General features: G+C 42.6%; 4 long non-coding RNA genes and 1 pseudogene across 6 annotated transcripts; 3 read left to right on the forward strand and 2 right to left on the reverse strand.

Annotated features, from left to right (window-relative positions):
- Nucleotides 1-15,442: 15,442 nt before the first annotated feature.
- Nucleotides 15,443-20,578, forward strand: LOC140583150 (uncharacterized; annotated as a pseudogene).
- A 1,887-nt stretch (nucleotides 20,579-22,465) lies between these two features.
- LOC140582959 (uncharacterized) lies at nucleotides 22,466-29,214 on the forward strand. Of its 3 annotated transcripts, none has more exons than XR_011985764.1 (4): nucleotides 22,466-22,524; nucleotides 27,932-27,996; nucleotides 28,465-28,565; nucleotides 28,989-29,214. It is a non-coding gene; the product is annotated as an uncharacterized lncRNA (long non-coding RNA). The 3 variants fall into 3 exon arrangements; XR_011985765.1 differs by lacking the exon at nucleotides 22,466-22,524 and adding an exon at nucleotides 26,428-26,449; XR_011985763.1 differs by lacking the exon at nucleotides 22,466-22,524 and having other exon boundaries at nucleotides 27,683-27,996.
- Nucleotides 29,215-32,440: 3,226 nt separating this feature from the next.
- On the reverse strand, nucleotides 32,441-33,090 carry LOC140583114 (uncharacterized). Its single transcript, XR_011985903.1, has 3 exons — nucleotides 32,882-33,090; nucleotides 32,679-32,771; nucleotides 32,441-32,591 (listed from the first exon to the last, which is right to left on the reverse strand). It is a non-coding gene; the product is annotated as an uncharacterized lncRNA (long non-coding RNA).
- A 1,002-nt stretch (nucleotides 33,091-34,092) lies between these two features.
- Nucleotides 34,093-34,643, reverse strand: LOC140583115 (uncharacterized). Its single transcript, XR_011985904.1, has 3 exons — nucleotides 34,606-34,643; nucleotides 34,301-34,403; nucleotides 34,093-34,211 (listed from the first exon to the last, which is right to left on the reverse strand). It is a non-coding gene; the product is annotated as an uncharacterized lncRNA (long non-coding RNA).
- A 17,650-nt stretch (nucleotides 34,644-52,293) lies between these two features.
- On the forward strand, nucleotides 52,294-60,710 carry LOC140583082 (uncharacterized). Its single transcript, XR_011985873.1, has 3 exons — nucleotides 52,294-52,472; nucleotides 59,517-60,066; nucleotides 60,591-60,710. It is a non-coding gene; the product is annotated as an uncharacterized lncRNA (long non-coding RNA).
- The last annotated feature ends 5,177 nt before the right edge of the window (nucleotides 60,711-65,887 follow it).

Here is a 65,887-nt window from a genome sequence, read left to right on the forward strand (position 1 = left end):
AAGAAGCAAGGAAACATAAAAAGTTACGAAATATTATCACAAGCGGCGATAATTTACTCGCAACAATCAAGGGAAAGCATAAGCAGTTGCAAAGCTATTTACACTCGGACGTGCTATCATCACCCACCTTCACACATGGACTGGGGAGCCCTTTCAGTCCTGGCAGGAGACCAACACGTGAGTTCCGAGAAAGTGCCGGGCGATGCGCGCTCTATCCCACGGCTGAACTCCGGTCAGTACTGGGATCTCCCCCTTCCTTTATACTAAATTTAGAGTTGCGTGTGGGCAGGGGGTAAGCTGGCCAGGCTCACCCCTTCCCCCCAGGCAATATATGGTGCTCCAATTGCCCCTTTTGTCCGAGTGATGCTGCTTGCGATAACATACTACAATAGGCGTCCTTGCGCAATGCCTCCCTGTTCCCCACTGAAGGCAATATAGGGTGTTGTATACCGACCCCCCCCCCCATCTCCAGAAACCAAGATAAGCATCCTGCATGCCGATCTAATGGCCCAGATGAGCATCCTGGCTTCTCTTTTTGAGCCCAAGTTATTTATGGCAAAATTAGGTTTTACAGGGGATTGGTAAATAACATGTTCGTGCAGTTTAGTAACATTCGGGGTGAATCATGGACGATTGATTTGAATTTCAGGACGATCAGTCCACACGCGATCGGAATTAATCCACAATTACAACTTTCCAGAATATTATAGTAAAGTTAATTCCATGTCACGTGGGTGACGTAATCGTCCGCGAATTCATCCTAATACATGTGGTCTGGTGGTCTTCTCAGCTGGTGCTGTAAATAACATCATTGAGAGAGGCAGCAGCAAACATCTCACAGCAATGCAGTACAATGTCCATTAGACGCTGAAACACTGCTGGAGCCTCATGCAGTCCAAATGGCATAACTGTAAACTGGTACATGCTCAGTCCATTGGATGCACAAAAGGCAGGAGGCACCAGTGGCATCTGCTTATAGCCTTTGCAGAGAACCAGCGTAATGATAAACGTGGCCTTAGAGGTGGGCGGTATGGTGATATTTTATTGTAACTGGTTATAGTTGTACCCACAATACACATTTCAAAGGTATAACAACACAGCGCTACATTTTCTTTTATTTACCAGTAGAATTTGTCCAAAGCTCTATACAAATAAGGTAAGTAGCACATTACAAACAGATGTGATGTTGAGGAGTTGACTAGGTATATGTCCTGCTAAGCTGAGCTTCCAATGAATGTCCAGGTACAAATGCACTACTTAACACTATTATAATGACAGAACAAACCACCAAGCACCTATCATGTGATGCCTGCATATTCGGAAACCGCAACAAAAACAGACTGATTTAAAACAATGAAGTTCCAGCCTGAATAACATCTCGGTGCTAACTGTATATCTCACTTCTTTGCTGATTATCTGTCTCAGTGGGCCTCACCTTAGTGACTAGATATATACTCAGCAAAAAAAGAAACGTCCCTTTTTCAGGACTGTGTATTTCAACAATAATGTTGTAAAAATCCAAATAACTTTACAGATCTTCATTGTAAAGGGTTTAAACAATGTTTTCCATGCATGTTCAATTAACCATAATCAATTAATTAACATGCACCTGTGGAATGGTCATTAAGACCTTAACAGCTTACAAAAAGTAGGCATTTATGGTCACAGTTCTAAAAACGCAGGACACTAAAGAGACTTGTCTACCGACTGTGAAAAACACCCAAAGAAAGATGCCCAGGGTCCCTGCTCATCTGCGTGAACGTGTATTAGGCATGTTGCAGGGAGGCATGAGGACTGCTGATGTGGCTAGGGCAATAAATTGCCATGTCCGCACTGTGAGACGCCTAAGACAGCGCTACAGGGAGACAGGAAGGACAGCTGATCATCCTCGCAGTGGAAGACCCCGTGTAACAACACCTGCACAGGATCGGTACATCCGAATATCACACCTGCGTGACAGGTACAGGATGGCCACAACAACTGCCCGAGTCACACCAGGAACACACAATCCCTCCATCAGTGCTCAGACTGTCCGCAATAGGCTGAGAGAGGCTGGACTGAGGGCTTGTGTGTTCCTGGTGTGACTCGGGCAGTTGTTGTGGCCATCCTGTACCTGTCACGTAGGTGTGATATTCGGATGTGCATGTTAATTAATTGATTATGGTTAATTGAACATGCATGGAAAACATTGTTTAGACCCTTTACAATGAAGATCTGTAAAGTTATTTGGATTTTTACAACATTATTGTTGAAATACACAGTCCTGAAAAAGGGACGTTTCTTTTTTTGCTGAGTATATAACTAAAAAGTTAATTCAGGGATGAAAGTGTCCAAAAATGAAAAAAGCTGAAAACCGTCACCATTTTTCTGTTGGGGGTGGTGCTGCATGGTGGACCTGGGGAGGGTAAGAGGGAGATCTTAAGTGGCCTTCTTCACAATTTGTGGTGCGGGGTGGTGGAATTTTAACAAACAACAAAAAATGCAGACAGGAATGACTTCATGCGCTAACATGGAAATGCATTTCAGTTTCCCCGATCTTATTTAGTACCACATGATCCAACCAATTCTATCAGAATTTGTTTTTCAAACCAGAATCAGTCTATTTCACAGCATCATCTGTTCGAGCCAATATTTTTTCCAGTCATTACAGCAAACACAAACTTGTTTGAGTCTTTCAGTTGTCATGTGCAAAACTGTAATTTCATGCATATAACCCATATGTCACATATGTTATTTTACCATCCACACATTACCGCTGGGTGTTAGTATACGTAATACCAGTAAATTTTGACATGCATTTAAAATTATATATAAAAATATTACCATTGCTGCAAATCAGAGTAGTATGACAGGAGGAATATTTCAGAACACAAAAGTTAAGAGAATTTAGAAATGAACAGCATGAATACAACCCCCCCACCACCAAAAGAAAATAATTACCACATATTTACAGTGATCTCATAAATGGCCTATGCAGAAAAGGAAAAAGCAAAAATTCATCAAAAAAGTGGAAATTTTTCATCCATGTTAATTGATGTTTTTTGATCAGTCAGCTAACTTGGTTAAAAAAAGAAACTTCATACACGAGGAACCACTGGGCTGCCAAAAATACTGTACGTGTGTCACAGGGCAAACAGCACATGGTCTATAGATGGGTCAGCTACTGCTACACTGTTGAATAAACAGATGCGGCTTGGCTGATGAAGAAGAACTGATTGCAAAAACGGTTCTACTTTGATAGTGTGGAAATGGTTTGTATCTACTGGTTTGTATCAAATTCATTTGAAATCATAACTAAAGTTCTCTAAACTAGTTCCTAAATATTTTGGTTTAATACGACATTTAAGTGATTTTTTTAAATACAAGGAACGACACACATACGGTGCCTGTGGCTATCTAACCGGATTTCATCTTTGACCAGTGTGTGGTTTCTTACACTGAAAATGCCTGAATAATCAATAGCAGACTGATAAAACATGAAAGCACAAGCTGAGAGAGGCAGCCTGTTGAAACTTATCATGCACAGCAGAGGAAGCCAGGGCTGCACATTTGTGGTCAGTGGAGAACCTTCGTAATTCAGCCAGAAAGAATTGTCTGCTAACAAGCTTTGCACATTATATAAACATCCTGTTGTTCTGTAGTAGTATATAAACACACACACTTTCAGTTTTTCTATATACGTTACTATGTCAGCAGGATGCACCTTCAGTTCTGTTTATCAAGACACCCTGGACAGAAAGCCCATCTCTGCAGGTCAAATGTTCAGACACAAAGTAATACATTATGAGCAATATAAACATTCCAGTTTGCCAAGCCATATATTTTATATGTTTTTTACTTTCAATGTGCACATTAAACCTGGACCATGGAGAAACGGAAGAAGGTGGACAGGTCTGGTGAGTCATGTTTTCTGTTACATTATACGGAGGCCGGATGTACGCCGCTTACCTGAGGAAGAGAGGGCACCAGGATGCATTATGGGAAGAAGTCAAATCAGTGAAGGCATAGGGAATAGGGGGGCTAGTGACCAAAAATCAATATAAACTTTATTATACAATCATCTTGCAGCTATAGTTTTAGAACAAGAATAATATGCAAAAATGAAATTAGCGTCTTCACTTTGCACATGGTCTTAGATCAGGGGCGGGCAATCTTATCCACAAAGGGCCAGTGTGTATGCAGGTTTTTGAGATAACCTTTAGGTCTGATGTTCAAATCCAGATGTGAGAACTCTTCAGCTAATCATTCATCTAATTATTAATCTAATTAGGGAGTGGCAGCAAAATCCCACAAACCCTATGGCCCATTCTGGATAAGATTGCCCACCCCTGTCTTAGATGATCATGTTCCAGCTCTTGCTTCTCCTCGGTGGTTTTGCTGGATGCAAATGAAAGGCGGCGGTGAGGGGGGGGGGCACACAGTCAAGCACAGAGTTCCAGAACAGCATGACCCTCCTGCTGTATGATGGAAGAACCTGTAAACCTGGACTTTTGACTATGAATTCTCATCCATCTCTGACCACTCTATTAACTGGGATAAATAGACTGTAAGTTCTGTAGTTAAAGACTTCCAGTTCAAACCAATGGTTCCACTAAAATATAGGAACATTAAATACCTGGTCATTAACATTTCCGCCAAGCTGTCTGATTTAATACAGTAAAATCACACTCCCATACTTAAAACAATAGAGGATGATCTCACTAGGTGGAGTACTATACCCATTTCACTTATGGGTAGAGTAGCAACAATTAAAATGATGATCTTACCAAAAATTAACTATATATTCTCAATGGTTCTGACTCCTCCCCATGCCTGGTTTAAATAATTGGACTCTATAATTTCTAAATTTTTATGGAAATCTAAGCCACCATAAATAAATCAAAGAACATCACAAAAAGCCAAAAATCTAGGTGGACTCAAGCTTCCAAATTTCTACAATTATCATCTTGCCAGTAGAAAACAATAGATATTAAGATGGATTAAACAACATCCTGTAGACCATATCTGGCTGGACATTGAACAAACATTATATAATGACGTCTAAATCCAGGATCTGCACTTTATCAGCCCCACCATTAAGTAACATTGCTGCTTCAAGAGCATCAATATTAGCTCATCATTGACAGTCTGGTGGGAATTTCTTAAATTAAAAAGATCTATACTGATCCCATGCAGATTTACACCCACCTGGAACAATCCTGATATTTTACGAAATAAAAAAACAATAAACTTTAAAATATGGTACGATACTGGAATAAGACACATGGAACATATTCAAGATAGTAATTTCATATCATTTGACAGAATGGTCAAACTTTATGGCATAGACAAAAACAAATATTTAGAATGTCTTCAACTTAAATCCATAATTCAGGCTAGATTTAACATCAGGGTAACAGACTTAGAGCCGCCACTAACAATAACAGACTTTCTAAAACTTCCATCCCAAAAACTGCTCTCCAGAATTTATGTGAGGTTGTGAGTCTGAGATCACATTCACCCTCCCGACCCTCAAATGGGAAAAAGATTTACTGCTCAACACAGACTCTAACTTTTGGACACTAATCTCCTCAAACACATTTTGAATGACTCAGAATGCCAGCCTACAGCTGATACAGTATAACATTCCTCATAGAACACACTACACAGGACAAAGGCTGTTCCAGATGGGTATCAGGGATACTGATAGATGCGCAATCTGCACGAATAACTCTCCAGATAATTATTTGCACACTATATGGTACTGAGCACCTGTTAAATTGTGGCTGAAGATTTGTGCAGAACTATCGATATACTTGGAGGAAACCATCCCTGCCCCCCCTCACTTTGTCTGCAGGGTGATCTCACTAACATTCATATGGGCAAAAAAGAAACATCGCACATGCTCCTCACTGTCCTAACCATCGCCAAATAAACGATCCTCGTGAACTGGAAGTCAAAAGAGAAATTAACCATAATGCAATTTAAAAATCTACTGCTAGATCACATTTCTATGGCGAGAATGTCTGCCTGTACAAAACATCGAGTGACAGCATTTGAATACACTTGGAGCCCAATAATAGGGGTGGGGGGAGAAGGGCTGGGGGTGGGTTGCCCGGGGACTGGGGGGTCGCGGGTTGTCCTGGTGCTGAAATATATGAACGATATGCCCATCTCTTTAAAAAAGCAGTTTCAACCTCTGATGCTAGAACTACTAAGGCCCAATCCCAATTCTATTTTCTACCCCTTTGCCTACCCCTCACCCCTTCCCCTTGGCCCTTGAAATGAAGTGGAAAGGGGTAGGGTTAAAAAATTTCCCCTAAGAAATGGGACACCACTACTACACTGTTATACGTCATCATCCATTGTCACTACCTCCTAACGTTACGTCAGAGGACATGCTCCGATGTTTATCACAAATTCCAAGATGTCGCCGTCAGCATCGTAGCATGTAAAGATTACTCACTCCCAAAGTTTTTTTGCGCCGTATTTGGACTTTAAAAAGAGATGTTCGTTTTCACCTCGAAAACGTATGAGCCTTCGGGTTTCCTCAGCTGTCCCTATACAGAATATAATTTACAAAAATGTTGTCATGTTGCAATAAGTACGAATAGTGTAAGCACCGTTCATTTACATGTACATATATGGCCGTAAGCAAAACAAAACAACGCGTTACAACATGCAGTCAGTTACCGGGTAACGTTATATGACATAAAAATATATTTCATAATATTGTGCAATCAGTGCTATCCGCAAGCAAACTTTAGCGATTTTTTTTCAAACGTTTCTTTACAGAACATCACCGTAAACACAAACACAAGATTGATGGTAATATACATGTAATGAAAAAATGTCATAAAAATCCTTATTAATGGCAAAAATTACTTAACATTTATGGGTCTGCTTGCTCGAGTGGGCAGCCATGTTGTAAATTTCTTTTAGCCCTTCGTTTGAAGTGAGGTCCCGAAAAATCTTCGTTTCGAGGGCTATCTAGCCCTTCCCCTTACCCCTACCCCTCCAATCAAAAGAGAATTGAGACACCCCTACACGTGAACGCGCCAAACGGAGGGGTAGTGGTAAGTGTAGGGGTAAGGGGTAGAATTGGGATTGGGCCTAAGCCTGTGCAAATCTGCATAAATTCCCTTGAACTACTAAGCCTGCGCAGATTTGTTCAGGCCTTCAGCTCCATTGTCCTCCTGCTTTTCTTGTGCAAACACACTAATTACCTGTGAACCCTGGCACGTACTTATTCGTACTCGTAGCTCAAATACAAGGCAGCCCAAACCTATGTGTGTGACATGGAAACCTTCACAAAAGCCTGCCATATCTATACAAAATATCCCACACACTGACTGACCTGCAAATATGAAAGACACATATTCACAAAATATATGGAAACACAAGTCTGTTTTATTTGTAAAAAAATGAAAATAGAATAAAAAGTTGCTAATAGAATGAAATGAATAGAATGAAAACTTGCTAAGACATCAGTCTCCAATGTATGTTTGTACACAAATGTCATAAGCTGAGTGAAGTCATGGTCCAAGGTTGATAACATGCTCGTACACATACAGAATGAAATTATATAATTTCATTTTAATAGGCCGTTACTGAATTATAAAACCAAAAGTGAATTTTGTCTTTGTGTGATCTCTCCAGCTTTGCATGTTCTCTCCTCTGGCTGTTCATGTAAAAATAGCAAAAAACATTAAAAAAATAAAAAAATAAATTTCAGTCCCTCAGTTCCAGGTTAATCTCTGTCTGTTTCAAAGTCTGTGTTTGCAGCGTTTGCAGACCCAGTGACTATCGTCCCTGCATTTGGCGCAGGTGAATTTGTGACACTTCACGCAGGTAAACCTGCTGCGATTTCTGTTGCAGCTCTCTTGTACTTGGCACTGAATTGTCCGTACAGGTCCTGGCACAGCAGCAGCAAACACTGCAGCAGCGTTCCTCTCTGTCTCCATTGCCTTTTGCTGCATGAATCGACAACGGAGTTCCTTGGCTAGAAGACTCAGAAACAATCTTCTTTTGCCTTTCCACCCTGTGCATGCCTTGTACAGAACGTAGGCATTCACCGCCGCCAGGTCCAGCATGTTGTAAAATACAGCTACTGGCCACCTGTGTGTTGCTGCTTGTACTGAATACTTGCGCACCGATGGAGGAAGTTCACGCCGAACTTTATTCACCGTGTCCAGCAGAGTCGTGTTGCGCTGAAGCAGTCTATGTGACAGCGGCAGTGAGGTGAAGAAATTGTCCGTTATGACATTTCTCCCGTCGTCCAGAAATGGCTCCATCAGACTCATGATCACGTTCTCTGCCAGCTTGTCCCCCTTCTGATGACTGTGGTCCTTTCCCAAGTAAGGGGACGCGTTGCAGACGTATTTCGTTTCCAAATCCGTCGCCATCCAGAACTTGATCCCAAATTTCTCCGGCTTTGATGCGATATACTGTGTGAATGGACAACGAACCTTGGTCGGGAGCAGCTGTTCGTCTATGGTCATATGTTCTCCTGGAGTGAATCTCTCAGCACAGTTCTTAGTGAAGCGTGTCCAGATGTCAGAGATCGCAGCAAATCTGTCTGTTTTCACCCGTTCTGCCCGCGTGTCCTTGTCATCAAATCGAAGGTGCTGCATAATTGAAAGGAATCTATCTCGGGACATTGTCTCTTTGATTACTGGCACCAGAAAGTTTTCCGACCAGCAATCCTCAATGTCACCAACGGGACACATGATTGCTCTCACAAACAGAATAGAAATTAATGCCATCAGTTCATTAATTGCCAGCTTCCAGTCCGGCTCTGTTCTGCGGGCGTGATGGATCGTACACTCTGTGATGGTCTGCAGCATTCCCACATCGAACAGGCAGAGGAAGCTTTGGAGCACGCTTGTAATTTTACGCTGTCAGAAGATAAACAAATAGAGAATGGTAAATTTACATGAACCTCACTCTAAATGGGTTTATATAAATAATACATATAAATATTCAATTAACAAATCAATGAAACGACAAGGCTGCCCAAATTTATGCACCTGCCTAATTTTGTTTAAATAATTATTGCACACTTTCTGTAAATCCTATAAACTTCATTTCACTTCTCAAATATAACTGTTCGTCTGCTATATGATATATTTAACTGAAATTGCTGATCCAAACAACCAGTGATTCATAAAGGAAAAGCATGAAAATTATCAGCGGTGCCCAAACTTTTTCATACCACTGTAAATATCATATGTACTATGGCGATGACAAACCTTAGCAGACTCTGTGGGTCCAGTGTGCGCAGTGAAGCGCGAGCGATGTGCTGATGCACTGGGCGTTCCACTTCCAATGTCCTCCTCTACCCACACAGTGCCATCTTTTGCCGTCTGTCTCGGACAGGGCTTCCTGGTTCCACGGCGCATCTTCCGTGGAGGCATGTCGGGTTCTTGTTCCGTCTCCTTTTCCAATTCTTCAGATGAGTCATCAGCGAGCTGCCGGGCAAAAGATAACTGGCCTCCGTCAGAGTCTGCTGCGTCCATTTCCTGCAGCAGAGTCAAAGCCTGAGGCGCTGAGAGGCTCTTCCTGCGTGGCAGTGATGCGGAGGCCATCCTGATGTGCGTCTTGAGAAATGCGAAGGAGAAATGATTCTCCTGCCTCGGTCGCTCTGCTTTTATGCACAGCACTGTGCTGTAGTTATGCAAACAGCAATGCCACTCCCTCACATGCACAGTCATAATGGAGACCTTTTGCCCACTCCTCCAGCATTTATATGTTGTGAAAAGCCAGCCTAATTGCATACAGTCTGTCATACTGCCATCATTGCCATGTCAATGGAATGCTGGCAAAAGTGCCAATTGCCCTCACATTTAAATGGATGTGCTAATTGGCTGGCTTTTCAGCTGTCCATACCATTGAAATGCCAACAAAAGCCCCTTGATTATAGTATGCCATGGATTTCAGCTGGCAGTAAATAAATGCAAATGTGCCAGGGTTCACATGTAATTAGTGTGTTTGCACAAGAAAAGCAGGAGGACAATGGAGCTGAAGGTCTGCGCAAATCTGCGCAGTCTTAGTAGTTCTAGGGAATTTACGCAGATTTGCACAGGCTTAGTAGATCTAGCATCAGAGATTAAAATTGCTTTTGTAAAAAGGTGGGCAGTATTTCAATTGCATATATTTCAGCACCAGGACAACAGCTGCCCCCCCCCCACCCCCGCATGAGGGACCCCAACAGAGGACACTGGATGGGGAACCACCGGCTCACGAACGCGCAGCAAACACACGAACGCGCTGCAAACACACAAACGTTTGTATCCTTAATACACGCTTAATATCCAAAAGATCAATGAATCGTATGATTAGGTTGTTTAAAAAAAACTCACCTTTTAGTTCACGGACAACACCTCTGCTCTGACCAAAAGCCACTGAACAAATAATCAGCTTCCAGATGGGTTCGTCACTTTTTGAGGTCCCCCTGAAACATTTCTGTTGTGGTCCCTGCTATTTGCAGCGCGTTTGTGTGTTTGCTGCACGTTCGTGTGTTTGCAGCGCGTTCCGTATTTGCAGCGCCTGTGTTGTCAAACTGATGGAGACGTTTTCTTAATTTGTTGTGGTTTTTTTTATGTTTGCATGTGTTTTCTGAAGTTGCAGCGCGTTGAGCTCTCTCGGCCACCGTAGAAATATCTAATAATATCTGAACATTCGAACACAGCATACAACTCAGTTTGCAAATTTAAACAATTTTATTTTAAAGAACTGTGTAATTTCAGATTACCCACAGATATTTGAATTATTATTGTTTATTATAAATGCTGAATTACATTCCTGGAGCCTTCGATCTAGCATACACAGGATTCTATACTCTACAGGATTCTGTCGAAACTGCATCTCCTTCAATCTCGTTTATTTTTTACAAAACACCTGTTTTTCAGTTCACTGGGTCTGTATGATCATTTTAGCCAAAGGACACATTTTTGCTAATCCCAAAATCTTCCTATAAGTGTGTGTATGAATGCTTCTCATCTTTTTCAGTCATATTTATAAATGAGCTCCCTGATTAATGTTTACATGAAAACATCTTAATTGCGTTAAGGCATGTAAACGTAACCACCTAACAAAGGGTAACTTGGTGACTTAGCAAACTGCATGTTCATAATCTCTGTATGGACCATAGAGCTCTGTATCGGAGAGTCTGGCAACACGCTACATTTCAAGATACAGGGATTACAATTCAATGCGCTGCTCTATTTTGCCATTTTTAAAAAGTCTGCTTTTAGGAAAACTTGGCATAGTATAAAGAGCACACCACCAAATGCATGAAATTTGAGTAAAAACGTTTGATTTAAACGCAATCGTAACAAAGGGGTCCGCATTTGCATTTATCACAGTCCCTGTAACAATCCAGCATCGTAGCACTACAACTATTTCGGATTCAGCCAACGGGTAACGTTACTAGTCAGCAGCCTTGTGCAAGTTACTAGTTACCAATAACCGCATATAAAAGTAATTATAATAAGGGTGGGACTGGAGCGTGTGTCTGCCTGGTGGGTCGCCCGCTGGGATCGCGAGCAGTTCCGACGTGTGGTGGGTGCGGCACCGCGCTGCATCAGCGCCTGCTCCCCCGGCCTGAGCTGCCCTGTATAATAATCTAATAAAGGAAAATAACAGCAGGCTAAAGGCTGCATAGTGATCACATTAACATGGCGTCGCTGTTGAAATACATGGCGCAGACATCGGGGGAATATGGAATCAAATGTTCGGTAGCGATGATACCGATGAATTTTCAAGCATCGCGGAGACATAGTACCAATGCATGTATGCTCTTTGGGTAGTTATATTATTTTAGTGTTGCAGCTATGACAGCGAAAGAGAATACAACTGTCTAATTGTGTCCATCACCGTACCTAGAATATCAGCCATTCATTGTGCCGCGGTGAGGTCGGATGGCATTACATCATAAACAGGAAATTAGGGGAACGTGCTGTCTTTACGTGCCATTAAAATTTAATATTTTCATGCAAGACAAAGGTAAAGAGTCCATTTAAATTTAAGTATTTTGCTTTTTTATTGCGAAATGGTAATTAGTTACATTACTCCTTACAGAAAAAGTAATGGAATTATACTAACGCGTTACTACCAACACTGCTAGGCAGCTAGGTTTGCTAATGCTAACGTTAGCAGCGCAGACTTACGCTACTTCCTCTCGCAAGATATGACAGCGTTACTGTCACTGGCAAATACAATGAGATGTCTTTGGAGCAAGCCTGTCGACGCCATGTTAAGGATAAAACCACAAGTGAAATATAATATGAAATACAAGAAATATACACCAAAAGTAAAGAAGAACAAAGATTAATAAAATACTTGTGATGGATGAAAAGAATCCAGTAAAACAGTCAGAGGGACGTTGAGGAGCTCCGAGCAGCTTTACGTTGTTGCAGCGGAAGAGTCAATTGGCTGTCCGGTGTTAAACAGCACAAAATAAAGCGCTGCAGGTAAGCTATTAATTAAAATCGATACCTGTACGACAAAACACAACATCGCAATAAGTGTATCGATATATCCCTAGATCATCAGGAAGAATAGCAATGCACGAAATTTTCCAAGTGTGCTAAATATTCCGTTTTGTAATCAAAACCACACCATGAGATAAGAATAACTCTTCGCCATTCAGTTATCGCTATGAATTCTGGGAGTCTGTGCAACTTCACGACCGCAGCTCTCGCGTTACTTACAAGGAAGGAATATTATACAAAATCTTTAATGGCGATCTAATTTTAACTAGTGCTGTCAAACGATTAATTTTTTAAAATCAGATTAATCACAGGGTTGCTGTGGATTAATTTCGATTAAATATAATTCATTTTTAATCTATATTAATCACATTTAATTTTGCATGAGCAAACAGACTCAAGAAAAAAGGGAATATATATGCACTTAACATGTTTATTGAACATCTTGAACATGAGTCAGATGCATTCCATCTGCGATAGACGTGCAATACCATGGACCCATATCAAAAAGCAAGATTTTTTGCTTAGCCAGACAACTTGTCGGATTTAAGGTACCTCCGTTTAAATGGTCTTTATCTTCGTTCGCTTACAATTAGCACGAACTACCGTAAATCCGACAAATAATCCAACTAATCATGAAGTCCAATTCTTGCCATTGTTAGCAATATCAGTTGATAACACATTACGTGCGATGCTTTACGTATAAAACTCTGTAGCAATACATCCACAGATAAGTTGGACGGTATAGCGTGTGCGACCGATTTAATGAGCCACAAATGAGAAGTAGTGCTTAAACAGTATAAAACTAAAACTTTCCTTTCTGTTGATAAAGGGCGCAGCCATCTAGGATTCTGAACTTGGGATCCTTTGTGCTGCTCCGAGATAATTGTCGGGTCTCCGAGAAACTGGAGCGCATGTCGCCACTTCCGGCTTCAAAACTCCGGAATCCGACTCGGAGGCCCAATCCCAAACTATACTCGACACTCTGCCTTCATTTCGAGTCACACTCCCGCCGTCACCCTCACAACACGCCCTATAAACTTAAACTGAAGGAAATTGTCACAAGAAAGATTTGAGACAGACTTGCCCTCGCAGCGCCTTCTTACAGTCTTCTTTACCGGAAAGAGGAAATGCATTACGTAGTGATTTGACGAAATGGATCCATCAAGAAGCCGTATTGTATTTTCTTTAATGACATATCAGTTATTTTTAAAAAGCACAAATTTTACCTAATGTGAGAAGACGACGGCTACGTCGTCTTATTGCACTGAGCAATTTTAAGTATGTACTTGTCATATTGACGATTGTACAATTTCTACCATAGCTAACTTAGTTTACACGCATAAAACATTACGCATTACTTCTGTACCAAATACCAGATCCAGATATTGAAGGGTTAATTATTTAAGAAATACAACTAATAAGTTTATGACTGTATGGCCTCTAACCCAATGAAGAAAATAGACAAGGGAACTGAGACTAGGATGAGGTGATCTTACCCGTAAATGGGAAAAAGCAGGAACTTACAGCAAGGGAACGGGTCAAGATGACCCTGTTCTAGACACTCAGAGAACAGGAACCCATCTTATTGCTGACACTCATTTTTTACCCTTGTTTGGGAACATGCACACATACTAACTAGAGCAAAAGCTAAAGTATGATGTAGTCACGTAGATGGAAAAGTACAGACGAGGGGGGCCACACCCCAAAAGGCCTATAAAGACCTAGAGCCGACCCCTAGAGTTCGAGCGTCTTCTTGTACATGCTGAATGTATGTCGGATGTTTGCTCCCTGATTATAATCAGAATAGCTCCCTGGTTATAATCAGAATAAACTGGTGACTTGCAACCACTCCTCGACTGTGCAGTGAATCTCTTCTCATCAACGGACCCGGCGGAGTTCTGACTCCAACAATTTGGGGGCTCGTCCGGGATGAGCAGGAGATCTGCAAGATTCGGCTAAGTGTTGACGAAGCCCACTTGGACACAGAGAACTGCGGGGCCCGATTAGAAGAGGTAAGCAGAGCCTGTTATATCAAAATCTGCATATTGGTCATGTCAAATTGAGCAGTTTGAAGTGTCCAGTGGCCCGTCTGTAAATTAGCACAGGGAGGGGGTTGCCGGGTACCAGGTATATGTGGGGTTGATGTACTGTGTCTTGTGTGGTTTGTGCCTTGTGTATAAGGAGTGAGTATGGTAAGTCTGTGAGTGTAGAAAAACCGGAGTTTAAAAATAAATAAAAAAAAAAATATAAGAGATTTAAAAAATAGAAAAAAAGTAATAAGAAGAGATATAAAAAATAAAAAAAAATAATAAGAGATAGCAAAAAAAAAAAAAAAAGAAGAAGGGAATAGAGGGTCCGGGACCCTGTCCGGCCGAAAAGTTGGTAAATAAAAAAGGTACAGGGATACATTTTAAGGAAAAGACGGCCCGGACTAATTTTAAGGAATAGAGGGTGGAGGACCCCGCATAGTCTTGGGTGTGGCGACCTCCCTATTGGTTGACGAGCTGGTAGGCGAGCTGGGTATTGGGACCCGGGGAATTCAAGACCCCCAAAAGTAAGGTGGGGAGAGGAACTAAGGTCCCTCTCCAAAAGGGCTGGAAGTCCCGAGGCGAGGTGTCTCAAAAATGGTAGGAGGTGTATGAATGTGATGATTTGACTGGGATTAAGAGTATGAGGTATGCCCTACTCCGGGGAATATGAATGAAGAATTATTGTTTGTAAGGCTGTTTTATGTATTGGTGGTGTTTAATAGTAGGACATTACACTACAATAAAAGGTGTAGGAAGTGTAGCTGGGTGAACCCCCACCCAGAGGTAAAAGCGCTGCTAGAAGAAAATAAAGATAAATAAATAATAATAATAGATGATAAAAAAAGGGATTAAAGCAGAATAGAGAAGTAATATATAATAATAAAAATTAATACTAAATAATAGGAATAAAATAAAGCTAACATAGCTGGCCCAATTACAATGGATCGCAAGTTTGATAGAGAGCCAGATGACGGAGGATGGGCACCTCCTAAAAATACAGTGTGGAAGCCCCTGTTAAGGCAGATTCAGGTGGTGAAGGAAGCAGTGGCAGGGGCAAGTAGGGAGAATAATAAGGAGAAAGAGGTAACAGATGCAGCGCAGCGTATGTGTGAGGCGATTCGGAGCGCTGGGTGTCGAGTGGAGGACAAGCGCTCATTGGGAGAAATATTGTGGGAAAAAGAGAGAGAGCAGGCTAGTCTCAGGGACGAGGCAGCTCAGAAGAGAGTGAGCGTTAATCGGATCAAAAAGGGAAAGCTGAAGAAGGAGATAGAAAAGTATGAGAAGGAAAGGAGAGAGTGGTCGGCGTTGGCTCTGTTCTGGCAGGGGACGAGTCACCTCCATACGGAGGGGAGAGAGGAGTGTAAGTCACCCTCTCCTGCAGAAGGCACACAGACAGGCAGTGAGGATCCTCCTCCGGCATATACAGGCCAGAGAATGTCTCCAACAGCGCCCGCAGCCCACATGTGCCCAATGATTAATGTTACAGGGGGAACCCTCCATATTCGCACACAGGGGACTCGGGAAGTCTCAGTCGGTGCGCGGTCTGAGGAAGTGGAGGAGGAATCAGACGGGGGCTCAGACGTCGGGGCTGAGTCCTCATCTCATGGGACAGAAGACAGGTTAGATTTACTGCACTGTGCACGGGCACCAGACCAGCCAGCGTTCCGTAACAGAATAGCGCGGGAGCAAGTAGAGGAGTTTGGGGAGAATGGCATATTTCAACCCGCCACCCCAGGAAGAGGGCTAAAGTTAAGTGGCAGGAAGCAAAGGCAAGTAGAGGTGGTGGGACAGTTAGTGGGGACTTGTGAGGAGACGGAGGAGGACGCACGGTTTGAGGACTGTGAGGAAGAGCCTTTAGGGGAAAACCAGACAGACGCACTTGGTGCACAATACATAGGGGGAGCGCAAGGGTCGTCCGGAAATGGATACGGCTTGCGCTCCACAGGGACAAAGCTAGTCGCACCTTTATTGCGAGGAACAGGCGGAAGAGAAAGATATAAACCTTTCTCAATAGGGGATGTGCAGGCTTTGGCAGACAAGCTGCCTCCCCCGGCAGAGGGGGGAGGACAGTGGCTGGATAAGTTGGATCAACTCACTCAGGGTCTGACGTTGGCCCTGGGGGATTTCCGGGCAGTGGCAGCCCGATGTATGACTAAGCACGCTTTACAGGAATTAGAGGCCAGAGCAGGGGTTACGACAGTTGCAAATAGTGTGATTCTGACAGCGGTGATAGTGGACCTGGGTGACGCCATGCGAGAGATATTCCCCGCCCCAAGCGGAGCAGTGATCCCAAAGTTTACATGGGATCCTAAGCTCCACCCCAGAGAATATTGGCGACTCCGGTGGGACTCAAACCCACAACCTTTGAAGTAGATAAATAAAATAAGTAAAGAGGATAGGACCCGTTGCACTGGCTGCCATCCAGGGTAGGATGGGGCGCAGCAGGAATGGTTCAGGCGGGCAGTAATGGAGGGAGTCCCAGCGGGAGTGAAGGGGGCTATATTAAACAACCCAGATCTCCAAGAAGCAGAATCTCAGATGTGGGACAGGCATGTCGTCCATCATTTGCAGAGGGCAAAAGAGGAAACACAGAAAGAGGAAGGCGACCTTAAGGAACTGCAGTCGCAGCTGCTGAAGCTGCAGGTGGGTGAAGCCAGAAAAAAGGCGATCCAAGACAAAAAGGCAGGGCAGGGGAAGCAGATGGTGGCGGGGGTTTCCCCAGAGGGACCACCGTCTCAACCACCGGGTCCCTGGAATGGGACACCCACCCACCAACAGGGAGGGTGGGGCCAACAGTGGGGAAGGGCCCGAGGCGGTTGGGGTCGGGGATACAGGGGCCGGGGCTGGAGAAGGGGCGGCCCACAAAGGGGACCGCCGTCAGGTGTCTGTTTCAGGTGTGGGGCAGAAGACCACTGGGCAAGGGATTGTCCAGCACCCGCTCCTAGCAGTGCACGCGGCAGGGGAGGACCTCCTACAGGCCAAGTGCAGGCACCCAACATACAGGTGATGGCACCACACCCACAGGCAGTTCCCCCAGCAGGACTCTACCCGGTGATGGAAGGGGGGGAGTGGGACTGGTTTCCCCCTCCCCAGTGACGGTGCCCACGAGTGGCCCGGGAGGCAGGGGAGGCAGACCCTATGCTCTCCCTCCTGGTCATGGATAAGGTACTGCCGTTCTTGGTGGACACGGGACCCACGTACAGTACTCCACTCTTAATGTGGTCCCAGAGAAACATCATTTGTCTGCCTCAACAGTGACCGTGGTGGGCTTCTCGGGAGAAGAACAGAGACTGCCAATAACGAAGCCTGTGAAAGTTGCGGTGGGGAAACAGACCTTCCTCCACCCTTTTGTTGTGTCTTCTTCAGTTCCAGTGAATCTCCTGGGCAGGGACATGCTGGTGAAGTTGGGCGCCTCGATTTTGTGCAGTGCGGATGGACTGGTGGTTACCCTGCCGGAAGGCACTCGCCTGCGTTGTGACGCGCGGAACACGGGGGCGAGACAGTGGTTGGTCCAGCCCATCCAGAATCAGGCCCTGGCAGACATCTATTGGGGCCTGCTGGAGCCCGGCCTGGCTGGCATCCTGGCGGCCTACTCAGCGTGGCGGCCCTGGATCTTGCTCCTAGAGCCCTATGTGCCCCCCCTGACCCGCCTCATATGACCCTTTTCTATGATAGGGAAAATACTGAATGGTATGAGGAACTGTTTGTTGAGCAACTGGAAGGCCAACAGTGGTAAGTTGCCTCTAGGAATATATACGTGGGTCCCGAAGGAGTAGCCTCAGCCACGGTGCTTACCCCAGAACAAGTGACCTGGTACATGATGGGACAGGAGGCTGTCCCACATGTCTCTCTGGCCCTCCATCCTAAAACACCAGGCCAAAGAGTTGGGCCCGATGGTTAAACGGGCCAGAGAATCAAAGGACTGGGTGCAGACCCAGATCCCACAGATCTCCTTTTCACCCTCCTGCAGTACTTATGGCATACAGGTCGCAGCACAGGACACAGCCCTCTTGCAACATGAGCAGATAGCTAGGGATCATGGGCGTGACCAGTTCCAAACCCATATGTTGCCCTGACTAATTTGACCCCACGACAGAAGTGGTTCACTTGTATTGACTTGGCAAATGCTTTTTTCTGTCTGCCTCTAGCAGAAGAGTGCAGAGACATATTCTCCTTCACGTACAAGGGTTGTCAGCTAAGGTACACACGCCTGCCCCAAGGGTTCGCCCTTTCTCCAGGTATCTTTAATCAGGCCTTAAAGCAGGCTTTGCAGGGATGTCCTCTCCCGGGTGGTGTCACCCTCATCCAATACGTTGACGATCTCCTGATTGCTGCCCCAACATCGGAGGCGGCCCTACAAGCCACCCAGTCCGTGCTGCTCAGATTGTCGGAAAAAGGGTTCAAGGTCAGTAAAGACAAATTGCAGATTGCGCGGACAGTTGTGTCCTTTCTAGGTCGAGTGTTGTCAAGCGCAGGGACAGGTCTCTCCCCGGCTCATCGTTCAGCTATCCTGCATCATCCAAAACCCACTACGGTAAAAGACATGTTGTCCTTTTTAGGTCTCACAGGCTACAGTCGCACGTACATTCCAGATTACACGGGGCTCACACAGCCCCTGAGGGCTTTGGTCCGGGAGCACGGCCTACGTCGCCTCAGTGCAGCCCTCAATTGGGACCAGGCGTCGGAGGAGGCTTTCATCATCTTAAAGCAGAAACTAGCCCAGGCCGCAGACCTAGCCCTCCCAGATTACTCTCTCCCGTTCCATTTGGATGTTTCTGAAGCAGGTGACGTTGTTAACGCCATCCTGTTTCAGAAAAAGGGGGAGAGCGGAGATGTACGTGAGCGTAAAACTTGATACTACAGAAAAAAGACATCCGGCATGCACAAGACATGCAGCGGGAGTGGCTAAAATTATTCAGAAAACTGCACACATAGTGATGGGACACGTGTTGCATCTCCTGACCTCACACAGCGTGGTGGCCTATGTAAACTCACACACCTTTACCATGACGTCGCTTAGGCAGCAGAGACTTTGCAAAATACTAGAGGCACCCAATTTGAATTTTTCCCACGAAGGGATTAACATGGCCGATCGGATGAGCATGGGAGAACCACATATGTGTGAGTCCAGAGTTCAGAAAGAGGAGAAGGTTAGATTAGATCTAGAAGCCGAAAAAATAGAGGGAACAGAGGATTGGTTCACAGATGGTTGTTGTTTCAGGACGGACACAGGAGGTTTGCAGGCAGGATACGCAGTGGTTGCTAGACAAGAACAGGACTATGTGACCTTGATTGCAGAAAAGCTGGAAGGAGCCAAGTCGGCTCAAAGGGCCGAAGTGATAGCTGTAATTGAAGCGCTAAAACTAGCGGAAGGAAAAGAAGTCACCATATATTCAGATTCAGCCTACGCTGTAGGCGCAGTGCATGAGGAACTCAGCCAATGGCTCAGAGCAGGATTTTTGACTGCGGGAAACAAGCCAATAAAGCATGAAGCAGAGATGAAACAGCTGGCAGAAGCCCTAATGCTCCCCAAAAAAGTGGCCGTAGTAAAATGCAGGGGCCACGAAGGGTCAGGAACAATGGTAGCAAAGGGAAATCAGGTAGCAGACGAAGAAGCAAAAAGAGCAGCAGGATACCATGTGACCAAACAGATGGTCACGGTGGAAGAGGAACTTAGGCTGAGTGATAGGCTAACCCTGGAAAAAGTCCAGCAAGAACAGGACAAAGCCTCTCCAGAGGAGAAGACTATGTGGATGAGAAAAGGGGGATGCAAGGAGGGGGGCCTGTGGCAGAATAAGGAAGGAAAACCAGCCCTGCCCCCCGGTATTCGCCAGGCAGTTTTAGCAGAGGCTCACGGGGTTGGACATGCAGGGGTGAAACAGATGTTAGAAACCTTGACTGTGTGGTGACATCCGTTTATGAAAGACATGGTGCAGGGACACGTTCGAGATTGTGCGACCTGTACCGTTCATAACTCGCGACCCACAGTCAAGCCGGAAAAAGGACAGTTCCCAACATGTACAAGGTCAAGGGAGGAAATCATCATAGATTACACAGACATGATTATTCCAGTGAAGGGGTTCAGATATGTGTTGATGTGTGTGGATGCATTTTCGGGGTGGCCGGAAGCATGGCCCACAAAAAAGGAGGATGGCGCGTCTGTAATAAAGTTTCTAATCAATCAGTACATACCGAGACACGGGTTTCCCAATAGGATCCGGTCCGATAATGGGACTCATTTTAAGAACGAAGACCTCCAGAAAGTGGAAAAAGCGTTGGGGTTAAGACATGCGTTCAGAACTGTCTATTATCCGCAGTCCCAGGGAAAAGTGGAGCGAATGAACCAAACAATAAAACAAAAATTGGCAAAAATCTGTGCACAGACTAAAATGAATTGGGTTGATGCTTTACCGCTGGCATTGATGTCAGTACGGTGTTCTATAAATAGGGGGACTGGGTTCACTCCCTTTGAGCTCCAGACAGGCAGGCAGTTTCCAGGACCCCAGAGAGGGCTATCCTGGACCCCCGATGAAAAGGGGGAGCGAAATCCGAGGTCGTATTATGATGGTTTGCAAGTTCTCGTTGCAGATTTCTCCAAACAGATCCAGGAAACGAGACCTGGGAACCAGCCATCTGAGCCACACACGGCAGAGTGGGTCCTCCTGAAAGTCATCAAACGGAAGTGGTCAGAGCCCCGGTGGACCGGCCCCTTCCGAGTTACCGAGAGGACGTCACACGCAGTTCGTCTACAAGACAAAGGGGGCACGTGGTTCCATTGGAGCCAGTGTGCAGCTGCAGAGGAGCCAGGCAGGACCACCGCAGAGATACAGAGGGACCTCGGAGAAGACACACAGAGCGTCAGTTCGGTTGAACCAGACACCACTCAGGTCTCAACAGAAGGGCAGAATAATCCCTTGACCTGAGCAGGTCAGCAGGGTAGTCTACCCCTGACTGATTGAAGAAATCAACACATCATCCGTCGCAGATCGTCAGGACCACATGGATGATGTGAAGAAGGTCATGAGGAGGGAGCAGAACCGGGTAGCAGCACAAAAGAGCAGGATGCGGCAGACCCAGAAGGCCGACACCCTGCGCCTGGAAAGCAAGAAGTTGGAAAGGGAAAATGCTGTACTGGGACGGGAGGTGAACCAGTTGACAGAAGAGGCCAAATGCCTGAGTGCTGTGTTGAGCCATCATCAGCCTTTGTGCTGCGCTGTGGATCTGCACTCCTCCACCCACCAGTACTTGTTCGAAGCAAAACTTTCATAATATTATTGCTTATAATCAGGTTGATTTCCTTATTACTGCCCATAATCACATGCTGCCTATAATCTTAATCAACAGGATCACATATACTACTTAAAATCAGGGTGATCTCCTAGCGGAGATCAAAAGGGGGAATTGAAGGGTTAATTATTTAAGAAATACAACTAATAAGTTTATGACTGTATGGCCTCTAACCCAATGAAGAAAATAGACAAGGGAACTGAGACTAGGATGAGGTGATCTTACCCGTAAATGGGAAAAAGCAGGAACTTACAGCAAGGGAACGGGTCAAGATGACCCTGTTCTAGACACTCAGAGAACAGGAACCCATCTTATTGCTGACACTCATTTTTTACCCTTGTTTGGGAACATGCACACATACTAACTAGAGCAAAAGCTAAAGTATGATGTAGTCACGTAGATGGAAAAGTACAGACGAGGGGGGCCACACCCCAAAAGGCCTATAAAGACCTAGAGCCGACCCCTAGAGTTCGAGCGTCTTCTTGTACATGCTGAATGTATGTCGGATGTTTGCTCCCTGATTATAATCAGAATAGCTCCCTGGTTATAATCAGAATAAACTGGTGACTTGCAACCACTCCTCGACTGTGCAGTGAATCTCTTCTCATCAACGGACCCGGCGGAGTTCTGACTCCAACAATATGTAGAGGAAAAAACAGACAAATATGACACATAAATTCCCAGCAAACATTGGTCCGACGGCGACGTTGTGTCCCCGGCCAAAAACAGTCGAGGTAAGACGGCATAAATCGGTAAAAATATGTGACACAGACCATTGCCTAAAAATGCATTCAGATACATTTGTACATGTCTACAGTTGTCTGGGGTTGCATGTATAGCTGTCACTTTGAGTTTTAGCTAAGTGCATTTTAATAGTGAGTGCATGTGTGAGCGAAGGTCCACTATGTGACGTCCTTTACACGTGCATTTACAGTCCATCATGATCCTTTATTAAATCCACTGTGAAATTGAGCACGAAACATGCAAATGCTGCTGTGCTTACACCTTGGTTAATACTGCAATAAAAAGTAAGTGCCCCGAGTAGTTTTTAAGAGGTTGTGAAAAGACGGCCACTGACGTCCTTTACACGTCTTTTCAAGCAAGACTCATTGTGGGGGAAAAAGGATATATATTTTAAATGAAATGCACAATAATGTTTATTTACATATTGTTTTATGACAAATTATTCACAAAGTGCTCTGTGATTGTGAAGCCACTGCATTTGGCATTATGCGCCCCGTGTTTTCGAATATTAAAAAATTATTTTATTTTTATGAAATTTATGCATTTACATATGAACAGGTATATTAACAATTATTTCATGCAAGTATGAATTTTTATCAAAAAAGTTCTCTGTCCTTCCAGATACAAAATACACATTGACATCACTTGTATGACAGCTCAGGAATTGTATTTGATCCGAAATTAGTAAATGGATGTACAGGGCAACAGTGCAGCAGTCTGAGAGGGATTAGATTTTGACTGTCTTGATAAACAGACACAGTCTCACTGAATGCTTGTAAGATTGCAGTAATCCATGAATTAATCTATAAGTCATTTATGAGTCAATGAGAAATAACTATTTTTATACAATGATTTTACTGAAGGATTTTTACAGTTTCAGTTAATCCTGGGACTGAAATAACTTGTAATAATAAACACAAACTAAAAGTAAGATTCAGACCATTTATCAGTTATTATTATCATTACTCTTTCGTTAATGATTATTTCAGAACATGAGTAACATACCAAAAGGTTTTTTCGTATATTGGTCTACATATTTTCTGCTGTATGGTGCATGTTATTAACTCTGCTAGTAATGAAATGTTTAGTCTGTGTGATTATATCAGAATTGTTGTGTTTTATGTAATATAAATGGATAACACTTAGCAGAGGTCATTTAATGACTTATTAGTTATTAGGTTTTTTTAATCAGTATGATTTATCAAGGGAATAGTGTTTCAACTTTCATGACTTATTTGATAAGTATTTTGCTCAATATTTGCTGCTTCTTTGACATTTTTATATTTATATATATTTTATATTTATTTGACACCCTGGTTAGGATGCCTTTGGAGGCAGTGCTGTATCATGGTGAGGCTAAAGCTGAGGTTTGTGTACACATGTGGAAGGCGTTTTTCTTGCAGATGTTTCCCATAAAGACATATTGTGTTGACGCTCATTTAGGGACTATAAATCTGGAAAATCTGGTTTCAGTGGTTACATATTATAAGTGACTTTGTGCTCGTTCTTTCTGTAAAGTTACTAAGAAGTACTATCACTCACCTTTTCTTGGCTTGTTTCCACAAACATAGTACTTGCTTATTTGGGCAATCAGACGTAAAACTGTCAGGATTACATGACAAAACTCAATTAAAGGACAGAAGCATAATTTGTGCAGAAACACTTCACATTAAAACTGAGCGAAAATACAGTCGTGCCCCAGTACAGTCATCTGTCACTAATGCAAAACAGAACTTAAGTATCAACACAGCATGACCCAATATTCCAAGGTTAGCCATTTAGTCTATCCTAGTCTTTGTCATCACTTTGATTTTAATTATTTTGCATTAATTTGTTTTCTGTGATTTCTGTACGTCAAAATAATCACTGAAAATGAAGGTTAGCCCCTTTGCTTTAATTATAAATATTAATATTATTGATTTTTTGCAAATGTTTTCTGGGCTGAACAATACTGGAAAAAGTTCACACTGTGATATTTTAAGTCATTGCAATATGTAGGAATTGAAAATTAATTATATAGCCAAAGAGAACTTATTATGTTACTAATGAGTCTGCCAAAAATGTCGGTGGTGCCTTTAGACACATCACTTGCTTCTGCTCAGTATCATCTCCATGGAATGTCAGCTGCAATAACACTGGGTTGACGAACCAATATGCACTAGTGCGGGCAGCATGGTGGTGTATTAGCTAGCACTGTTGCCTCACACACGTAAACGGTAAACAAACCATTTCTTTTGGTCATTGCTTAACAATGCTGTTTTGACAAGAAGGACTAACTTGATTATTTGAAAACTACCTCTTGTCCACCCTGTAAGGCATGACCCTGGAACACAGTCCAATTAGGCGGTCGGTCCCTTAAGTGCCATTGCTGTGAAGAAAGTACAAATCCACAATAGCAAGGATCATGCTTTAGCATTGTCATGGTAACGTGATATGTTTCATGCTGTCCCATTCCTATTTATACCATTTCAAGCTCACTCAGCCTCTCAACCTCAATCATTTACCATGTCATATTAATTAATTCTCTAATGGTATAGTGCTTAGAGAGCATATTGGGATTGGACCTTAGAATGATAGCCGTAAGTTCAAAAGTATTTAAAGTTGACAGTAAGCACACATAGGTAACATATTCCATTCACTCACTAATATTTCCTCAAACTTGCTGTTTCAAAAACAAATACAAGCAGGAGTAGATACCTACGTGTTATGGAGATCGAGGGTTTATTAGCAAGGCTGGTTTCTGTTCAACCGGGAGCCCTGCCGTTCGGGATGAGACAGGAAACAGCTGCCTCCTGGAGGCCAGAAAAGAGGGCCGGGCCGACTCTGAGGATGGGGTCTATGTTTCTAAGGGCGGTTGTGGTGGAAGGGCAGTCAGGTCCGGGTCCAAAAGTGGTACTCAAGCATTTTTCTGGGCCGTACCCCTCCCAGTTCACAAGATAGTGGAGTTGCCCCGGCACCTGCAACAGTCTAGGAGGGCACAGATAGTATAAACCTTATCCTCATCTTGCAGTGTCTGAGGGGCCAGGACAACAACATCAGTGCTGGGATGCATGGAGCTGTAATGTACCGGTTTCAGTAAGTAAGCATGGAATGTGGGTGAGAGATGGTACATACTTGGATGCAGCAGACGGTACTAGTTGGGACTGACCCAGTGTACCACTTTGAAAAGCCAATGAACCAGGGTGCCAATTTCCGACTGGTTGGCAGCTTCAAATTTTGCGTCGATAACCAGACACGTAGACCAGGTTGGTAGATGGGAGTTGGACATCTCCAGTGGTCAGCATGGGTCTTTTGTCTAGCTGCTTGGTGTTCGAGGAGACGGCGGGAGACCATACCTCCTTACAGCATCCCTCTTCAATGAGTGGGACGTGGCATAGGGTTGCATCCCACAGGAACAGTGGTGGCTGGAAACCTAGAACACATTGGAATGGAGTAAAGTTAGTACTGGGGTTGATTTTGCCATACGGGCATATATGGCCCAAGGAAGGTGACATGCCCAGTCGACAATTATTCACAAAGTGCTCTGTGATTGTGAAGCCACTGCATTTGGCATTATGCGCCCCGTGTTTTCGAATATTAAAAAATTATTTTATTATTTTTATGAAATTTATGCATTTACATATGAACAGGTATATACCTGGTTACCATTTAAAGTCCGAATTGGTTGTGGATTGTCAAATAAAAAAAAAAGTTTACTCGCTTTACTCTGCGTGCGTTTTATTTCCCCATGTGGATACATAAAGTTTTTTAATTTGAATTTGGAAACAGTTGGCAGTCTCGCGATATTCCAGATTATCTTGAGAGAGAGAGAGAGAGAGGGAGAGGAACAGTTAACGGATTTTCACGAGTCTTATTTACTGACAAGAAGAGAGGAGGGTGAAAGTTATTATGTCTATATAAAAAAACTACTGTTGGGTAAGTCCATTTTGTATTGTTTTATAAATTTTACGTTTGACACGAAGGAACTAAAATGTAGTTTGAGTTTGGCTAAAATTAACTAGCAGGCTAAAAGTTAGTAGTGTTAACGTTAGGCTGCTCCTAAAAACAAACTCTGTTAGCATGAGTTCGCAGGTATAAAGCCCCATGCGGTCTCTACACTTAAGTTGAGCTATTTTATGCAGTTGAGCAAACTTCTTGCTGGAAAACTGATAGCAAAATGACCAAGTCCCCAAAATGTTAAGTTTGCTGGATTTTGTTTCACTGCCTTAAAAAATAATTACAAATGAGCAGAGCAGTTTCATGCTACTGCAGGAACATGGTGTAATAGATATGGGGTTCCCAACCCTGGTCCTCAAGGACACCTGGCCTAATTGTTTTCTAATTATCCCTGCCCTACCCACTGCTGGTTACCTGGATCAGGTGTGTTCAGTCAATCAGAAGCTGGAAGATATCATTTCAGATAAGATTGGAGTGGGGGAGGGCAAATCAGTAGTGCGTTTGGTATGGCAAGAAGTGCTGTTGTAACTGCTTAAATTGACTTTAAAGCGAGATGTTTAATGAAAGATCTTTTAAATAAAGTAAAAAAAATAATAATTTGTTAAAACCCAAGCAAATGGTAAACATTGTAGTAGCTATGAAATTCAGTTGATAATAGCATACCAGTATGTTTTAATGATCCAGTAAGTTTTACTGTTCAATGTAGCCTTTTGAGATTTTTCAAAAAGTAAATTACCTGAAAGAGACTGTGAAATGTTGAGCAAAATGTAGGAAGAGCTCAAGAATAACATGGGCTGGCGTCTGTAAATGAATTTTAACATGGATGTTTTCAGTAACTACTTTAAAATAATTTTGTAATTTTAGATTTGCTAAACATGTCCTCTGAGTACCAGAGGAAGTGGAGACGACGAAGGGCAAAGGTTGATTCCTTAGTGGAATATGATAGCAGCTCTGATTCTGAGGGGTCAGTGGAGCCAGCCTTGGCGGGAGAGGGCAGTCCTCTCACGGAGGGATCAACACACGACGAATTACATCCTATGGTGGCCTGTAGTTCTTCTGTTAGCACAGCAGTGGTGTCAATTAGACATGAAGAAGAATACAATTATGATACTGATTCTACTGAAACTGAGTCTGAGCAGTTGGATGAGGCTTCGTGTTCAATTGTTGAAACACCATCTCTTCACAAGGACTTGACTATTTGGGCTACTGCTACAAACCAGACCCACAAGGCATTAAATGAGCTTCTGGATGTGCTCAGACGTCATGGCCATAGACTTCCCAAAGACGCTAGAACTCTTCTTGAAACTCCACAAGGAGTGCCAGTTCAAAATAAATGCAATGGACAGTATATTTATTATGGTATTGAGCGTTATGTTCTTGAACACTTTTCAAAAGAGACACTGCCAGGGAAATTTGAACTGTGCTTTAATATCGTATTACAGATTGTGATGTCACATTTAGGTTCAGCAACTGTCCAGAGTTGGGGGATCTTCTCTCAGGGACTGTGTCAATAAAGTCATGAACAGGTATGTATTTTACCTTGCATTGTTTGTATTGCTGCATAATTCAGAAATAAAATGTATATGTAAATGTATATTCTGGCCAAAATAAGAAACCCAGCTTTGGGTATTATTTTTTTTTTTTATTACAGATTTAATCTTTCACACACATCTCCTCACATACATGCCTATTTTCTAGTTCAGAAGGTTTTAGATGTCTACTGACTTAGTCTGCCAGACTGAAAACCAAAAAATCAAAACATAATTTCAGTGTAAGCCATTAATGACTAATTAGTTGTCTCAAAAAATGTGGATATGGATAAGAACATAGTTCAGGGAACTTGTTACCTGACAGATGAGTGGTTGTTAAAGTGTATGATTTAACATTGCATGCAAGTAACATGCTGATAATATTACAACTACAATAATTGTAATATTGACCTTACATGTAAATTTTCCTGATGGTGAAGTAATCCTGAGTAATTTCTTTCACAGAATCATGTCGAATGCCTTAATGGCAAAATTCAACATGAGGGGTGGTGGCCAACTGCAAAAGAAGCCATTTAGAGATACAATCATATTCAATATAATTCAAGGTAATTTTGCCCTTATGACGTGAAATTTTGTACTTTTTCTTATTTTATTTTTATATTTTTTATTGGTACCTTTTATCTATTGAAGGAATATTGTCTTAAAGACCACAGAAATGTCCTGTTTACTTTCACACAGTTACACACCTACTTATGGAACTTGCTCAACCACAGTGGTTTTGAAGGGGAAGGGAACATGCTATTTTTTCATTCACCTAGCACACATTTAATGCAGAACATCTTTTATTAACCAAAGATTATTCAACAGAAAAATGTCGTGTAATGCATGTTGATTACTTTTTTCTAATGTTTCGTTAATGAAACTGATAATGTTGTTCCAAGATGTATTTTTAATGTCGTCGTAGGATCATAAAGACAATTTTGCCCTTTTGTAATTATTTATTTATTTTTTAAATTCAATTCCCTCAGATGCAGTAAAAAGATGGAGCGCAAATGCAACAGACTCCGAGATTGAGGCAGCAATGGCTGAACACCTAAAACATGCTCCAGGAAGAGCTGGGGGTGGGGGATATAGGAAATGAGCCCGTTGACAGAAATAATTCATGTGTGTGTTCATGTTCTTGTTCTTTTCGTTCTTGTTTAACTAATGTTTAATTGTTACTATTTACAGTTCTACTATATATTTAGCCTTTGTTTAAAAATGTTGTATACTTTTATATTTGTATGTGTGTACTGTATGTATGTACTGTATGTGTTTTATATATAATGCACACAAATATTTAAATATATTATATATATTTATTTGTATATTTATATGTATGTATATGTTATATAAATATATATATTTTTTCTTATTTAATACAAAAAAGAAATGTTTTGTAATGTAAACGTCGATTAAACGTTGTATAGACGTTGAGGTCTGACTGGACTGATTTTGGACGTTTTTTGAACCATTTATATTCTGATGTGCATTTCACAATAAGGACGTTTATATTCAGGCTACTAAGTACACTGACATAACGCAGAAACACATCTTAAAAACATCCAGATGACGACGCATTAGACGTCCAGAAAAGACGCCAAAAAGACGTCGAATACACGGCAAGTTGACGTCAAAGACGTCCGTTCAACTTTCATTTCGGAACTATTTTTCAACCATGACGGGACGTGTCGGAGGGACGTCATTTCAAAGGTCATCAAACGTCCAAATGTTTGCTGGGTTGTTATTGCTGGTGTGATATGTTGATCGAGTTTGCATACGAATGTTTCTTCGCGTGGTTTCTAGTTTGAAAAGTACACAAAATCTCTCGTAATCGGATCACGATAAAATCTATCTGTACTGACCACCTATAAATAACTGCTTTCCTAATTTTTTCTCTGCAGCGATGAATTATAACATGCAACATAGACTTTCTATGTGTATTGTTGGAGTCAGAACTCGACAGGTGTTGTGCCGAATTCTGCACCCCTGCCGTGAAATGCACCCCCTGTCGGGAGCGCGCACCGCTCTTTTCTTCGATTCGAAGGGGGAAAAGACGTAGTTCCGTCAATCTAATTATGCAACAGAAATATTAAATTTCGCTTGTACATTTAGAAGACCTTTATCACTGTTTCACTTCACGAAGGCTGCATTTAACCCAAATAAAAGTTATAAACTGTGACATGTAGACGATGAGCCCCGAACGAGAACGTATGTTATTTATTTGTCTCATCATTATAGTTTACTAGTTTGAGAACAAGGAAGTCCTTAGCTTTAATAACCAAAGGAAATCAGAGAAGGGGTTACAGCACAAAGTGTACTGTACTGTTACGTTTTACATGGCAGTGTCACGCACGTAAAGGCAGTGTCTCGTGACTACGCCGGCACTGTCACGGGGCAGTGTCACGCACGTAAAGGCAGTGTCCCGTGACTACGCCGGCACTGTCACGGGACAGTGTACTGTACTGTTACGTTTTACATGGCAGTGTCACGCACGTAAAGGCAGTGTCTCGTGACTACGCCGGCATTGTCACGGGACAGCGCAGAACTGTACTGTTACGTCTGGCATGCACGTATTGGCAGTGTCTCGTAGTACAGTCTGACTTGTCTGATTATCCCGTGGCAGAACGTTGAGTGCCACTGAAGGTATATTCGTCCAAAACAAACCAATATTCAATCATTGGCAGTTCTGTTTTTAATCACCACTTAGTCTTGTCGTATTTATTAGGCTATATTAATGGAAACATAATACGTGGGAAGATGTGAACGTGATTTCTACTGTTACTTAATGACAAAACAAAGAAGTTATGGCAATGATATGCTATTGTTTTTCATCCAAAGACGCGCCCCTAGTGGTACATGACAGTTACTTCAGATTGTCACGCTGCGGGGGAAATACGATTTCTGGCAGCACACTCATAATCCAACGCTTTGTATAAGCGTATTTTTTCACATCGCTGTAAGCATTACACTGCTGAGAGAACGTGAATGCAATATCTACCATTTATTAATAAAAAAAAACATTGAAAACCTGATGTGTAACGAAAGCTATCGTAGCTATTCCAAAGACGCGCCCCTAGTGGCACATGCCAGTTACTTCAGATTGTCACGCTGCGGGGGAAATACGATTTCTGGCAGCGCACTCATAATCCAACGCTTTGTATAAGCGTTTTTTTCACATCGCTGTAAGCATTACACTGCTGAGAGAACATGAATGCAATATCTACCATTTATTAATAAAAAAACATTGAAAACCTGATGTGTAACGAAAGCTATCGTAGCTATTCCAAAGACGCGCCCCTAGTGGTACATGACAGTTACTTCAGATTGTCACGCTGCGGGGGATGTACGATTTTTGGTAGTGCACTCATAATCCAACGCTTTGTATAAGCACATTTTTTCACATCGCTGTAAGCATTACACTGCTGAGAGAACGTGAATGCAATATCTACCATTTATTAATAAAAAAAAACATTGAAAACCTGATGTGTAACGAAAGCTATCGTAGCTATTCCAAAGACGCGCCCCTAGTGGCACATGCCAGTTACTTCAGATTGTCACGCTGCGGGGGATGTACGATTTTTGGTAGTGCACTCATAATCCAACGCTTTGTATAAGCGCATTTTTTCACATCGCTGTAAGCATTACACTGCCTTGAGAGCGTGAATGCAATATCTACCATTTATTAATAAAAAAAACATTGAAAACCTGATGTGTAACGAAAGCTATCGTAGCTATTCCAAAGACGCGCCCCTAGTGGCACATGCCAGTTACTTCAGATTGTCACGCTAAATGGGTTAGTTTTCTGTTTCCTTTTAAGGAAGGTTGTTTTATAAGGGTCATTACAATGCAAACAATATGTTGCATGTACAAATTAATTACAGAGGCGTTTTTATTACAGCATTTACTAAATGCCATGCGTATATGGCAGGCCAAATTGTCTTTCAATAGTCTCAGGCTTAGTCGAAATAACTTGATTCCTACTAGTAGAAACTGCAAAAGAAAAATTGCATTTTTGCATTAAATTTTTACTAGTAAAAAGTTATGTTGTAAAGCTCTATATATTTATTATTATTATTATTATTATTATTATTATTAATGACAATAATAATATCCTATAATTTAGCCCAGTGCTCCTGTAGTTTGCCTAATGTCATATGTGGCCCCACAGTGGAGATCCTCCTAGCAGAGGTTGCCCAGTTTTCTGCAGCCAGATCCTTCTCAGTTTGTTACCTATAAACAGTCTTCAGGTGCTCTTCTCATGAGAGTGGTGATGATCAAATTAAGCTTCATGAACCATTTGCTGTATTTTCTCACCCCGCTAGATTTCATTTAGCCATCATTAACACAGAGACTAACATCACAACCATTACATTAGGGTTTAACAGTTACAGGTCTCTCTTTGCTTTATCAAACAAATAAAGGGAACGATGCACAAATGTTGTCGAAAAACAGTAACAAACGTTTTATTAAATTTAGTATTATAAGTTTTCTTCATGCATTTTTCATGGTGTTAAATTTCCAGACTGAAGGCAGAGTTCAGCTTTGTAGCGACAAAAGCCTTCATGGGTCATCAGAATTTTGATGGTGACCTTAAAACAGATAACAAAGTTAAGCATAGTCTGAGCTTCTTTTATCTAATATACAGAATTATATTTTTTTGTGCATTTTTGTATTACCTCAGGAATCATGATATCAAACATGAAGTCCACCATGTCTGGGTCATCACTGAGCTTCAGAGCCCTTTAGATTTTATCAGCCAGTTGATTGGTCTGTTTAACAGATACGACACTACTTTGCAATGAGTGTAGAAAATGTATGAGCCTAGTTTTCAGTTTTTAGAAACCAATTTTACACGACTCTTGTTGTTTAAATCACTTACATCATCTTCACTGAAGAATAAAGACCTTGGTTTGCATAGCTGTTTGAGTCTCAGGGAAGTCTCTGGATGCTCCCATAGATACATCCGACATGATCTCTGTTGTCTTGACAGCAATGCGTCATGTAAAGCCTGTAGAAAACAACTGATAATATTAAAAACACTAACAGTTGATGCTGTAACTGCCCACTGCAGGGCTGCCAACTTCAATCGGCTGGCTGGAGTGAGATTTTCAATTCAAGTCTGTACACACATGCACATGCATTTATATGTATTTAACAGTTTATTGCCTTGTAAATAATCTGTAGGGTTTGCAAACTACTGCAATGGTTTTGATGTAGCTATTTTTTAGACTTCTAAAGTAATTGTATAGATTTGCTATAAGATTTCTTGTATGAGAGTCAGAAAGCGTGAGTGTCAGATGCGTGAAAGATATAAAAATATATTGTAATTTAACAGTATTTTGCTGGTTGCATTACTTTTCTGTGAATATACTGTGACAGTAGATTATGGTAAGTTTTCAATGATGTACAGAAACAATGTTGTTGGGACAGCTGTATTCTACTGTGTCACAACTTTTTTCTATGTATGCCAAAGAGGTTACGGTACAGTACAGTTTTGTTTCAGTGGAAAATGGGAAGTTTAAAATAGATTCTGTACACATTATTACTCATTATCATGTTTTCAGTCTTACACAATTTTATTATTATTGTTAGAAACTTTTGTGTATGATATTTACATACCTGTCAAAGGATCTCTGAAGTGGCAATTGACAGCCGCAGTTAAAGCTACCTTTTAGACTCTTCTCCTGAACACCAGCACAGTCTGTGTGTAGCCACCCATTGCACTGGTCACATTGAACCCAGCTTAGCACAGTGACCTCGGGATACAATGAACTGTTGGTGTGAAATTAATATTGAAAGACAAACATTAGGTAAAATAATCTGGAGAGTTTTACAAAAATGTAGTGTGTATAATTGAATGTTCTTACCCTTCTACTGCTAGCTTCTGAAATGTACACACATGCAAGGCAGCTGCCATGCAAACTTCGCCTCTACTTCTTTTAACCTGGTAACAAGATACCCATAAACACAATGGTACAGAATGATTGATGCACAGCTAACATGTTTGTTACCCATTTCATTGAAACAGAAAAGTGATTTAAAATTATTTGTATCTATCAATATTAAGAGCCTAACCTGCCACTCTGTCTCACCTGGATTACTCTGTCTTTTATGAGGGATGTAGCGTGGTACTGACGAAGATATCTTAGCTGAGGCATCTTCAGTGTTTCTGTCTCAGCAAACATTCCTCTCACCTCCATTTCTGCCATCTGTCAGAAATTGAATTTCCGGATCAATAACATTACAAACAGAAACATTACTGTAAATAATTAAATATTTTTTAAATAATTATACATACTGTGCACACAAAGACACCACAGTTCTGTTGATCTGACTGAAACCACTGACTTGGGAAACAGACAGACCATTCATCCAGGTTCCAGTATGACTGAAATGCAAACCTGACATACAAAATGCAAATACATTTTTTGAGGTTTATTTCTCCAGAATATAGTGATATTTTTTTAAATAGTTGAAATCTTTAGTCAATCATGAGCTTAATATGTTTAACTCTCTCACTTGAGTAGCAATTAACTTTGACAGAGAAAGAGAATAATTGACCCAAAACTTAGAATCACTTTAAAGCAATTTTGCATTCCATACCTTAGAATCTCCATATCTGTTTTCTCAATCTTGGAATGGTATTGCATGGAGTCATAAATTCTAATTTCTTTATGAGCCCCATCAAATACCTGCAAAGCAGTGGTATAATTAGAAATACCATACTATTTCTGAGAACAAGTGTATTACATAAAAGTACAGTTCATACCCAAAGTATGAAGTGGTTTCCTTTTTCTGGTGTTTTTCCTCCAACACATCTTGGAAACAACACTGTACACTGAGACTGCATATCCTGCCAGAGGATAACAACATTTTGATTAGTATGAGAGCAAAAATAACTTTTGTTTTTGTCATTTATTGGAAATGTATTTGGATCCTGGATTGTAAGACCATAATTGAGGGACTTTTTTCCTTGTATAATACTGTATTTAACTGTCTTCAATTTATGGCTGATTTTCATGGGTTCCAAGGGTGATAATTGTCTATATGAATGCAAAGATTCTCAGAAAAACAATTCCATGTTTGAATGATTACCTTCAAGGACCACTCAAGAGTGCAATCTGATATCTGAAGAAGTGTATGCCAGTCACGCCACCAGCAAACAAAGACATATGTGGGCAGTATCTTCACCTGTATTCACAAAGACATACATGTAATAACATATATGTAAATACATCAGTAATTGTTGATTATTTTCTCACAAACCTTCTTATTGCCTTGTCCAAGTTGGGCAATTCTGCAATTTACCACCTGGCGGAAGAAAAAGAGTTGAATAAATGCCGGGTTAATCAGATAGTTCATATGGAAGGATAATCTTGTCAGTAAAACTTACATCATCTGTTAACCATGGTAGCGGAGCAGTAGGTGCATCATGTTCCATTGTTAGGTACTCCGGTGGCAGGAGGCTACGCAGATCTTCTAAGCTTGCACCACTTGAGCCAAACTTAACGAGGAGATGCTTCCGGTCTTTTACCTTTTTATGCAACTCCAGTAGTTTGTCCTTATTTGACAACAAAGGAAATATAATAAATACATGCATTTGTTTAAGTTGTTTAAGTGTTATTGATTGCGTCCTACCAAAAATAATGGAATACCTTGTTTTCTGGTTCAGTTGGAAACAGCATCAAAGAGAACTTGTGTCTTTGCTTTCCATCTTTTTCTGAACAACTAATAATCTTTTCTTGACCTTCTGTCTCTTTTTTTTCCACTAATGGGTAAGGCTCCTTTCCCATTGGACCTTGTTTATGTTGAGCTATGTAAACACAAAGTGTAATGTGAAATTGTGAAATCAGTTATCAATACTGAAATTAATCAATACTGAAATCTATTTGGAATACTTTACAACTTAAGAAAATTTGCAAACTTACATGTGCCAAAAAGGGTTATCCTCCCATCACAGCCAATATCTGTATGGTGATCTGTCTGTTGTTGCATCTTGGAGAAGAATGCCAAGTTGATCCGTTGATTATGCAGATGGAAGACTAGTCTCAGCATAAACATGTAATGAAAATCTTTGAGCTGGCATAGAAAGTATCTTGAATTAGCAAGCTCCTTATTGAGCTGTTCAGCCACAGAACTGTTGAGGATGTTTGCCACATCTGGAAGCAGCTCAAGGCTCCTGAGCTTTTCTTCTGGTCTTTTTTGGTTTCTTTGGTGAAACCGATCATAAAGGGAAAATCTGTCAGCTGTTCGTGTAACTGGATGTGGTGATTGTAGGCTTGGGTTCGTAGACGTTGAGAGTACAGGGCCTCCTGGTTGGGTTAAAAATTTAACCCATGAGAAATTGATGTTGATTTTTCCTTGTGAAGCCTTGGAGATATTTTCAGGTGTTGCCGAACTTAGCCTTCCATCATTAGGCTGAAAAAACTGCTGTGCTGTTCGGTTGTTTGTGTGTCTTGCGACGCGTCCAGCAACATCTGAGATGTATATCGTTGGTGGAATTTTGAAGCTAAGAAGACCATCAGTGTGGTCTCTAGCTGATTCTTGCCACCAGAGGGGAGAGCAGTAGTAAACTACTGAGTGCATGCAACTTGCATGAAGAACTCCACCTAAAGAAATGTGACATATCATATTTGTTACGTGCCGTAAGTTTCGGGTACGTGCCGTAAGTGTTACGTGCCGTAAGTTCAGGAGGATGCCTGCAGGTCCTTCGGACGTCCTGCCCACTCGCCGATTGGTCAGCCGCCCCCTCGACTCCGCCCTCTGGACCTGACCCCGCCTCCCTTGCCCTCGGAGCGTTTCCGGTTCGCCAGCTGAAGAGTTCGCCGCTTCGTCCCTTCGTTGCCCGCTACTTGCTTCTCGCCTGCTAGCTCGCTCTTTGTTCGTTTTTGCTTTATTGATTGATTGATCGTGTATGACTGTTTTGCCCTTGACTTCCGATTCTCGCCTCGCCCTTATTTGTACTTTCGCCTTTGTTTCTGATTGCTTGATTGGTTTTGGACTTTCGCCTGTGTTTCGACTTCGCCTCTCGGTTTTCCCTTTTGATACCTTTGCCTCGGCTTGGTGTTTCGTGTTTCACTAGGTGTGTAGGGAGTGTCTGCCTTTTTGTTTATTCGTTAACGTGGGGATTATTGTTTGTTTGGTCAGGGAGATAGATTTAGGCATTGTTGTTTCGTTTCACCATTTCCTTTGTGTTCACTTAGGTAGCTCAGCTTGGGTTACTCGGTAGATGTGCTTTTGTTTGTTTCTTTGGCCTTTGTCACTCCTGACGTTCGTTACACCTAGTGTTTGTACTGTGTTTGTGAAAAACTATAAAAAAAGACTCCCTCTGTGTCCCGTGTTCCCTTCTCCTAGCCCTAGTTGTGCTGTCCTCCCCAATCCCTCCTTCCCTTTCACTTTGTTGCGGTCCAACCCTAGACTGGATCGTAACAAAATTGGGGGCTCGTCCTTTCCTTCTTTCCCTTTCGTGCTTGTCTGGCGGATTTTTTTTGTGTGGGGGGGTGTTGTGATAATTGCAGTAATCGTGATGGCCCAATTCGACCTTGTTGCGTTCACCCTTTACCCCACACTCGAACAATTTGATGTGTGCCGCAAGGATGATCTGCTACAGATAGCAGACTTCTTTAACATTTTGGTCCCCGCTGAGGCTTCCAAGCGGGTTGTTAAGCAAATTCTGCTCGATGAATTGGTTCAGCAAGGTATACTGCCTGAGTTGGGTGGATCCCCTAGTGTTGCTGCCACCCCGGTTCGGATGTCTGCTGTAGCGGAGGCCAGCAGCGACGATCCAGGGAGTGGACACCGCATGGATCTTGGAGATCCCCGCTCAACCAGGGAGGACCTACTGCTGACAATTAAGTTACGGGAGTTAGAGCTTGAGATTAAGAGACAGGAGTACCAGGCTCAGCTACTCCGTGTCCGGGCTATGGAGATGGAGGCTGAGAAGGAGCTGGAGTTACGTCGGATGAGCATGGGCGACCAAAAACCAATGCCTCTTCCGCGTAAGGTACCCACACCAGGTACACCTCCACCCGCAGCTCGCTCCGCCCGAGACCAGGCTGACGCCCAAGACGCTCCTAGACCCCGTCCCCGATCTCCCTTGAGCTCGCCTGTCTCCCCGGAAATTGGTAGATCGAGCTTTGATGTGAGCCGACACATCGGTCTTGTTCCTGTGTTTCGGGAAAATGAGGTAGACGCCTACTTTTCCATTTTTGAGCGCATTGCTATGACATTGAACTGGCCCAAACACCTTTGGTCATTGTTACTGCAATGTAAGCTTGTGGGTAAGGCACAGGAGGTTTGTTCGGCTCTTGCGTTAGAGCAGAGCCTAGATTACGACATTGTGAAGGCTACTGTGCTTCGCGCTTATGAGTTAGTGCCGGAAGCTTATCGGCAGAACTTTCGAAAGCTTCCCAAATCCGCCAGCCAAACATACGTGGAGTTCGCACGCGAGAAAGCCGTCTTATTTGATAAGTGGTGCGGCGCTAGTGGTGTGTTTAACCACGACCAGCTTAAGGAACTGGTCCTGTTAGAAGAATTTAAGAACTGTGTTCCTGATCGAGTGGTAGTGTACTTGAATGAGCAAAAGGTCACTTCGCTAACTGAAGCTGCCACCCTCGCTGACGAGTTCGTTTTGACCCACAAAACTGTGTTTGCTCCGATTCCTTTGCCTCGTAAAACTCGTCCAGTCGTATCCTCCCCCTCGCCAGCGTCTCCACCACCCGTGGAGAAACGCGAGTGTTTCTATTGCCACGAAGTGGGCCATATTATATCTGTGTGCCCTGTGTTAAAGCGCAAGGAAGCTCGTACAGCAGCTAGAAAAGTGAATGTTGCTGCCTGCCCCAACAGTTCTTCGCCCTCGTCCTCTCGTATTGACGCTGCTTTCGAACCATTTGTATTTCCGGGGTTGGTTTCGCTCAGTGAGATGGATGCTCGGCACCCTGTGACTATCCTGCGGGATACGGGGAGCCGCTCAGTCCTTCTTGGTGGAAGGGGTTATTCCCCTGTCTGTCAATACGTACTGTGGTACGGATGTGTTAGTGCAGGGAATTGATTTGTGTGTGGCTGGAGTTCCCCTGCACACCGTTTATTTGTGTACTCCCGATTTCTCGGGATACGTGCGAGTAGCTGTCCAGCCCCAGTTACCTGTCCCAGGCATTACGTTTATTCTTGGGAATGACATAGCGGGGAAGAGAATCGTTCCTCTACCCGAAGTCGTTCTGGACCCTGTGCTGTGTGAAAATGATGTAGCGGTGGAACACCCGACGGTGTTTCCTGCGTGTGTGCTTACTCGTGCACAGCGGCGCCAGCTTGCCGACATTGACCTCGAGGACACGTTCATGTCCGTGCCAGTGTTGGATAAACCTTCGAAGGTTGAGTCTGTGACCCCGGATCCTAATCACTCTGTTCCCTCCCCTGAAGTTCCCTCTAGTAAAGACGCGCTGATCTCGGCTCAGAAAGAGGACCCTTCATTGGAACCCTGTCGTGTCTCTGCCATGGACAAGCCGGACGTAAAGGAGCACCCCACAGCATACTTCTTTCGCGATCAGATCCTAATGCGACAGTGGTCCCCACCAGACTCGCCTTTTGAGTGGGCTACGGTGTTCCAGGTGGTAGTCCCGCGATTGTACCGTGCTTATGTTTTGTCCTTAGCTCATGATCACCCGTGTTCAGGTCACCTCGGTATCCGGAAAACGTTGTCCCGTGTGTTGCAGTATTTCTATTGGCCGGGAGTTAATTCGGATGTGAAAAACTACTGTAAAACTTGTCATGTCTGCCAGGCTGTGGGTAAGCCAAATCAGATAATTGCACCTGCCCCGTTACGTCCCATCCCTGTATTCGGAGAACCCTTTGAACATGTCATTATAGATTGTGTCGGCCCGTTGCCGAAGACTCGCTCGGGTAATTGTTATCTATTCACTTTGATGTGTGCTGCAACTCGCTACCCGGAAGCTATACCCATACGTAGTCTTCGGACTCCGGTGATTGTGAAGAGCCTAATCAAATTCTTCACCACGTTTGGGCTTCCAAAGTATGTACAATCGGATCAAGGTTCTAATTTCACGTCCAAACTATTCGCCCAGGTGATTCGTGAATTGGGAGTTCGTCACTCCGTATCCAGTGCCTACCACCCAGAGAGTCAGGGGGCGCTGGAGAGGTTCCATCAAACCTTTAAAAATATGCTGCGTACCTTCTGCCTGGATGCAGGAAAGGAATGGGATGAGGGGGTACCTCTCCTCCTTTTTGCTATTCGTGATACTGTGCAGGAATCAACCGGGTTTAGTCCTGCCGAATTAGTGTTTGGCCATACTGTGCGAGGCCCTCTGAAAGTGTTGCAGGAACAATGGCTGTCTCCCTGTGTATTTCCCCCTATCCAAGACGTGTGTAAATATGTTAGCGCTCTTCGTGATCGCATGTTCGCGGTCAGAGCATTAGCCAGGAGAACCCTGGGCGTCTCTCAGGACAGGATGAAGAGACGATTTGACAGTTCCGCCCAACACCGATCGTTTCAAGCCGGAGATCGGGTGCTCGTTCTTCTGCCACTGCCAGGCTCCTCCCTCCGTGCCCGTTTCTCTGGTCCTTATGTGGTCCAAGAAAAGCTGAGCCCTACTAATTATGTATTGGCAACCCCAGATCGTAGAAGGAAGACTCGTATGTGTCATGTGAACATGTTGAAACCCTACCTCGAACGTTCGGTGCCTCGCCCCTCGCTCGCTTTGGATCAGCCGCCTGCTCCTGTTGGCATCGCATCTGTCACCACGTACTCGCCCGAGACAGATGACTTGCATCTTGGTAGGAACTGTTTGCCTTGCGCTCGCCTTCCTAACTCCGAGGCCCTGCAGAACCTTTCGGCTCGTCTCAGACATCTGCCCCAGTCTGCTCAAACCGACCTGTCATCCCTGGTGAGTCGGTTCCGGTCCCTATTTTCGGACACCCCATCGCGCACCCCTGCTGCTGAGCACGACATAGACGTCGGTGCTCACCCTCCCATTAAACTGCACCCGTATAGGGTAAACCCACAGAAACGGTCTCAGCTCGCTCGTGAAACCTCTTACCTGTTAGATACCGGTCTCGCGGTGGTGAGTAGCAGCCCTTGGTGTTCCCCGTGCCTCTTGGTTCCCAAGCCTGACGGAACGTTTCGTTTTTGTACCGATTATCGGAAAGTCAACGCGGTGACCAAGCCAGATGCATACCCGCTGCCGCGTATGGAAGACTGTGTGGATCGCATTGGCTCTGCCAAGTTCGTGACCAAGTTAGACCTATTGAAGGGTTACTGGCAAGTACCGTTAACTCCCCGTGCCTCTGAAATCTCTGCTTTCGCCACACCTGATACCTTCCTCCAGTATACAGTAATGTCCTTCGGTTTGCGTAATGCACCGGCAACCTTTCAGAGGCTGATGCATCGGGTTCTCGGTGACGTTAGCAATTGTGAAACCTATTTAGACGACGTTGTCATTTACTCGGACACCTGGGAGCAGCACATCTGCTTGTTGGAACAAGTGTTCATTCGTTTGCAGACCGCCTCGCTCGTCCTCAACCTAGAGAAATGTGAGTTCGGACAGGCAGCCGTAAGTTATTTAGGTAAATTAGTTGGACATGGAAGGGTTAAGCCCCTGGACATCAAGGTCCAGGCTATCACTTCCTTCCCTGTTCCCCGGTCGCCTCGCGAGTTACGACGATTCTTAGGAATGGCTGGTTATTACCGTTGTTTTTGTAAAAACTTCTCCGATGTTGTTGCGCCCCTGACCCAGCTGTTACGAAAAGGGGTGCCTTTCGTTTGGTCCCCAGCCTGCCAAGCCGCCTTCGATTCCGTGAAGATGCTACTTAGCAGCTCCCCCGTCTTAGCGGCCCCAGACTTCTCTAAGCCTTTCAAATTGGAGGTGGATGCCAGTGGGATCGGTGCTGGTGCTGTCCTTTTGCAGGAGGACAACCGTGGACTCGACCACCCCGTTTGTTACTTTTCTCGGAAATTTGTGAAGCATCAATTAGCCTATAGTACCATCGAGAAGGAGGCCCTCGCTCTCTTATTTGCGTTGCAACATTTTGAGGTATATGTGGGGGAGACTCCCCAGCCGGTGATAGTCTACACTGATCATAATCCTTTGGTTTTCCTGTCCCGCATGTGTAATTCGAACCAGCGCCTCATGCGTTGGGCACTAATCGTACAAGCCTTCAATATAGAGATCAGGCATAAGAAAGGTGCTAGCAATCTTGTGGCCGATGCCCTCTCGAGATCCTGACTACTGTGGTTATGTGACATGTTCTGTTTGTTTTCTTATGTTTATTTTGTGATTTTTGTTGTTTTTTGTTTGGGATCTGTGTATATTGGTGACCCGTGTGGGTTCACTCTTGTGTGGGGGGGTGTTACGTGCCGTAAGTTTCGGGTACGTGCCGTAAGTGTTACGTGCCGTAAGTTCAGGAGGATGCCTGCAGGTCCTTCGGACGTCCTGCCCACTCGCCGATTGGTCAGCCGCCCCCTCGACTCCGCCCTCTGGACCTGACCCCGCCTCCCTTGCCCTCGGAGCGTTTCCGGTTCGCCAGCTGAAGAGTTCGCCGCTTCGTCCCTTCGTTGCCCGCTACTTGCTTCTCGCCTGCTAGCTCGCTCTTTGTTCGTTTTTGCTTTATTGATTGATTGATCGTGTATGACTGTTTTGCCCTTGACTTCCGATTCTCGCCTCGCCCTTATTTGTACTTTCGCCTTTGTTTCTGATTGCTTGATTGGTTTTGGACTTTCGCCTGTGTTTCGACTTCGCCTCTCGGTTTTCCCTTTTGATACCTTTGCCTCGGCTTGGTGTTTCGTGTTTCACTAGGTGTGTAGGGAGTGTCTGCCTTTTTGTTTATTCGTTAACGTGGGGATTATTGTTTGTTTGGTCAGGGAGATAGATTTAGGCATTGTTGTTTCGTTTCACCATTTTCTTTGTGTTCACTTAGGTAGCTCAGCTTGGGTTACTCGGTAGATGTGCTTTTGTTTGTTTCTTTGGCCTTTGTCACTCCTGACGTTCGTTACACCTAGTGTTTGTACTGTGTTTGTGAAAAACTATAAAAAAAGACTCCCTCTGTGTCCCGTGTTCCCTTCTCCTAGCCCTAGTTGTGCTGTCCTCCCCAATCCCTCCTTCCCTTTCACTTTGTTGCGGTCCAACCCTAGACTGGATCGTAACATATTATATATACATTTCCACTCTCTTACAGTATTCATAAAGTAATTGATTTTGAAACATGTACCTCCTGTTTTTTGAAGTTTAATAAACATCTTAGGATAGATGTCTTTGTATAGTAGAAGCTCCTCTAAGCCATTCAATATATCTGATACAGATCCTTCTGAGGAAACACCAAGTTCAGAACAAGCAGAAACCAGCTCTGACTTCTGTGGCTGTAAAATAGAAATAAACATGTTAAAAATACATCTAAATGTGATTTATTGGATAAGTGTGGTAATATACAGAAGACGATCTCTGAATGAATAAAGATACTATCAAATATCCTGCTTTAACCATCTGATCAGATATTTGCACACCACTTGAGGATGCTGGACTATGTGCAACACACAGGTGCAACTCCCACACTAAATACCCACCATCACTGTATTCTTCAGCAAGGTACATAATCACAGGTTACTCTATGGGATTGTTCATATAAATCTAGATATAAACCACTTTAGACAAAAGCATCTGATAAAATAAGCAATTAAACATCTCAATAATCAATGAATGTTGGTCACTCTCTAGAGCAGCTTCAGGTAAATAGCACAATGTTACTACCTTCTTGGATTCAAGTAGGTGAAGAAAGGTGTCTTCTGAAATTGAACCCTTGGGTTTAGCATCAGAATCTGACAGATGTCTTGAAAACCCTTTTAGGACTTCTGTTTTTGGCACAACAGGTCCCACTCTACTCAATGCTCCAATCCAAGGGGCGAAAGCAGAGTAGGAAACTTTACCAGTAAATGGATTCTTTGACTTTGTACCTAAGGAACGTAAAATTTTAAGTTCATTCAAAAGAACAAAAACGCAACAAAAACTGTATTGCACTATAAACCCAGGTGACAAGGTGACAGATCTGATTCCCAAATGCAGCTGGTATATCACAGTATCCCTGAGCAAGACACTTAACCTTAAAGTTATGCCAGGGGTCTGTGTAATTGGTAACAATGTATTCTAATGTAAATGTAAATGTTTTGTGTAAAATTATCAGCTACATAAATATGTAAGTAAAATACTACCATCACAGAATCCAACAGCAATGAGTTCTTTCTCAAGATCTTCCCATCTCTTTTCAATATTAACAGACAAATCAGTCTGCTGAATATCTTCTGGTGGCCTTTTCAACAGGTTTACTGTTATTTGTGGAAAAAAATAAACATTTTAGAATTCAATTTTATTTTAGATCTCATTAGTCATATTTTTATCTTATAAGGAAATTTTGCCATAAGATACTCACCTGGTAGGTCGAAGGCAACTTTCAAGTTTGGATTAGCAATAAGGATGGGAGGATGGTGTCCACAGCGGTTACAGCAGAATTCATATTTGTAATCGGTCAGTGCAGAGAAATGGAAAAATGCTTTCCTCAGGTTGTTGTGATGTAGATGAACATCAAGGTGATCCTCCATCATTGAAAGGAAACGGCCGATTGCAGTATTGTGCTGCATAAAAAGTACATATTTATTAGTATAATTGCAGAATATGAAAAGAATGAAAGTGACACTGTAGTTCTGTGATTAAAGGAGATTTTACCTTAACTGCTGTAGTAAGCATGGAACACAGTGGAATGCTCAACAGCACTTTATTATTGAAGTTGTGGAAGCCAGATTTATATTCCTGGAAGCGCACCTGCATGTTGCACACTAAACAGTTTTTCACAGATATTTGAACACCTACATAAAAAAAAGAACAATTGGTTAATCAGGGTCTGTTTGAAGAAAAGTATTGTTGTTAAGAATATACCTTAATTGTATCACAAACCTTTTGTCACTGAATAAAGACCATAGATTATGGCATTTGAAGTCACAACTTTAGGGTTTGAAAGTTGTGGTCGTGTGGGACCAGGACAGTATGGACATAGAGACTCTTCGGGGTCAAAGGCAGCTGGAAGAGGCTTCTGTTCCCTTTTCAGATCTGGGGGAAGACTTTCTGGAATTCGTTTAAATTCCCATAAATAACATGTCATCTTCTGTATTTCACTTGAAGAAAAAAAATCAGAAGTCTCTTCCAAATCTTCAGCTTCAGGTTCAATACTATCGCTCATCTCCTGGTCTTCTGCTGTTAAAAGGTCCTCTTTCTCTTGATAAAGCCACCACATTGCCAGGCACATGTGAGAACATCTGCGTAGCTTTCTAGTGCTTCTGCAAGGGCAATAGCACTTGCCAGACACCTTGTCAAAGGTCACTCTGGTTCGGCCAAATAGACACCATGCTTCTTTTTCATTTGTATATACAGAAAAATAAACATGTCTTCCAGAATAACCATACTGATCATAGAAGACTGGGTAGACTGCGCAGGCACCTTCAGCAGCTGCTGCAGTGTCAATCTTAATGCATTCCAGCCTCCTCTCTTTGGATATTAACCCCCGATCGGCCATTGATTCCATAGTCTCCGCTTTAAGTTCTTCTGGACTGACATAAACAGGTGCATTGGAAACTCTTCTGAGATGTTCACACTCCGTACCTGGTTTACCACTAAGCTTTGCTAAGGACATAAATTCCCTGCAGTCTCGCAATTCACAGTCAATTGCTTGTGATGGTGTAGACTTACAGACATGAATTGGAGTTCTGAGTCCTTGTTTATGTTTAGCAGTAAAAAAGATGCCTTTCTCTACATCAACACATACAATGGGCTCTGAATCCCAGCTATGATGTTTTTTTTCATGTCTCCTAAGGCTTGCAGTACAGGTGAAAGAGGCCTTGCAAATGGAGCAGTTATGTAGCTCTACAGTTGCAGCTGCGACAACCTTTTTCTCACAGTCTGGCTCGTCCTCAAATGATCTTTTTCCAATGTCTGAAAATAATAAAAATAACATTAACAATAGGTACAAATTAAATATTTTAGACATAAAATATACTATTTCAATGATGTAAATTATCTATGCGTAATGTAATTTTAAAAAATTACAGTAATGCAGAAATATATAGGTATTATCGTATTGGCCCGCAAATGTATTTTGAGGAAAATACTCGTTTTGTATTTGGGTCAACAAGATATATGATTGTATGAAAAGGAAGCAATTTGCTAAATATACTTCTATGGTTCTTTAGAATATACGGTGAATTATCAATTATTTCAGCATCAGATATTCTGACTGATGATGGAGACAAAATATTTGGTATAAAATTTTGCACTCACATCTCTCTACCAACAGACATATGTATGTATCTGTCAATGCTTAATAAAAAATGTATAATTTCAGACTTTTCTAATTTGTCTGCATTTTATATTGTTAGTTCTATCTTTGTTAGGAGTATAGTGTACACAAAGTTATATACTGGAAAATAGGCAGTGGACAGAGACAAGGCTAACTCAATTCAATTTAATTAAAAAAATCTTTTTAAAATTATATAAAAATATACCTTAATTACATCTTATAATTTACCCTTACAATATTTAGAAACATAAAAGCCAATCCTCAAAGTTGTGTAATTTAATAACTGCTGCTAATCATTTAACAAACCTTTTTCAAGTTCTGTCTTTTTCGCAGCCAGAACAAGTCCTGAAATGTAAATACATAGGTACATGTTAATTGTTTAGATTACAAGATTAAATTATATCTTGGTAATTTTAATTCATTTGTGCAGATGTATGCTTAAAACATATGTGAAGTCGATCAACGTTCATTCCAAATTATTACCATGTTTTTCTAGATGCGCAGTAAAGTTGCAATGCCTCAACACCACCTTTTCACACCTAGGGCAATGCCAATGAGCTCTTTTTTGTTCTTTGCCTTTATGGCAAAAACAAGGGATGGTGAACCTTTCTGTTGAAAAACAATATGAGTGAGCTTAAAACATGTACAGGTCCTCCAGCTTTACTAAAAGCAGAAACTTAAAAAATTAAAGTATTTATGCATTGCTGATTATTTTGGCCTGTATTATCAGTACCTACACTCTCAGAAACAAAGGGTCAAATAGTATCTTTCCAATAGTATCACTGGGGCTGTACCCTTGTAATTGTTCATGTTAAGGTACAGAAATGGACTCTGGGGAACATCCCAAAGATACAAACAGCATTAATGTACCATCAGGTGTATAGAAATTTTGCCCATAGTCCATTTCTGTACCTTAAAAGGTACAATTTCTTACAGCTAATGGAACAATTGGCAAACCCTTGAGGGTGCAGCTCCAGTGACAAGCAAAGGTAAAAGTAAAAAGAAAAAATACACTTTTAGCTTAGAATGTAGAAGGCCTAAAATGATCAAATATCGTCTTTGGAAATGATTTATAGTTGTAGATCTTGCATATAAGCCAATGCGTATCTTTCTCAGTTTGGTGTAATTTAACGCATGTACTCACCTTCGTTATTGTCAACAAAACATATTGCAAATTTCCAATGCTTTTGTTGAACGTGTCAACGATGCAAAAACTGGATCTCGACAATATTGGCAGTTTTCGTTTTTTATTAATTCTTCGCATGAGGTAAAATTAAAACTTTGTAGAGTCATTTTTAAACAGCGACGCTCTCCTGTTTAATTCTAGCTGAAGATGCGACCATAGACAAACTCTAAAGGGGAGGAGTTTCAGTTGATTTTCAACCATTGACCGTAAGGGAGACCTCTCTAAAACTAATCCTTAATGTTACAGAAATTTGGAATCATCTGAGGAGGAATTACTCAGGATTTATGGTGTGTAATCGTAAGATAAAGAAGAATAGAGTCAGAAAATGTCTGTACCATACCAGATACCATTTTGATTTTAAGGGCATTCAAATTGTACAGTAGCCCCCCCCCCCATACACAGGTGAAATATCCCAAGACTCGCCCCTATGGCGAGCCAAATTGTCTTCAATTGGCATAAGGCTTACTCATCATAACTTAAGTATTACTAGTAAAAATAAAATTGATTTCTTTTTGGTAGTAAAATGTACAGTATTCAATATATCCACAATGCAACTTTTACTTGTAAGAATTGTATTTTTACTAGTAAGAATTAATATTATAGAGCTCTATATACTATATTAATATTATGAAAATCCATTGTATTTTTGCCTGACATATCCTCAATTCAATTTTGACTAGTAACAAGGCATATCTACCTGAGTAAAGTAAATGCTACAAGAAAAATAACTATCTGAACACTATAATTGAATGCGTTCTAAACAAACTGAACTTTTATGGCTTTTCAACACCTTTCTCAACTCCTGTCTCGGGTTTCACCTCACCCCGTGTCTTGCGTTCTCATTGGCTGTTGCTAGGACACTTTTCACACCTGCAGGATTTGGAGTCGCCGGCAAAGTCTTTTATCGCGCCTGATATTCAGCAGACATATTGGCGACTCCGTCGGGTCGTGTCTTTAAATTGTAAAGTGTTTCTTTTTATTTAACAAATACTACGATTAGTCAGAAATGTTTATGTTGTAGCTTGCAATGGTGATAGGTTATTCATGAAAACAGTGAAATTATTTCAGATTCATAAATCACTCCAATTTATAATTAAGATTCATTCATGAAAATGACAGGGAAAGGATCATCTTGGTTATCAGCGGTGATTTTATTAATGAGAAACAACACACGGGAACTATATCATACACTGAGTAATTTTAGGCATGTTATAATTCACAGTACATTTTACAGAATAACTGAAGCAGAATCAAACTGTTTCAAAGCCACAATTCAACAATGCACATAAAACAGGACAAGAAATATACAGTAATTTAAGTACCATTTTGTTAAAAATAAAAAGAAATTACTACTAGAGGAGTAGAGAAAATGGAATTGGTTTAAAATGTATGAACCAAAAAGTAATATTGTGTTGAAGTTAGATATGAGTACAAATTGAAATAGCTATATTTGGATTAAAAGTGCAAGGTAAATGAATAAGTAGGCTCCAGTATTCTGTCAAGTATAGGATTTGTGAACATGATTCTAGAAAAATGTATATGCTTACAAATTACAGTGAGGCCAAGTTGACATAGGAACTTGTGCAGGTGCCGGTAATGTTTAGAATCAGTAGTTGTCAATAGTGTATGACTTTTTCTTTGTGATATTGGCATTTGTCTGTCAGCACATAAATGCTATATTAATCCTCATCATTCTTGTCATTTGACAAATCTAATTCAGGTTGTAGAACGATATAGGGTCGAGTGGAGACGGTTGCAACATGAGCCAATTACATCATGGCTTGTTCCTAAAATCAAGAATGAACTATAGTGATGATATTCACACTGCACACACTCAGTGAGCCCCTTCTTCTTCCTGGAAGAAGGAAGCCACATATGATCATTCCTTCTGCAAAAAATACTTTTCAGGGTAAAAAAGTACATTTTATGACGATCAAAGTTTTTGTCATACTGTGTAAATTGTTTGCGTAAAGCATTGTAAAGTCATGTTATTTTAATCAGTGTTTTCTTAGCTTCAAACAAGCATCAGTAGCATGTGTCAAAGCTATTGTGTCAAGCTAGTACAGCAAATTTTACTGTGGCTGTCAGTGTAGGGACAGATGTGTACACACACACACACACACACACACACACAAAAACCAAACAGACAGACACACACACACACACACACACACACAATGACTTACTTGCCGTTATGTATTACTCTGTCTAATGATGTTGTAATATATTAATGTATTACAACACATCCATGTCAAGCGTCTTGGGATGACTGTTGTGAAAGGCGCCATATAAAATTGAATTGAAATTCATATGCATATTGCTATATTGTTTATGTTATACTGCATTACATTTGCCAACTGGACGTCCCATTTTTTAAAACAACGTGACAATCTGAAGTAACTGTCATGTACCACTAGGGGCGCGTCTTTGGAATAGCTACGATAGCTTTCGTTACACATCAGGTTTTCAATGTTTTTTTTTATTAATAAATGGTAGATATTGCATTCACGTTCTCTCAGCAGAGTAATGCTTACAGCGATGTGAAAAAATACGCTTATACAAAGCGTTGGATTATGAGTGCGCTGCCAGAAATCGTATTTCCCCCGCAGCGTGACAATCTGAAGTAACTGGCATGTGCCACTAGGGGCGCGTCTTTGGATGAAAAACAATAGCATATCATTGCCATAACTTCTTTGTTTTGTCATTAAGTAACAGTAGAAATCACGTTCACATCTTCCCACGTATTATGTTTCCATTAATATAGCCTAATAAATACGACAAGACTAAGTGGTGATTAAAAACAGAACTGCTAATGATTGAATATTGGTTTGTTTTGGACGAATATACCTTCAGTGGCACTCAACGTTCTGCCACGGGATAATCAGACAAGTCAGACTGTACTACGAGACACTGCCAATACGTGCATGCCAGACGTAACAGTACAGTTCTGCGCTGTCCCGTGACAGTGCAGTGCTGTCCCGTGACAATGCCGGCGTAGTCACGAGACACTGCCTTTACGTGCATGACAGCAACAATAACACTGGGCTGCCCGCAGACGTGCCTGTCTGAAAATCGGCGTAGTGCACTCGGATATCGGCCGATGCCGATACATTAAAAAATGCTAAATATCGGCCCGATATATCGGCCGGCCGATATATCGGTCAACCTCTACCAGAGACCCACACAACAATTACGTTTCAAACTACATTTTCAGACAACTTCACATTATATGTGATCATAGAGCTAAATTATTCCTTATTAGTTATGAAAGATTATTACATTTCTTACTTACACGGTGACTATACCCTTATTAGACTGCATTTTCCACCATCGCTGATGTATTTACCCGGGACTAAGCTTCTAACTACAGCTCAAGAACTGTAGTTCGAACTACGCAACTTTACAACAGTGTTGCTCCACTATGGTCTTGGGAAATGCATCCCAGAACGGAAAGGTTAAAGAGGAGCTTTTTCCCCCAGGTCATAATGCTCCTAAACCAGGACAATACTCAATGCCACTAGGTGCTGCTTCACACTGTCCAAATCATTGGCACATACCTCAGGCCTCTTGCACATTGCACTTATATACCTCTTACCTATCACTTATGTATAGATTATGTACAGCTGAACATTTCATATATTTTTTATCTTATTATTTTTCTTATATTTTTCTATATTTTGTTACTCTCTTATCATGCACAGCTGCTCAGAGTGACCAGGGTTACATTCCACTACATGTTGTGTGTGTACAACTGTGTACATGACGAATAAACCTTTTGAATCTTCAATCTTAAATTTTTGTAAAGTACAAATTCCGACCTTCCTGGCAATATATCACATGTTCTGGGGCCTCATTTCTACATGCCACTTCTGTGGACTTTTAGATTATGCAGGGCAGCTTCCCTATTGTTACAGTGTATAGGACAAAATGGATAATTACAAATCCTGCCCCAAACACTTTTAAATGTTTTCGTAAAATACAAATTTAGCCTTTTCCACTACTATATGCCAAGCCTGGGGGACTAATTTCTACATGCTACTTCCATGTTTAAATGTAACAGATTTGCTTTGCAATTTTCTTTTTCTTTCTTGTATTAATTCTGATATAATGACTTGTACAGTGCCAACCAATGTGACATTTCTATAATTGTGTAGATATTTCACATGAGTGTTTGCAAGGTGTACAGTAGCCTTACTTATATGAGAAAATGAAACCAGACAACACGAAGATATAGTTCGATAGTGTTTCGATATGAGATCTACAAAAATACTTAAGAATACACTTTTTTGGTGAAAGAAACATTTTTATTTATTGATTTATTACAATTTGTTTTACTCATCCAGAACAGGCACCCACAAACTGTGACGTTCATGGTAGCTGGACGTCCAAATGCAAATTATACGCGACTAGAGAACGCTCAACAAATGATATATAGAACATTTTCAATTTTTTTTTTTCAAAAAAACCAATAATAAAATAATTGTTAAACATTAACAACAATAAGGATTTCGGACAATCGTATTGTACTCTGTAATATGGATGACAAAATTGCACTGGCTGAACGCGCAGCTGCTGTGCCTTGCTGAGCTCCTCGAACACTCATTTGTTTACGTCCAGCGTATACTCCACCCCTGCAGCTGACGGCAGATCGCGCTCCACGTCACGTTTGCTGCAGACACACCTCGAACGCACCCCGTGATTAGGTAACGTCGTATGGGTTTCTTTCTATGCCACGTGATCTGTCTACGCGGCGTGCGTCTTTTGCGACACGTCTGTTTATAAACACGGAATCCGCTGTTTGTAAACGGTTCGCATTTTACCCTCACCCCACCAAAAAGGCGTTCGGATGAAATGCTGGGCTGGTTCGTCAGTGCTGTGTTTGTGCCCGTTTGTGCTGCAAAAAATAAGATGTGCTGCTGGCGGTCATTTTAAAAAGGTATTACAATATTAATATCCAGCTTCATGAAGCGTAATTTGTCCGTGAGTCTTTACACTTGTTTTAAATGTAATAATCCGCAATTTACAATATGACTATGTAAAAGTATTTACTGTTGTTTCTCATTGTTTCTGTGAATGTCTGCATGCAAAATAAGCAATACCATCTGACATTAAACATGTTTAGCATATGCATATGTAGGGCAGTAGCTCTAATGCACCGCTAACTAAGTGGCGTCATGGTATGACTTATTTTGGCTATTATCCATCTATAACTTATAAGTTAGCTCCGGTGGCCAGTGGCCTGGGGGGTATTCCAGAAAGCTTGGTTAACTTACCATTTGGTAAATCTTAACCTCTGGGTTGATATACCCCAAACCCGCATACCATGAGTATGTCGGTTCCAAAACACCTGAGAAGAGTAAGTTCAATCAACCTCCTATTGCTTACCCAGAGTTAATGCGCGTGCACCGTGCATACATAAAGACGTTTTCAATTGATCGCCGATTTCACGAGTCAGAATGGAAAATCAAAGTGAAAAAAAGAGAGCGGCATACTTCACAGAGGCGGAGTTGGAAGTTTTAATGCACGCATATGAGGAATTCAAGCCAATAATAATGAAAAAAAGCAATACGGCTGCATCGGCTAAAGAAAGAGTTGGCTTGGCAAAAAATAAAGGACAGAATAAATGCGTGTGTATTAAATTGCAAATTTGACATCGCCTCCCCTTTTATTATAATGCAAAATAATTAAACACATAACCCTTCCGCATCCTTTTTACTGTTAAATCACTATGAAAGCATTTACTTTTCCTGCCATTCATTTCTTTAGGTTAAAATAACAATGTGTCTCGACTAGGAATATATGGTTTCTTATTTAATAAGGTGTAATCCTTCTGGAGACAGAAGAACTTTGAGCCAAGTCAAAATGAAACACAAAAACATTCTGCAAAAAGGTTATTGATTACACGATCACTTAACTATTTATTAAACACGATTTAGTATATTCTTTCTGTCATGTAGCTAATAGAAAAAAGGCTGAAGCCCGTCTAACTGGCGGGAGCCCACCACCACCTCCCCTCACCCCATCTGAGGGCAACCAGTGGTAACCAGCATTGTACTGTCCTGTAATGATTACCTATAGTTAGTGGAAAAAAGTAATGAGTTTGATGATTTTAACAAGGCAAAAAATTAAGGATACAAAATCAAGTTACCTGCACATTGATACTATGAATAGATTTCCTCCGCTATCTCGCTGTACTTGTATAGTGACAATAAAGACATCTATCTATCTATCTATCTATCTATCTATCTATCTATCTATCTATCTATCTATCTAACATAGTCTCCCTCATTTATTAAAGGAGCTTTAATAGGAATGTAGGTGCCATCAATGCACCCAATTATGAATGAATGAATGAATGCCTTTTATTGTCACTATACATGTATTACATGTATTCCAAATTACATTTGGAAACCCTGAAATAGAAAGTCATATAGGGAAGTATCAAGTGTGTGTGTGTGCAGGATGAATGCATGTAGGCTATAGATATAAATAGTATGACTATATATTAAATATGCATCATAGATTTTACTACAAAGGACAAACCTACCACTCTGTGGAATTCCTCTTTAATAACACGCAGAGCTTTATGGACAGGGAACTGTATAAACGTGTGTAAGAAGCGTTAAGTACCAGACATACTGTGCGAACGGCTCTACACACAGTTGCCTTTCCCACATGCTCTGCGTCGCCCATATTGTACAAAAAATGCCCTGACGCAAAAAACCGAAGCGCTATGTACAGAATGTTTTCTGTGCTAAGCGCAGACCCGCGGTTTGGGTTTGTGACATTTGCAATATGCGGTTTCAAGAGATGTTAAGTAAATGAACGATTCTTTTGAAAACTGATAACGCTTTTTCAAATAATCATTAGGAAATGACAAGACATCAATACGCGGTCTTATAACTCTCTCCCGGCGAAAAAAACCTTGTATAATTTATGCCTCCACGTTCACAGGATCGTCATCAAAAGGGCACGCCATGCTCAGTAACCTTCTGCAACAAACTTACCCTGGAACATAACCTGCTCAGTAGCAGGTTATCTTCAGAGAGTAAGCTGCTATGGTTACGTACATACCCAGAAAGTTAACCTCCGTTTTTGGAACCGAAAGTTGAGGTTATCCACTAACTTACCCTTAAACTTACCCGGGTATGTCACATAACCTGCTTTCTGGAATACCCCCCTGTACTACGAAGCGGGGTTACTGGCTTATCGGGGTAACTTGTCGGATTTAAGGTAGCACCGTTTAAATGGACCTCATATTCGTTCATTTACATTTTGCCCAGACTACCTTAAATCCGACAAGTTACCCTGATAATCCAGTAACCCCGCTTCGTAGTACAGGCCACGAGACACCGTAGTCCTTACGCTGGTTTCGAGTGGATGGCATGTTATTCTTTAATTTGCTCTTGCTACCCAGAAAGGTAAGCAGTGTTAATGGCTGCTCTCCTTTTATATTAAAATATCAGAGATAAGACTGCCCACCCATCCAGTTTGTAAATATGTTCTGTTAAATGTGAGGTTCAGATGCAGACTGTGTGGTTTGGAGTATTAAGTTAGATGTATTGGTACTGGATTGTTATCTGTAACTTTGGTTTGTTAATTGTCCGTCTGAAGGCTATGTGCGGCTAACGAGTTAATTTAGTTAGTAAAATATAACGATGTAAAGGCATGCAAGGGATGATGTAAGTAAAAGTACTGTATTTATGTTCTTTTTAATATTTACTTTTGAGCTGGAAATTGTACGTTTTAACTGATCTCGCTACCCCAAAAGCACGGAGCGGCAGCAGAGAGAGAGACAGAGAGAGAGAAACTGTGTCCTGATTTACATAACGCGCGTCAGTCTCAACCACAATCCCTAACCTGAGTGGCTGGTGTTGTTCTGCTCCTGCGCAAAGGAACATGTTCCCTTTTAATTCAAGGTCCTGTGGAAATTCTGAGAGCTGTGCTTGAAATGTTGCATCTGAAACTCTGGGTTGTGTTTCACCAGCCGGCCAGACTCCGAAACTGCATTTCCTCAGGAGTATGCTGCACATCATGGACATGTGACAGACATTTTGAAGGACCTAAATCAATCTGTCTATCAACTGCTTGTTGTAGCGCTGACACTCCTCTTGTACTGAGTGTGTTTTGGTCAGTGGATACAAATGCAGTGCTGCGTGAAGCACCAGCATAGCGTAAGCATGTTTTTGAGGAACATTTGTTCTTAGCCACTATGCTGGGCACTACTAATAGTGCATTTGAAATAATAGCAGAAATGTTGCACTCTGCACTAACCAGCTGAAGTCCTCCTTTAATTTGTTGAGCTCCAAATATGTCCCTTAGTATTTTACCTCTCAGCATGTAGATGTCTTTTTGTACACCCTTTTCTCCCATGGTTTTCATCAGTTGAAAAATCTCCACATTGCTTGCTTCTTGAATGACATACTGTTACAAAAGGCAGTGCAGAGGCACTGACAAAATGCATCAAAAGCACAGGTATTTTTGACATTCACTCTGTGTCCACACACATTTACAGGTTGCAGGTCTCTGACATTTCTATTCCTGATCAAACCTAATTTTGTTTTTTTCATTGTGACAGATGTGTCTGCATGTAGCCATTCTGTACACGGGGAGAGGTATGTCCCTCTTTGCTTTTTTGGTGGAACAGCAAGTTCTCACCAGTTTTCCACAACCTTGTCTTGAGGTGGATAAATTGGCTCCTGACTTTCTGAATCAGCTTTGACAGTGTCATCACAGATTTTTGGTGGGGAAATCTGGGAAACCACATCCCTTGCAACTGATATTCTCATGTGTCCTTCTAGGAACGATAAGTGGTGCATGACAAACTTATCTATACGCATTGGCAAGGTTTCATGTTTGAGGACAGAGTGCTTTAAATTATTAAATTCTGCCTCCACAGTAGCAGAACTAGCAGTGATGTTGAATGTTTTGAAGAATGGAACCATTATTGTCCACCTGCACATTTCCATTCTGTTAGCCAAGATGTTATGGCATTGATGTCATGTTTTTCAGATAGCATCTGAACAACAGGGACTTTCATGGCTGCTTCTTTGCTTCCAGGTATTAACACACCTTGATACAAAAAAATGTGTCCAGATACGCCTTGTGGACGCTTTAGTTTTTTGACGAGGGATCCAGTGGCATCAAAAGAAACAATACTGGAATGCTGTTTTGATTGCGTTTTATATTCATACATCTGTGATGTAGACCAGTAGTGTTATGTATTACGGGCTGGTGAAGCCACCGTATTAGTTACCATTGCTTTATGGGTAATGTAGTTTGTATATACCGGTGAGATCTGTATGTGCAGAGCATGCGGGAAGCTGTACTGTTTTTTCTACCTACTGCAATTGCATTAAAGGGAACAGTAGGAATGGCACCTCTGAGTCCGTGTATCTCTTTCTTAGTGGCCATACACAACAAAGAACTGGCGACGAGGTTTGACGGACCTGCGTGGCTATACTTCCGAGGGGAGGACACACATGTTGTGGTGCAAAAAGAAAAAGAAGGGAAAAAAAATTATTTATTTTTTAAAAAAAGGGGGGGCGACATGGCGAACTCACTGACGGGTGCCTTCGGGGAGTTTGATGAGATGGCCGAACAGTGGACCTCCTACACAGAGAGGTTTGAATTTTTTGTGTTGGCTAATGGTGTTACTGAAGAAAAGAGAGTAGCAACTTTTCTTAGTGTGATAGGTGCTAAAACCTACGGGCTGCTCAGATGCTTCCTTCAACCGGTAAACCCTGGTAGTAAAAGTTATGGTGAAATAGTGAAGACGCTGGCTAAACATTTTGCCCCTAAACCACTAGTTATCGCCGAATGTTTCAGATTTCACAAACGCAATCAAGAAGACGGAGAATCCATTGAGCAATATGTAGCTGTGTTAAAACAGTTAACTGAACACTGTGAGTTTGATGCAGCTTTGAATGACACGATCCGGGATAGATTGGTGTGTGGCTTGCGTAGTGAAGCAATACAAAAGCTCTTACTTAGCGAAGCGAATTTGACACTCCAAAAAGCAATAGAAATTTCCGTGTCAATGGAATTAGCGGCGAAAGAGGCTCAGCAACTAGGAGCTGCCGCCCGTGTCCATCGGGTGGATGCTGTATCTGGGAAAGAGAAGCAGAGCTGTTTTCGTTGTGGCAGGTTTGGACACTGTCCATTGGAGTGCTGGTGTAAAGACCTAACCTGCAGGAAATGTGGGGAAAAAGGGGCATATTGAAAGAGTTTGTAAAAGTTATAGAGAACACACAGTTACAAGCTCAGAAAAATTAAAATCTGGGAAGCCGTGGAAGCTAAAGAAAAACAATCTTCACGCAGTAAATGAGAGCACACTGCTAAGCAGTGGGACAAAGTCTGATGAAGAATTTCCAGTTAAAGTGCTCAGAGTAGAAGGCAAATCTCCAGCTTACTATGTCACGCCACTCCTAGAAGGACGACCAATCAGAATGGATGTGGATACAGGAGCTGCAGTTTCATTAATCTCACAGACTGTATTCCAAGAGCATCTAAAGCACCTCCCAGTAGCACCGGTCGATGTTAAATTGAAAACTTATACTGGTGAAACAGTGCCCATGCTGGGAAAATTGACTGTTCATGTTGAGCTAAATGTACAGAAAGCAACACTACCTGCCTATGTGACTGAAGGCAGTTTTCCATCCCTGTGGGGTAGACCATGGTTGGAAAAGTTTCGGCTGGACTGGACAAGGGTGCATGCCATTTCTGTGGGAGAGCAAGGGTTGGCTGGTGTTATAGAGAAGCATGCTGATGTCTTTAAGGATGAGTTGGGCAGCATGAAGGAGATCACAGTGAAGCTTTCAGTGAAATCCGACAGCCAACCAAAGTTTCTGAAAGCGAGAAATGTTCCTTATGCATTAAGGCCCAAAGTTGAAGCTGAAATTGAGCGCTTGGTTGGCATGGGAGTACTCAGCCCAGTGTCTTGCAGCGACTGGGCAACCCCAGTGGTGCCTGTCATTAAGCGTGATGGTTCGGTGCGGCTGTGTGGCGACTTCAAGGTCACTATTAACCCCGCTCTCATTGCTGAGCAATACCCACTTCCAGTAATTGAAGATCTCTTCGCTGGGTTATCTGGAGGAAAGAAATTCAGTAAAATTGACTTGAGTCAAGCATATTTGCAAATGCACGTGGATGAAGAATCTCAACACCTCCTGACAATTAACACACACAGGGGGCTTTACAAGTTCACTCGTCTGCCATTTGGGATCACATCAGCACCATCGGTGTTTCAAAAAGCGATGGACCAGATTTTAAGCGGCCTTGAGGGGGTTCAGTGTTATTTATGACATTTTAGTTACGGGAAAGGATGACGATGAACACCTGTGTAACATACGTAAGGCATTGGGTAGGCTTGAACAGTATGGACTACAGGTTCGTAAGGATAAATGTGAGTTTTTCAAGCTATCAGTTGAATATCTAGGCCATGTGATTGATGGTTATGGTCTACACACTGCACCTTCAAAGGTAAAAGCCATCACGGAAACCCCAGCCCCACAAAACGTTGCTCAGCTTCGATCCTTTTTAGGGCTGATAAATTACTATGGTAAGTTTATCCCACGGCTGGCAACGCTGCTGAAACCTTTGCATGAGCTACTCTGTGATGTAAAGAGATGGAAGTGGACCGTAGAGTGTGATAGTGCATTTAAGCAAACTAAAGCAGCTTTAACAGACAGCAGAGTACTTACTCACTTTGACCCATCGCTGCCCATTCAACTGGCATGTGATGCGTCACCCTATGGGGTATGGGCAGTATTGTCACACATACTGCCCTCAGGTGAGGACAGGCCTGTGGCATTCGCCTCAAAAACTTTGAGCTGTGTGGAAGCCAAATACCCCCAAATAGAAAAAGAGGCCCTGAATATAGTATTTGTAATTAAGAAATTTCACCAGTATCTATTTGGACGGAGGTTTGTTTTGTTAACTGACCACAGACCTTTAACATCCATCTTTGGCCCCCACACAGGTATACCATCACTAGCTGCAAGTAGACTGCAACGCTGGGCACTCATCTTGAGCGCGCATAACTTTGACATCAAATATCGACGATCTGAGGCACATGCCAATGCTGACGGGTTGTCTCGACTTCCACTGTCTGGACATTCATCTAGAGCTGTCAGTCAGCAGGATATCCTTTACTTCAGGATGGTGGAAGATGCTCCTGTTACTGCCCACCAGCTCAAGAGAGAAACTCCACTTGACCCAATTCTGTCACAAGTGCTTGACAGGGTGATGCGGGGAGATGCCCATTGCACCACGGATGTTGTATCTGATCTGCGACCATACCTAGTGAGGGGGAAGGAGTTGACGGTAGTAGCAGGATGTTTGCTCTGGGGAATGCGTGTCATCATTCCACAAAGGCTGAGGAAGTTGGTCCTTGACGAGCTACACTCAGGACACAGTGGCTCCTTATTACTGCAACAGCTCAGTGGGTAACACCAGCTGGGTGGGAGTCCAGTCTGCATGGACTCACTGGGTTTGCACTGCATTCCTCTCACAGTCCAAAAGACATGCAGGCAGGTGAACTGGTACCTCTGAATTACCCTGTGTGTGTGTGTGTGTATGTGTGTTTATGTGGCCCAGGTATACCTTACGTTGTGGGGACCAAATGCCCCCACAATCGTGATAAATGCCAGTTTTTGTTTTTTTTTTAACTTTTGGGGAAACTGTATTTTATAAAAAGCCATGACTTAAGGTTGTCATAGCGTTAGCATTTTTCCCATTGAAATGAATGAGCGGTCCCCATAAGGATGTTTACCCTACATGTGCATGCGTGTGTGTGTGTGTGGTTTCCTGGCATTGCTTTCTGGTAATTCATTTTTGTCCTCTGCAGAGGACATTATGTTCTGCTCATACCCCTCACATTACACACGCCACTCTATTAAGACCTGCTGGTCCTTACAGAGGCCAGTGAGAGCCCTAAGATGACAGGACATATGTGAGGGTGCTAACTTCTGCTTCCTGTCAAATCAAAATCAGAATTCAAATTAAAAATGTTTTTCCCTTGAGCTCTTTCATCCTTCACGCTCCCATTTCTCAGAGCACTAGGTATGGGACGATGGTGCCACCTGGTGGCTGGTAGGATGCCTCGCAGTTGTGGAAGGAGATGTCATCCAGAGTAATGCCCAGATACGTAATGTTGAACGTCAACACAAGGGAGCTGTTGAAGACAATCTGCAAGGGGGGGGGCAGCCAGCAGTCAGGAGGAGGATCTTTAATTTGTATGTAATGGGGGGAGGGCGTGAGACTGAACTATGATAATTGTGGCACACTGACGTCGCCAATGAATTTGACATAATTAACATGCACATGCAAACCTAGCCAGGCAAAGAGGTTGGCTTTTTTCTATTAAACTCTGGCCAATGAGATGAAGGGGCGGGTCCTCACTGGCTCACTTTGTATGGCTGAGGCATGGAGCGCACATTGAGGATCTCTGGAACCCATTGAGCGCTCCGTCCCCGATTTGGCACCAGCCTCCAACAGGAAGACATACAGGCCAGCCCTTCCACCAGGGGTCACCATAAGGGAAACCTACGGCGGTCATGCCCCACCTACCTGATCGGTGGTTAGAAGTTCCATTTTTTGGATGTTGCTGACACCCATCTGTCAACCCCAAGGCATGTTACACTGTTACCGTCACTGTGGAGTTTGTCTGCACATGTTAACTAACATCATCTGCAGTAGGGGCTAGACGGGGGAAGCCTTGGACTCAGCAGACGGGCATTGCCCCGGATTTGCTTTGGGCAATGTTGCATTTTCCTTGGACAGCACTCATGTAGGAGCCTGAGGAGAGAGCATTTGTACTATTCTCTACATTTTAGAATAATTATAAAGACATCAAATCTTTGAAATAGCATACATTATATGTATTTTATATATTATATACTGACCAAAAAAAGTATTACACTTTTTTCCAGCTGTCCTGATGGAGGTCCCACATATATGCTGAACACTCATTGGCCGCTTTTCCTTCACTCTCTGGTTAAATTCAAAAACCTTTTCTATTTTCTTTAGGTCAGGTGGCCAAGTCCTGTGATACGACACTGTTACTCTCCTTTGTAGGCAGCTTTGTGTGCCAGAGTTCTCACAAACACTAAAAAATTTGATCACATCACACCAGTCTTATCCTCCCTTCATTTTTTACCAGATAAGCCTCGGATTGACTATAAAATACTGCTATTAACCTATAAAGCACTGAATGGCCTTGCACCAGAATACCTTAGTGATCTGCTGACCACATACAACCCCCCGCGCTTGCTTCGTTCTCAAGGTGCGGGATATCTGTTAGTACCTAGGGTAGAAAGAGCTACGGCAGGCTGCAGAGCTTTCTCCTATAGAGCTCCTCAGCTGTGTCTTCCACCGGATGTGGGGGTTTCAGGCTCACTCTCAATATTCAAGTCTAGACCAAAAACACACCTGTTTAGTTTAGCTTATAGGGACACTAGTTCTAGCTCTAGCTAGCTTCTCACTCCCAGTTATACCTATAGTGTGAGGTGTAGAGTTGGGTGGGGATCAGTGCCATAGCTTTGGATAAACTGAATTGACAGTGCTGTCGCTCTAGCTTTATAATCACTTGTGGGATTGGAGTGCTGACATTTCAGGGACTCCCCATGCCTGCATTCCCACCTGCCTCTCCCTCCTACTTATGCTGCCATAGCCATATCTGCTGGAGCATTGCATTTCATATTGCACTCATCTACCTTTTAGCACTGCCTATAGTCTCCCTTACTTTGACTAATTGCATTTTTCTTCCCCTACTTCTCCTGGGGGGAGCTGCCGGGAGACCTCAATCAATCAAGATGTCTAGCCTCTAGCAATGACATCCGTGCATCCAGCTCACCGTTCTGCCTGTGTCATCCTCCTTGTATGACCCGCTCTCTGCCTTCTGGTTGCCTGGCGATTGGAGGGAGCGTTGGCACCGGCTTGCCATCTCCCCCCTGCTCCCCGTTTGTGTCTCAGATTTAACTGTATTTGACTCTCCCTGCCGGCCCCTGGAGGATGGGCTCCCCCTTTGAGTCTGGTCCCTCCCAAGGTTTCTTCCTTCTAGGGAGTATTTCCTTGTCACTGTCGCCTATGGCTTACTCACTGGGGGCTTTGGGTGGGGATGCTGTCAAGCGCTTTGAGACGATGTAATGTTGTGATAATGCGCTATACAAAAATAAATTTGTTTGTGTGTCCAAACTTTTGACTGGAACTGTACATTCTCCCTGCAGCAAAGTCAGATGGGCAGGTACCTGTGCCTGTGGTATGGTTGGGGTCTGTGGGCACAGTCGCTCTCTGTCTCTGCCACCTGATGTCCCTCTTACTCACATCCATCCACACTGATTGTTCTCAAAGGTACAAGGTCCTGGGAGAGACATTTAATATGTTGAAGACGTAATTTATACATTATTACTGAGGTGTACAACTTGGCCACCTAGTTGAAAGCAGTCAAGGAATCGTTTTTAGGGTTTAATATATTTGCACTAAAATTCAATGTCTGTCTCACCGCAGCTCTGCTCATCTTCCCCTAGAGGGCAGTCTTTGGTGTAATCACACTGAGAACTGGTAGGGATACAGGTCACATCCTCTGACAGCCAGCAGAACTCATCTGCCTGGGGTGCAGACGGGATGGGAACAACAGACACACAAGCAAGATTCAAAGAAGTCATCTGATGCACTGTGGTGATTGACTGAGTGCCAGAAGCAGGGCTGTTTGCAAGCACTTGGCATTGGGCTTGACCTTTGATCCAGCTAGTTCTGGTGGGCTGACCTTACAGGGCGTGGCGGAGGGGGATGTAGAGGGCGGGGCTGTGGGGGTAGCTGGTTGGGGGTAGTGCACTGTTCCTGGAATCATGGGCACACTGGAGAGAGAAAGAGACGTCGTCCATTGCCACATCAGCTCCAGTGCATGCTGGTCTCTCGTAACGCAGCACGACCTGCCAGCACACAGCACAGGACTGGCCTCAGTATGCTGACCCAGTATGCGCTGGTACTGTGAGCTGCTACTCTGTCAATCAGGTCTGCTTAAGAACAGCACAATGCTCTTTCTGCCTTAAAACAAGGATTCATGAGTAGCAATAAACAAAAATGAAAAATGTCTACAAAAATTAAGTATACATCATTCCAAGTTAAAAACCTCATATTTATCATTTTTCTTTTTCTAAATAATTCTTTAATTCTATATGATCAGGGCTCAGATACCAAACAGGACTATTCCTGATTTCTGAGACTAAAATTGCTGCAAATTCTTTTCAATCAGCAGGTCACGATGCATTCTGATGCTGATGAAATTCATCACACTCTCCATGCTAGTCACTGACCTGCTATGCTCTAGCAGAGAAGGGGCAAGAAAGACCACCTGCAGGACTGTGTCCTCTCACCTTGGCGTGCACAGCGGCGGAGAAGGTGACCTCCACTCACTCCCAGAAGAAGGCCCGTGACCCCTCTCTGACCCACAGCACCTGGTCGCTGCTTGCACTGAGGATGCTTCTCAGCCTCACTGTCAGCTCTCCGGAGCCCTGCCCAGTGTTCTGGCTGTAGTCGGAAAAACACACCTGTAGGGGGCAGCAGAGATCACCTCCTTAGAACTTGGTTCGAACCACCACATCCCGATAAGGAACGGGGGGGCGCTTGTGGCTTTTCTCTGAGCAAACAGACAGGCTAGGTGGGTAGAGGAGGATGTAGAGGGAGGAACTGCTGATGTACAGTGCAGTTTACGCTGGGCAGTAAGGTGGAAGAAACCATTTCTGACACGTCACTCCGTCCAGGAATCGCATAGTGGCCTCTAAAGAGAGAGCGGTTTGCGATTCCTTACACCTGCAGGAAAAAGTTACATTTCTGACAGTAAGGCTACGTTCACACTGCAGGACAAATGTGGCAAAAATCTGATTTTTTGCTCGTATGTCACTCAGATCACATTTTTACATGACAATGTGAACAGCACAAGTCACATGGAATCAGATTTTTTCAATTCCGATTTGGGCCACTTCAGTATGTGGTCATAAATTGGATACAGGTCTGATTTCTTGCAATGCGACCTCAGTCTGAACAGCGAAATTGGAATTCATGCGACTTTTACGTCACTCTCGATTGACGTTCGTCACAATTCTGCGCAGGTGGAAGTCACCATATTTGTCCGTCAGAGTGCCAAACATGGAGAAGAGCACAGAAGTTGGCCAGTGAGGGGCTGGATTTTATTTTGAGCAGACACACCGGTACCACCATGCTGGAGATTGACTTCCTGCATCAATAAAGTGACGTCGTTGTTTTTGCGCATGTGCGTCATTGCGTCTTTGTTGTTTTGTGTGCATGCGGGCCAGTTTAGTTTAGTGAACCGTTCACATTGAAATCTGATATTGCCCACATTAAAAAGAGTAATGTGGACAGGCAAACAAAAAATCTGATCTGAGCAGGAAATCGGAATTGAGCATTAAGGCCGGCAGTGTGAACGTAGCCTAAGTGTTGGCAGGCAGCACTGGACTTATCTAAACCAGACTTTGTTAAATCAGGGCTTACAGTACATTTATCAGACACTCTTATCCAGAGCGACTTCCATTTCTGGACAGAAAGACAGTCCCCCAGGGGCAAATTGGGGTTAAGGGTCTTATTCAGGGACCCAATGATGGTGGTACCAGAGGTGGGACTCAAACCAATAATCCCTTGGTCCAGAGGCAAGCATTCTAACCACTAGACCACCAACACCTCAATACACATAAAGAGTACGAGTACAGAGTCCAAGGTTGAGCTTACAGAAGCATCAATGCAAAAAGGTGACATATGTGTTCTTCAGTACGTACTACTAGTAAATTTTACCTTATTTGTTTTTTGGCCTGAATGATAAAATATGGTAAAGCGAAAATGTTAGGTTTGACTTACACAAGGGTTTTTAGAACAGATTACTTATGTTATGCAAAAAATGCCTGTATTTCAATAATATAGATGGAGGAACCATATAAAAATGTGTGTAAGCATCAATACGCGCTTCTGATCTCAGCAGTTTTATTGAAGGAACAGTCCTCCAACAGCTCTTACCTGCTGCCGAGTTTCAGGTGTGGTGCACGGGGGGGTGGGGGCGGAGGTGAGGGGGGGTCCAGCTGGGCGGGGCTCTCTGCCTCACCCACTCGGCCCCGGGGGCCCCCATGCTGCTGGGCCCCCAGGTAGACAGGCCGTGCTCGAAGCCGCACCTCTCCAGGTAACCCTGTAGCTCTGCGTGGAGGTCGCGCCGTTAGAGGAGGGGTTCACTGAGCCGGTCTCTATGAAGGTGCTGCCTAATTCTGCCATTACTTCAGGAAGTATCAGCATTTTGCATTGAGGAAGGCCCCTCTCCACACACACACACACACACACACACACACA

Source organism: Paramormyrops kingsleyae, chromosome 25 (assembly GCF_048594095.1).
Source record: "Paramormyrops kingsleyae isolate MSU_618 chromosome 25, PKINGS_0.4, whole genome shotgun sequence".
NCBI classification, from domain to species: domain Eukaryota; kingdom Metazoa; phylum Chordata; class Actinopteri; order Osteoglossiformes; family Mormyridae; genus Paramormyrops; species Paramormyrops kingsleyae.